The sequence below is a fragment of the Amaranthus tricolor genome, chromosome 7 (assembly GCF_026212465.1).
Source record: "Amaranthus tricolor cultivar Red isolate AtriRed21 chromosome 7, ASM2621246v1, whole genome shotgun sequence".
Taxonomy (NCBI): Eukaryota; Viridiplantae; Streptophyta; class Magnoliopsida; order Caryophyllales; family Amaranthaceae; genus Amaranthus; species Amaranthus tricolor.
This window is the reverse complement of record NC_080053.1, coordinates 19,818,975-19,891,063: the sequence shown is the minus strand read 5'-3', so window position 1 is coordinate 19,891,063 and position 72,089 is coordinate 19,818,975. Positions and strand designations below refer to the sequence as shown.

Sequence of the window (72,089 nt, the reverse complement as noted above, 5' to 3'; positions counted from 1 at the left end):
GTATCAAAAAGGTAAAATATGGGCGAAGCTGGGGAGGTCAGGCCCCCCTGTTGAAAATGTGATGTCTTGTAAATTTGGCTTTAGTCCTCCTTATTAATATGATATATAGTTTAATGAGAGTATAAATATAACAAAAATTACTATAGCTTAATGGTTGGACTAACACATTTGTAATCTAAGGTTAAGAGATCAAATTCTAATTTAAACTATTATTTTAATAGACTAATAAATTTATATTATAATATCATTATTATTATCTTTCATAATTTCACATACATCCTTTTAGTGTGTGTTTATATTTTTTCGATTTAAATTTTAATATTTTTTTAGACTAATTAGGCAAATATGTTGGAGTCAAAAACACTTAATTTATTCAAAAATAATAATCATAGGAAAGTTCCACCTCCATTTGTTAAATATAACTTTTTCAATGATTTAAGTTCATTTCAATCTATATGATTTTAATATTTTTATAGCTTAACTAGTATTTAATGGTTTGTGCAGGTCATTGTTAATTTTGGGTTAGGTGTTTTGGGTGGTTTTGAAATCGGGTGTTGTGTCCATAATGTTGTTACATAATTGTAAATCATTTTTAAATTCGGGTCAAATCGGATTCGGTTACAATGTCGTGTAAATTTCGGGTCATTATGTCAGTTTTGAACACCTTATATAATAAATAAATACAAAGTTAGAGCAAAAACTTGAAATTTTAAATTATAAATTATAAAAGATTTTATTATTTTTAAAACATATTTTTTTGAAATTTTAATTTAATTTATCTTTTCTTAAAAAAATAAAACTTGTTATAGCAGGTCATTCAGTTATCCGAGGTTTCTCTAAGAAAATACCGCATAAAGTTAGGATTATTCATGATTAATCAATAAGTGAAATATTGTAGAAAAATTATGAAAATATTAGACTATTCTAAATAATTTTTCCAATTTAAAAAAATCTAAAACCAAACTCCCTAACCACTCGGCCTTAATTCAACCCCAACAATTCTCCTCTTTCTTACTCTGAAACACCCCCACCACCTAACTACAATCAACAATTCTTATTTGAGATTATCTTTTTTGAAGATGGTTCTCAAAAAATCCAACCCAAAACTATTGTTAATTTAAAAATAAAACTAGCGCTCGAGTCTGAAGTGGAATATAAAAAGTAACATAATATATTTGTAGTTATAACAACATTTACTTTGGATTATAACATAATATATATATATATATATATATATATATATATATATTTGAGGTTAGAACATAATATATATGAGGTTATAACAACATATACTTGCGGTATAACATTATATATTTAGGGTTATAACATAATATATTTACAGTTGTAACAATATATATTTGAGGTTATAATATTATATATATATATATATAAATATATATATATATATATATATATATATATATATATATATATATATATATATATATATATATATATATATATATATATATATATATATATATATATATATATATATATATATATATATATATATATATATATATATATATATGGGGTTATAGCATTGGTGTTATAAAAATACTATACCCTCAAACATAGACCATTATATACCCAACTATATATTATGTTATAACCCCAAATATATGTTATTGTAACCCCATATATATTATGTTATAAACTCAAATATATATATTGTTATAACTTTAAATATATTATATTATAACTCCAAATAAACTATGTTATAACTCCCAAATATATACTGGTATAACACCAAATATATTAAGTTATCACCCCAAATAAATGTTGTTATAACTCCAAATATATTATGTGACTTTTCACATTTCACCCACACGCGCGCGTCATTTTTTTTAATCAACATAAATTAGATTTGGGTTGGGCTTTTGAGAGCCGTCTTTAGAAAAGACGGTCTCTCAAGAGAGAGCCTGCACTACAATTAGAAAACGATTTAGCGTGATAAAGTGTTTTTGTCACTTAAATTGTCACTAAAGAGGTTTAGGATAGAAATGTCGACAAAACACTATATCAGTAAATTTTTTTTCCCCAAGAAAAATTATGTCGTTAAAATTGTTGCTAGTTTGGTGAATAACTCAATATCTTATTACCTACTTTGTCGCTAGTTTATTTCCAGGTTGTTAAAAAAATTAAATATTTGTCATTATATTAAATAATAATAGTAATTTTTACTATTATTATTTAACAATAATAACAAATATTCAATTATTCTTTTATAAATAATACTCAAAAACTATAATAAAAATTTATGATTAAATTAATTATTGATTAAAAGTTAGATATATATTACAAGAATAATTGTTTACATTAATGAGTATTTAATAATCAATGTCTAAAAAAATTAGTAATAACCACTACGACTAAAGCGACTACCACCGCCGTAGAAATCATGCGATCCAAGGGATCCACCAAATCCATCAGGCAGGGCTGGACAAAATTTTGAAAAAAATAACATTAAAATCAACATAAAAAAAATAAAAAAAACAATTGAACATAAAATGGAAAGAAAAACAGCAACAACAACATGAATTAAATTGAGATAAAACAACCATTAAAATTGGACAAAAATCTAAAAAAATTTATTAAGTAGAGACAAGTTTGAGAAGAAGGAGAATATAAGTTTGAAGAATGAAATGAGAAAGAGATTGAAGTCCGTATTTAAAATATGAAAAAAATGTTAGCGACAAAAGTTTTGTCGTCAAACTTGTCGCTAAAATTTGCTCAGTTTGAATTTTGAAATTGAAAAATAGTTTTGCGACAAAGTTGACGACAAATACTTTGTCGTTAAACATTTTTTACTGTTCAATTTCACCTTCCCCCCATTTCTGTGAAATCACTTTCATTAAATTAAAAAAAGTTTAGCTATAAATTTGGGTTTAAAAACTCTATGTCACTAATTGGCGACAAAGCATTTTTGTCACTAACATTCTCTACTCATAAATGGTTTTTGTTTTCAAATTCAGTCCTTTCGCCTGTCATCACCCCCAATTACCCAACCTCAATCCCCCCATCCACCCTCCTCTATCATCCAGAAACACCACAACCTCTTCCACCCTTCTCCTTACGCCTGCCATCATTGCCAACCACTCGGCTCTCAGCTGAAACAGAAAACTTTAGCCATGACCTCAACCCTTGACCACCACACATAATTGTTAAATCTATTTAACTTTGAAAAATTAATACCTAGACAAAAAAACATCCATCTAATCTCTCTAAATCACTTTCTTATGACTTTATTATCCAATTAAGTAATCTCTCATCGCTCCAAATCCTTCCCCTTTCTTTCCCTCCATTTCATTTAATCTAAATACACTCTTAATACCATTTGCAAAATTCAATTTTCTGTCATTTTAAAATCTTCGTACAAAATTCCTTTATACCATATAAATAAAAGGGACTCACGTATTCTAATTGGCTTTTTACTATTTTTTAGGTGGTCAAATGAGACTACATATGAAAGAGAAAAAGTGTAATATTTTTAAATTTTAAAGGGGTAAAGTGAGAAAAAGTATTAAAGAACTAACAAGTCATTTCAATTAAAAGGACCACTTTGATAAACTCAATCAAGATATATTCGTTTATGATAGAAGTACTTAAATGCGAATCTTATAATTGTAAAATCTACAATTATATGAGCCATTTCAATTATAAATAGAATCATAATATTACTAAGATTTTATGATTTTGATAGGTAGAATTATAACATAATTTTTCGATCTTAAAATAAAACAGTCCAATCCAACAAATTTAGTGACTGCATTAAAATATTTCTTAGTGATATGTTACAAATGAGGTTTCTTATAGATAAAGAGTTTTTAACTTAGTATTAAAAGATTTTCCATTTTTTCTTGAAAATAAAGAAATTTTAAGTCATTAATTTAAAAATTTGAAATGAATATTTATAATTAGATACTAAATATATTTGCTTAATTAATTTTATCCGTAGGATCATAATTCGTACAAATTACGATTCAATCATACCCCTCTAAACAATTTAAAGTATAATCTCAATCCTGATAACTTTAACCTTGAATTTCTCAATACATAATCTATTTTTAAAATTTTCTATATTACATGAACAAAGTGAAAACCCTTTTGGTGTATGTAGCAATTCAAAGTGACAAAAAATCTATCTAATCCATTTAAAAATTTACAGCTTTACATGCACAATAAATTGACATTCTTTCATGAATCCTTTCAAGTTGGGGGAAAATTGTCAATGGTACCCTTGAGTTTTGACACTTTATCAATAATATTCTAAATTTTTTTATTTATCAATGGACCCTTGTACTATTGAGCATTTATAACCGTAACCTTTTAAAACTTTTTCTGTCTAAAATCGTCCAAAATCGTTAACTTTTTTTCTTTATCTTTTATTTTTCAGTTCAAAACATAAAAGAAAGTTAATGTTTTTTTTAACGATTTTGGACAGAAAAAGTTAAAAAAGATTACGGTTGTAAAACGCTCAATAATACGAGGGCACCATTGATGATAAAAAAAACTTAAAGGTACCATTGATAAAGTGTCAAAACTCGGGGTACCATTGATAATTTTTTTTAATTCCTCACCAATTTTAAGAAAAAAGGAACACATGAAAAAAGTAACCAAAATGGTAATAATTTAATTGCTATTATGTTAATAATTGAATACATAAAGACATAAATAAAGAAAAAAACATTAATAAATAAAGAAATAAGATATTTGATTAGTATATGGTAAGCACAACGAAAAAATCATCCAAACATTTTTGTTTCTTTTTTTTTATTTCTAATTTTTCTCTTGTTTTGATTAAAGAAGAATTTAATGTTACATAAGATTAAAAGAAGATATGATCACAGAAATTAGTGGAACTAATAAATCTACAACATGTACAAGTAAAACTAGAAGAATGGATAACAAGAAGCACTTGCTTTTGGTAGCAATGCATTAACACAAAAGTTATGAAAAAAAGAAGAAATCAATATACATTGAACCCCCAAGAATGATAAGTCTGTTGAACACAACCAATATTTAATGGCTTCGATGGACAAAACGATAAAATTACTTGTATCGAACATCCTCCGATTTGCGGACATCTAGCATGAGGAGAGTCGACTCCGGCTTGCTTCTCATCCTACAAAGAATACGCGATCAAGTTAGATTCATCATCATTCTTCACTTAACGTTCTTATCCAAACAATTCAACAACATCATCATCATCATCCCAATGAATCTCGCCCAACGCAGGGTCTGGGAAGGATGAGAAAGAATGCAGACCAATACTCTCATCACGAAAAGGTTAAAAGTGCTAAATAAAACAATTAGCGAGCGCCTAATCGGAAGTTACATATATAAATTTCATCTTATTGAACAAATATGCAAAATTATTAGTAGCCTAAATGGACCCATATCATTCATTCTCTAATGCACAAGTTGTTTAGTTTCACATTCCGCATGGATGTGTACAACAACATTCTATCATCCCAATGCCTTTTAAGTGCCTTCCATCTAAGCGGTGTTTGGAGGTCAGATGTACCCAACCTTATCCTTGTCGGTGATAACAAAACGGTTGTTTCCAATTAGCCCTTGATACTAAATAAATAGTACACATGATTGAGCCGTTTTGATATAGTCTGCAAGGATTTTTATGAAGACAAAACGAAAATCTAAACAGTTACCAGGACTTGAAAACTTGGGCATGAGTTTTTGTGTCTAACAATAAAGCAATTTTATGCCCACTTTAGACCCTACTATTGTCAATACCACCAATTGGACTCAATCATACACCACAAAAGGATACAAAGAAAATATGACCATCAAATAGAAATCTACTCTGAAAAGATTTTGTCTTTCATGTCAACTTGAAGTGAATTGAGTTTTCACTGTGCTCGATTATGCTTGGTTGTGACAAATGAGAATACAATCCCCACGTTCAATCACGAAATATTGGAGTATATAGAGGTCGGACGTACTCTTTATCCAAACCAAACAAGACAACCATTGAGAATGATCTCACCAAGACCCCACATGAAATTTTTATATTCGTCCATATGCCCTTTAAAATTTTAGATCACAGAGTTCTCCATGGCTTCGCCTGCTTACAATAATGGTACTAAAATGATACGGCAAAGAAATTAAAACAGTTCAAGACTAGACAATACGGAATATCCGTCTTTCAGTCCGTTATCTAGACCACATATACCATGTCAAATGTCAACTCAGAACATTCAATTATGTTTTTGTAAGAAATTCAAGTAAAGCATATCAGGTCAGATGCTGTATCGGGAATATAATTAGCACTTAAAATTAGGTGAGCTATAAGTTCATACCTTCTTCAGAAAAGTCAAAAACACCTCCAAGTAATTCATCGTTCTCGCCATCTTCTTCAGACTTCTCTTTCTCACGGGGACTGCTGCTACTATCTATATCAGTAACAACTTCCGACAGCTCATGACTTTCATCAAGAGGAGCAGCTTTACAATATTCCTCTTGGAAATAACCCGCAAAATCTAGCGGGTCTGGGACAGAGCTTTCATCAGCAACGTTCATACTAAAATCAGAACGGTTAGAACTAACGTTTGAAGCTTCACTGCCTCCATCACTGCTGGACGATTGAACGTCCTTTGTATTAGCTCTTTCAGCTGAAAGTGATGGGTTTGTTACAGGGGACGGACTATTTACAAGGCAACTATTTTCCGGTGGAGAAATTTCCATGGAGGAAGTGTCGCTTATTGAGCTTTGTGTCAGTAAAGGAGCAGGAAAAGTGGAAGAAACCGCTATCGCATTCTTAGCCATTGGGTTTTGGGCAACTCCCAAATAAGACTTGATGATATCCTTCTCGGCAGCTGGTACAAACGATCCTGAGACAGAAGCGTAACGGACCATTTAGAGCACGGAAGCAAATAAGGATAAACAAAACTAGCTTAAAAAATATTCTTACCAAACTGTGAATTATGTACAGGTTCAGCATGGACCAAAGCTGGAGATGGATACTTGTCTTTTGCCAAATGTGCTTCGGAAATGGAAGTAGGATATACTTCCCCATTTGCGCCCCTAAAACAAAATTAAATTTTCAATAATGAAAGAAGAAAAAGAAATGCGCATTTAATAAATTAATTGCTCATCATATAAGATCTTGTAAGGTTGTCACATAATTCAAGAGAAACTACGGTCTCCAACTACTTCACATCCAAGAGATCTACATTAAGGAAATATGCCAATAAGAGTATACCATCATGTTTAAAATGAAATAGCAAGGGGTCGGGAAGGGAACGAAGATGTGAGCTGGAAGGATTTGGTTTATTAGAAATAAACCATAATAGAATCCCACCGTTTCTATCTCCTACTCTCACTCCAATCCAGAACCAAATGAAAAGAACAGATCCATCACTCTTCCCTTATTTTCTCTGCAACACCTGGTATCTGTACATAAGTAAAAGTCACCATTCTGTAGCACTTGATTATAGTCATATACCCGTCACTGAATTCTCTTACAAAGCTCTACACTGTTACTCCCTCACTAAAACTAAGCCCATTTTATAGCATCTCTATTTTAAAACCCAACAAAGAAACTTTTAAGCAACATGCATGGAAAGTGAAGGTAAAAGTAAAACCACCATAAAACAAGGGAAAATTGCAAACTGCAATGGATTGGATTTGAGGCTATTACAAGGTTATGGGACTTTGTCCCACGTCGTAGGGGCAACCAATGTGGGGTTTATAAAGTAAATGGACTCTCTTACCTACTAGGCTAATCTTTTGGGTGAGTTCTCTAGTTTATTCTATAACAATGGTATCAGAGCCGACTTGAAGTGGTGACCTACGGAGTGGTCAGATATCCCCCGAAAAACAAGCCCCCTAAGAGACATCGACAGATGTATGTGCCCCATGCCCAAAAATAAATAAATAAACATATAGAATCGTCACCCAAAAAAAATCCTCCCATACATACGTACCAAAATGCAACAAAGATCTATATATTATCATCAAAAAAGGGTAGTCTGGTGCACAAAGTGTCCCACAGGGGGAGGATCCATGGAATGGTCCCACCATAGAAATGTGATTTAGGTAACAACTATAAATATGACTAAAGCAAGCTTTGGATACCAAATAATGCCAAGTGATTAATAATGTTGGATGTTGCAATGCAGTGCTAGGAGAGATGTAAATGTCATTAGACGAGTAATAATGGAAAGAGCAATCAATTACACGGGTATCTTTATACCTGTTGTTCCAATCAGGCTTCACTTGGCGGAAGTAATCAAAAACAGGTAATAAATCCTTCCGTTTTATTTCAATTTCGAGAAGTGGGATCTTCTCAATTTCAATTTCACCACCAACATCTTCAGCTGAAAAATTCTGACTGTCGCTGACCACAGAATTCATAGCAAAGAAATGTATCTACAGGCCAGAAAGCGAAGTTAAAAGAATACTGAATAATTAAACAAGGTAAAGAAGGTGTAGATAAACAAGAGAAACTAGCGAATCAAACAAGCAAAGACATACCTTGGAATTTTTCCAGGTCTGAATTCTTCCATGGTTCATTTGTACTTCTGCATTGGATAGATACAAAGTGGATTGTTCAGACAGCTCTTCGTCTTTTCTAACATTATCAATTTTTTCAGATTCAGAAACCTTTAAGGACATAGCTGAAAGATCTTTTCTGCCAAATGCTAACCCCTTGATGCACTCCTCTCTCTCTGGCCAATCTGCTCTTCGGCAAACATCCCACCAATGAATGGCTTCGGATTTCACCCTTAAATCTTCATCTTGTATTTGCACCAGTGAACCCGTCCCAGGTTTTGAAGCCTTATTCCCTGTCTCAACCCCAATAGATGGGAAAAGTCCGTATTGAATAAGATGGCCGGAAGGGGAGTAAACCAAAAGGTGCTCCAAGGAGTTTGTGCGAGCAGGCCGCAAGGGACTAGGCATCGACAAGTGGAAAACAGCAGAAATAGCAGAAGATTGCACAGAGCCGATTCCGGCTGCAGAAGAAGCAGCACTGCTGACCGTGTTGAGCCACCCAGAGTTGCCCGTTCTTATTCTACTAACCACAGAGAGAGTAGCTGGAGGCGGCGGAGGAGCAGAAAGAGACTGCTGATTGATAGTATAAGATGAAGTAGACCACCATGGTAAAGATAATACAGGAACAAGTGTTGGCCCGTCAATATGGGAATTTTGAACTTGAAGCCCACACTCACCGCCAAAAGGAGACAAAACAAATATGTGGCAAGTCCCTTTAGAAGAGATTATAGCTACCCATTGGCTATATTGACTGAAACAAATATCTTGAATAACCTGGGAAACAAAGACAATAAATTAGCACACGCAAAAGATTTTGCGGGACACTCAATCTGGAGCTAAAGATAAGAGGAACAATAATTCGTTGATGAGGCCGTCTCTTGGGTCAGCCCAAACTCTAAAAAAAAATTGCTTCCTGTATAAGTGTGAATTGAGATTTTTTAAGGTTTTTTTACTAATGGGCTGATTGTATGGGCTCGTCTCACGGTCAGACGTCTCATACGAGACTTGTTGTAAGAGGAAAGGAGACGGACGAAGTGGGTGGGACCTTTTCCAAATATGGAAATGTAACAAAATGATTAGGACCGATCGAGTATTATTTAAAGGTGAGTGTAAAGTGAACAAATAAACATAGCAACAAAATATAAACGATAGATGCAATTTAAACATACTGCTGAAGTGATTCCACGATGAAGCTTGTACAGATGCACATGAGATGAAGTCCAATTGTAGCTTTGACTACTTGCAGCATTGTTTGACGAGGAGGGCATTATTCGGAAGATGTTTATATTATTACCATGTATTGATGCAGTCACGAGAAGTGTCCCACTAGGATCAAAACAAAGAGCTGAAATTGGGCTTGTATGTGCCCGAAACTGTGCTATAACAGCTTTAGAAACAAAATCTTTAACAACCACCTGCAACAATCAACACAAACACGTCACATCGAAGCAAAAAAATTAACCAAAGCCTACAAAATGATCGATCTTGCGTGTTCGCCATCAAACAATCAAGAAGACTCACCATGCCAGCGGTATCTGTCTCGGGTGAATGAGCTGAAGTCTTGTTGACTCTCCAGCCAGAACTGGTAGTAACAGGAGAATTAGAACCATCTGGAAGAAGTTCATTACAGTACTTAGAGAATGTCTTGTATCCCATGTCACCGATATTAATCAGCCCTGCAGCCAACTGCTTGCTTGACTCCATAGCATACCTAGCCACCAAATTCCCACTGCTTGGAGATGTGGAAGGGCTTACACCAGGAGACGGAGTAAGATTTTGAGGACTTAACCGCCCTGTATTAGTTAATAAGGGGTTATTAGAAGCATAAGCTAACCACCTAGGACCAACAGCCAGGGGACCATAACCGACATTGATACCGACCATTCCCGGGCTAGCCATTTGAGGGACTGGATAAGTCAAGACACTGAATTTATTCTCAAGCGTGAGCGCATCAAAGCAATATATCTGCAAGTATTCAAAAATATATGTTATTAATAGTAGACATTTAGATAACTTTTTCTTTGCTCATTCCCCTTCTTTTTTTAGAAAATATTTGCCAATTGAAAAACAATTTTCAGCTAAAAAACTTGCATAAATATTAGTACATAGTAAATAAAAACATCACATTGCCTCAGTGCCTTAATTAATTAATTACTTTTCTAGAATGATTATTAAACTCCTATTGCCTTTCAGGTCAATCAAAATATCAACCTAAATCATTGGTACCTTTCGTTCTTAACTCACGATCTGCAAATGTAAAATTAATCTTAACTTTCGTCTCCAACATCAAAAAAGTATACCTATTATATTGTGTCCGTCTCAAAAAAATTTAGTTCAAGATGCACTTATATCATGTTCTTTCACTTAAAATGTATCCCACATATTATGGAGAAAAATATTTTGAAAAATTTTAACAAATTAAATTGACTCAAGTTAGAAGTGATGAACGAATTATTCAATATTAGCAAAAATAAACACTAGTTAATTTACTAGGGTAAGAATTCATGTTAAGCCTAAAACCAATTCAAATTGGGAGCTGATTCGGGTTGTTTGAAAAAAAAAAAAAGCAAAATACTTGACAAATATAAGATAATAGTCGATTCAGATTTTGTCAATCAATCAACACTATGAAACCAAAGAAAAACCAGAAATTATGACAAACAAATAGACCGGATAATCTCCAAGTAGAAAGCTACATATTACAAAACAACACATTATCACCAAAGTATAGTCTGTGATGGCTTAGCAATAACTTAGAAACCTTCCAACTCTACAAGTGAGGCGTAGAAAAATAGATATGCATTGAACAGATCACCACTCTAACAGTAGCACCTGGCCATTGTCTAAACTTGTTTTCAAATAAAAAAAAATCATGCAGAAGTGAGACCAACAAAAATTATAATGAGAAAGGAAATCATAAGTTCATAAAAAATTTGAAATGGGATATTATCAGGCTAGCAGCACAATTTGGAAGTTAATCATCATGAGTCTAAGATAAGGTAGTGCTCACTTGCGAAGCAAGTCCGACAGCAACAATACGAGGACTGCATCTAACAGTATAAACAGCAGAACGAAATCTGAGAACATGAACATAGTCGTGAGACTTCAGTGAATAAAAACGAACAGCAGTTGGAGAATAGACCACATTCCCTGTTTGTGATTCAACATAGCCATCTCTAACCAACCCATCTCTTCTATGAGTAAGATTCGGAACATTGGCTTCATCGCCTGCTGCAACTAGAAGTAAAGGATGGGATGCCCTAAATCCTTCACAACCTTCAGACTTTGCAGGGAATGGTTGTATTTGCAAAAATGTACAAGGGCCATCACGCTTTGAAACCAGCTCAGTGACAACAGAGGCATCATCCACATCGAGTACTTGGAAACCATTGGCATACCCAAGCAATAGAACACGCTTGAAGATAGTTGGACTGACTTCTATCTTGTCGAAGCAAGCCCATAGCACCTGTTTCATCATGAAAAATAACACCTCTTATACATAATCAAGCGTACCAATGAAATAATGCGAAAAGAAATGTTAACACGACGAAAAGAGTTAAACCAACTTTTTGTTATGAAAAAGTGCAAAACAATATAACAAACACAAGCAATTGGAAAGCTAAACATGTTTTATGTTCTCTTTTTGTAATATGTTTTATGTTCTCTTCTTGTAGATTTTCCCATATTCAATCATATTCAAAACCAAATCATCAACACATTTTTAAATTTGCAGCAAGGTTACTCCTATGGCAGGTCATGTCTACTTACTTTAAAACCTATAATAAGCTATACAATGCCTGTTTAAGATAACTAAGTTTATATGATGCAAAACTCTTGATAAAATTACGAATCAACATAGAATATATTGCAGGTTGCGGATGACTTCATCGAATACATCTCAGAATATACGAACCTCAAGTAGCATGTATTTCTGCATATAAGGCTCTTAAAAATCCAACATTGCAAACTCATTCGTGAATGTGACCCCCCGACCAATTTTAAAACCATTCTCCTTGCAAATTAAGCAAAACCCACTTAATAAAAGCTTCCACAACTTCAAATTCTAACATATAAACCAGCAACAAGGTGATGCAATATCCAATTCCTTGATCAATTTGAAAACCATTCTTTCAAACTAAACACGAACCCGTTTCATAATCACTAGCATGACTTAAGCATAAAAACATCTCACGAAGAATTAGAAAAAAATACAAAAAAAAAAACAATGCAACCTCATTTGTAATCCATTGATCAATAAATAAAATGTTCCATATTTCTTGCATCTTTTTATGTAACTTATAGGTTTGAAAATTTCTATGGTCAACACTAACACCCTTGATCAACCCTTCAACCATTTCCACTTCAATGATTGCTTCCATAACTTCAAGTGCAACCATCTACAAAGAAAAAAGACCCACCAAAGCAATCTCATTTGCAACCCTTTAATCAATCCATAAAACTAATCTCCTCTCAATTTACACAAACCCAATTCATTGAACAACAACTCAATTCCTCCACTCATGGGATGATGATGATGATTTCAAAATTGAGGCATCAATAAACATTCAAAATGATCATCCTCAAACCACCCAATACAAAAAATATTCACATAATATTATCACAATCTTCATCAACAAAGCATCCACCGCAAACACCAACACAAACAATTAGGTATTATCCAAAGAAACAACCTTAAAGCACCCCATTATCATAAAACTACACAATACTACTAATTCAATCAATCAACCACAAAATCAACAATTATAATCACAAAATTGAACATTTAAAGACAAACCCAAGTGAAATTAAGCAACTAAAACTTAAAATTACAAGTTTATTATTAAAAAACCTGGTCTTTGATATCATGGGAATCAGAAGAAATAGAAGCGGCAACAGATGCACTGGCTGACCGAACACCAGAAGAAACAGTCTTGATACAAGATGAGATAAACTTGAAAGAATTACGGGAAAATCCATTCGTTTTATTAATCCCCTTTGTTTGCTGATGTTTCATTTAATACTAAAAATCCTTGTTTTCTTAGATTAAATCAACTAAATATAGAACTACTATAAGAAGAAAAGGAAATCCTTTACACCGATTACCGGTTTCTAATACCGGATAAGTTATTACATATGATAAAGTCACCGGGAAAACCACCGGCGGTGATGGATGATTAGAGGTTGAGGAGAGAGAAAATGATTTCTGTGTTTGTTTGTTGTTTGAGTTTCCTATTTTATTGTTGTTGACCTCTTTGATTAATTGAAAGAAGGGTATTTTTGGAAAATTAGTTTTTACTCTTTACACCGGAAGGTTTGTTAATTGTTACTTGCACCTAAATCTCTTTTAGTTATCATATGAGAAAAAATATATATTTATGTGTGATTTTATTTTATTTATCTGGTCAAATATTTTTATAATATCAATTTTTTATAATTATTAATTGTGCATTACTCTATATATAATATCCGACAAATGTATAAAGCTAGGTAAAAATGTGTTTGAGTGCAAGTAAAATGTAATATTTTTAACAGCATTCAAATTAATTTTTGTATTATTTATCAATATAATTGTTAGTTAAGTAGAACTCTAGATATAAACAATTCATCAAATACGTAAAATTGTGAAAAGTGTTTGGGGGGCAAGTAAGGAAAAAAAAAATGTTGTTTATGTAGAATATAAATATTGTTATGTGATTTCTTGAGCTTGGAGGACTCATTCTTCGGTTTCGTCCACTTCTAATATTTTGTTGTTTTTCTTTGATTTTGTCACGCTTGTACTTGTATTTACTATCATCAAATTCTATATAAGTTTTCATAAAAATTACTTATGTTTATTCCCTTTGAAAATTATTATAGCTTTCTTTTAAATTTGTACTATATAGAATTTGCTATAATTATTTTTAATTATGATTTATCTTTTTGCTTCGATTTTTATTTATATATTTCGCTAGTATTTAATTGTGTTAAAAAAAGAGATTACTCAAGTAAAAAAAATACAGGTCATATCCAAAAAGAAAAATATAGTAAAATTCATAAAATGAACTTCTCTTTTAAATATGAGAATTTAGAATTGCTAGAAAGTGCAACACCTATAGAATCAATTTATCATTCCCGCCCATGATTATTTGAAATTCTTATGATTTTAAAATTTTCTCTTGTCCAACAATTTTTTTTTCTAGAGACTTAGGAATTTAATAAAGCAAATAAATTGCTTAGAATTAGCAATTCTTTTGGGAATTTATTTCCTATATCAAACAAACAAATTCTATATAAATTTTACATACATAATTTGAGGGCTGTCATTTTAATCTATCGTAATTATATTATATAATATTATAATCTACTACAATTATAATCTTAGAAAATCTACGTTAACGGTGATTTACAAAACATCATGAAAGACAAAAAGAAAAGTAATAAAATAATCAGAATAAAAAAAAGGAAAACAAAATCATTAAAAATATGAACTTATGTATTCCTTGTACTCAACTCAAAAAAAATGTATATCTTATACTTATGTGTGATTTACTAAATTTATAATTACGATTATTTACCTAGCAAGTTCCTTTATAATTTATAGTAATTAATGTTTTATATTTTAATGTTAATTTTCACATGCATAACTTGAGAATATTATTTTCATTTTAATTTAGGCGAATTATGTTATATTATATTATATTATATAAAATACACTAATACAGATTTTCTTGTTGGTCAAGAAGTCTCCAAATAATTTGTTATGCAAGTTTTGTGATTGCTTGGATTAGTAAGTTTTGGAAATGTGCCCAGTTCATGAAACCATGATGACATCATTACTCTATTTAATTTGCATATGGGTCCCATCTCTTTTATACTAATTTGAGACTAATAAACTTAAAAAAGATAGAACAAGAAAAATATATATAAACTAAATTAATATTTACTCGATGCATATGAAAATAAATTTATAATTTGTTATTTTAAAAAAAAACCTGTCTATTCGGTATAATAAGTGAAAATCAATAAACTATTATTTATTTATAATTTTTGACACAAAGAAGCTTTAAAGATAATTATGAACTATAAGTGAGTTTATTTATAACAAATATATCTAATAGATGGATTTATTTTTAGTGATCAAACAAAAGTTAATTTATTATTAATAGTTCAAAATTAATTAAAAAAAATTAAAACAGTAATATCTCTAATTCGTCATTTTATAAAGCTAGGATTTTGTGAAGAACTCAGCTGTCAGCCTGTCAAACTCTTTTGGAAAAGATTAGATTTCTCCTTGTGAACTACTATTACACGAAAGCTCCAAAACCATTTTTTAACAAAAATAATAAAGTAAATTGTCAAAATTACTTGATAAATTTTTTTTTTCAAAAATTATCTAATAAAAAAATTTTGCCAAAAAATACCTAACAAATTTTTTCTTTTCCAAAGACTACCAAGTAACGTTTTCTTTCAGTTGACCGTCAAATATAACGGCTGACTGATCAAAATCGAAAATTCTTTTTTCTCATCTTCAATTTCTTTTCCAATTTAATTTCGATTTTGAGTTAAAAATAGACGAAGAAGACAGTGAGTTTATTGAATTGGAAAAGAAACTGAAAATAAAGAAGAAGAATTTTCGACTTTGACCAGTCAACTGTTATATTTAACGGTCAATTGAAGGAAAACGTTAACTGGTACTCTCTAGAAAAGAAAAAATTTTGTTAGGTATTTTTTGACAAAACCTTTTTTATTAGTTACTTTTTAGTAATTTTTTATTAGGTACTTTTTGACACTTTTTTCAAAATAATAATATATTTTAAAAGCAAATTTTCAAATAAAAAATAACGTACATATTTTAAACCTAAAACGCAAAAAAAGATTATAATAATCTTCTAATAAAATAAAAAGTAAAAATAAATGATAGTTTAATATCTCATAAAATACAAATGATAAAAAACACAAATGAATTGAAATTTATAATAAACCTTTTTTCAAATGAATTAAAAAACTAAAAATCCTCTTTCACATTAAAAATTTTGATATTTAATATCAATAAATATAAATGATAATAAATAAATAAATTATTGAGTCATAGCTCGAAAATCTTGATCTTTGACACGAAAATGACCCAACTTTACAAACTAAATAGGTCAAACTTGGAATAATTTGCCTAACTAGTGCTAGAAAAGCAAAATATACCCACTTTAGTGTTCTTCAAAACTTATTTTCCAAACTAGTATTCATATAGAAAAACAATTAAACAAAGTTATTTGATTGTGATTTAGAAGTTTACAAACCTCTTAATTTTATACAAAGCAAAATAATTCTACTACAAATAAAAGTAAAATCTCAAAATGATAATATTCTAACTAAAAAGAGAACTTACAATTATGGGTATTCTAAAATATTCGATTCGATTTTAAAAACCGGATAATTTATTCGAATTTTGAAAACTAGATAATTCGGACTGGATAACCAGTTTATAAACCGCATATCGGATCAAGATCATGGTATTTGTAAAACTGGATATCCAGATATCCAGTTTTTTTTTATTATTTTCAATTTTTTATTATATATATATATATATATATATATATATATATATATATATATATATATATAATACTTTGTTTATATTGTTGAATGTACTAATATTTACAATTCTCACTATTATTAAGTTGCATAACTAATTTATTGTTAATTAAATTAGACTTTTGAAATTCAACCATAGTCACAAAATGATTTTTTTTTTCAAACTTAAAAAATAAGTTTGATCAAAGAAATAAACCGATATGAGCTTAAGTTTTTACATGTAAAAATAGCAAAATATTTTTTAAAAAGTCAAAAAATAAAAATAAAAAAATAGCTAAACCCAATAGAACTTGTCAAAGAAAACAAACACAAAAAGAAGTAAGACTAACTTATTATATTGCATCAAAAGCTACTGTAACATAACAATAAGAATAAAAATTATTTTGGAATTCCATTTGCTAGGTAAGAGTTTCAATTCTTATTTAATTTTGAGTTATTTTAGCTTTGGATAGAATTAAAAGGTTTAGAACTTTCAAACCTCAAATAAATAGCTTTATTTATAAATGGATACTAGTTTGGAAAATATATTTTAGTGAACCACAAAGTAAATATTTTTTTCTTTTCCAACATTAGTTAAGGCAAATCATTCTCAAACTTGAGCAAAACCCAAAACCTAACATTTTAAAATTTTGTCAATTGCATATTAGGATTTTCATTTGCAAATCATCATTTTATTCAAAATCCACTATATTTTGTCAATTTTTTAAAATTTTGATTTAACATATCTTTATTGTAGATATTGATATTCTTTAATGGAGTATAAAATTATTTTCTATGAAACCAAAAATAATTATCATTTACTTTTTTAAAAAAATTAATGATGAAAAAATAACCTAATCTTAAATTGATCTAATCAAACACAACCATATCTGAAACCTACTCGATTGATTGTTTTGACAGGTCTAGATACAGCATTTAGCAAAGATAGTTGTCAGAACTCCAAATTCAACATTGTGTTAATTTGTCACTCACGGCCCATTTGGTTAACGATACTAATTGGTGATATTGAGATTGATTTGTAGTGTAATTTTTTTATTTACAATTTTCCATTACCATCTAATACCACATGTTTAAATGGTTAAAGGAAAATGAAATTATTGAAGGAAAATAAGCTTGACTATTTTATTCGTCAAGAGATTTTCCTACTAAAATTACACTAACTTTCTATTACTATTCCCAACATTTAGTACTGATTACCAAACGGACCGTAAATTTTTCACATACTCTGGGTGCAAACAGAAACAAATAAAACAAGGGTTTCACACTCATCTTTCTCCTCATTCAACAACACAACTCCAAATCAATGATATATACATTTATGAATTGTGACTTGTCAAGAATTTGATGTAAATAAGCATTTACATTATACAACAATCAAAAAGGAAAACAAAGGATGGAAATATCAGGATGTCCTATAAAATTCAGCCATAAACTATTATGATGGTTCGCTCAACGAGCACGTAGTTGTTTTCTAAACGTCTTAGCAAATGTATCGACTATCGTTCAGATATCTATGTCCTACACAATTAAGCCATAAACTATGTTGATGGTTGCGCAACAAACACGGAGTTGGTTTCTGTACGTCTTGACGAACATTTTGTGTGACCGAAATTTGGCTAAAGGTAAAACGATTCATTCGATGGCACCGAAAGCAATCTGTCTATGGCGTCGCATTTCATTTAGATGCTTTGTTGAGTTGTATTCTTTAGCATCGAAAATCTCTTCGGAATACGTCCTACGCATATTCTTTGCTTGCTTTTCTTTCTTGTTTTCGGGATAGTAATCATCTCCTCTCAGCAGAACAGTGACCTGAAATAAGAGAATCCATGTGACCATACTCAGCAACTTCAAAGAGTACATCAATTTAAATAACAGCATTACACGAAACGTGCACAACGACGATACGATGAATATTGTCCTAGTAGTTCAATTCGACAGGTAATTGTAAAATAATCGCCCTGCTTGAGACTTTTTCTCATTCAGTGAAGTTCCTCCTATGATTAGATACGAAGGATTTTCCCGTATGCGAGTGTTTCAAGTACCTTTGAACAAATTTTCACATGAACGAGCGGAGATATTAATTAAGATGTAAAGAATAAAACTCAATGTGGATGACTCAAATGAAGAGTGCAACTGAAAATTATGCGATCGAGGTGTGCTATTTAGATTAGATGAAAATTCTACCGAATACGATTAGGCCAATACTATTATGAGTTTTTCTTTCAAAAAAACCACAATTACATGTGTTTGAATGTTGGGCTTTCAGGAAAAAAAGAATTATTGTAGAGAGTAGTTGAGATGCATATGATGAGATGGATAAGTAGACATATCCGAAAGGATAAAATTTTAAAATGAAGAAATAAGAGAAGATCTTGGAGTTGCGGATATTAAAGACAAAATGAGTAAACCGTGCGTCATCTTGCATACTGCCGGGATTTTCAAAGTTTTGCATTCTTGAATAAGACACATTCCCTCATAGTCTTTGAAATTCACCCTGTACCCATTTTTCTGTGTTAACTTGTTTATAGACGAAAGGTTGGTCATTTGCATAGAAGATCAAAATATGCACCTTTGGAAAAGTGGAAGGTTTGAACTTCGAAAAGCGCAGAGGAAGAAATTGACCGAAGAAAGTGATATGTTGATCAAATGTTTACATATTTTCCTTGTCATGCCGTGTGAGTCAGTAGATAATGACAGTTTTGAACGGGATTTTTCAAAATTAAGTTATGCTTTCTTCTGTTAAGAGTGCTGATCAGATTTTCAAATGTTTTGATTGGAGGGGAGCTCATAGAGTAAAAATGCGATAACGCTCGTGATTGCGGTAGCAAAACAGTGATGTGGTAATGGAAGTGATGGGTTACCGTAAAGTCAAAATATCGGTCAAAACCATAAGATATCCCTTGATATGGCCCAAAATGCAGTTTCTTTACATCTTTAAAACACGGAAAATATCGATTCGTTATTTTTGAAAACCTTTACAACGCAGCCAACGTGATGCCATGCGGCCTTGCTATTCACTATGGGGAAACTCTTAATTCATATAGGGCAATTATGGAATTTGAAACTGCACTTTGCTCCATTTTTCAAATAATCAACACTTATTTCACAGTCGTTCCTCCTCCAATCACTCGACCGGTTTTGATATTTCCGTAGTGCTGGTAAAAAGTAGGTTTTTTTTTTGTGTTGTATTCAGTGATTTCCTATATCTCTTTTGTAAATATTTGTTGTTTATAACGGAATACCCTAAATTCTACATAGTATATATCTCTGGTTCTGAAAAGGATGGTTTTTGTTCGTGAGAAAAACGATGTGGTTCTCTTAGTATGCTGTGAGTTGTGATTTTTGATATATGTGGATGAAGCTGGCCTTGTGTGGATATTATTTCAGGTACTATGACAAGTGAGGGAACAAATGAATTCTGCATCTGATACCATATCAAGGGACCAACTAAACCAAAAACTTAGGTTGATGGTTGTAGTCCCATAATATGTTATAAACTCTCATTCACCCTCATTGTTTTACAAAGAAAGAAAACTTTATTTGTCGTCTTTAACTTTCAAAGTGGGCAATTGTAATTGACAAAGACGGCTAAACGTAACCTTGTTGAACTTGAAAAAGAGGGCAACATATACTCTGATTCTACAAGGACAGCCAAGAGAGCATTTTTCTATTGCCCTCTTGGCTAAAGACGGAAAATTACAACATATACCAAAAATGAGCTATATTCTTGTAATAGATGTGGGACCCTACAACCCATCAACTTTTTTACTTCTACTTTCTAGCTCCCCTTATATATTTTGAGAAAGGTGAATGTAGGGACTACTTTGGGAATGATGGTGTATTTTTTGTTATTATCTTATTAAGCTATGATCGTATAGCAAGCAACTAAAACCAGTCGAAGCCAAGATCATACGGAAAAAGGAGGCAAGGTAGGCTTTCATTCCCTCAACAACTAATAAATCAAAAACCAACATTTTTTGGATTACAGGGTTGGCCGAGAAAAGAGGAGAGCTTGGTGAGTATCGAACCTAGGACCTAATATGAGGAAAGTAGTACCTGCTCCAACTAATACAAGACCGGATTCTGAAAAATCGAAACCCAAGTTGAACTAACCCGAATTGAAATCAATTTGCCAATCTATCACCTTTTGTGATTTTATTTTCTTCTATCACCTTACCACTAGACCGACAAGCTACGCATTTGTGATAAAGTGGCGAGTTAAAAGACAAATACAATGGTTAAAGCAGACAAAGTCTAACTATAACTTGCCTGGTTCATTTGGGGCCGCAAAACTGGAGCCTGCTGTGTACACAAGGCAGCAGTCAAGACCATGCGATCCAACTCCTCCGCATCATAATCATCACCAAGCACAGGATCAACAAGATTCTTCAGGTCGTGTTCATCAAGATACGGTTTTGCCTGAACAAAGAGGAATTACATCTGAATTCAATGAGCTTACATTCAAAACACACGACAAGTTATTAAACATTGGCGGGAAAGTCGAAACAAACCCATAACAGAATGCTTTGTCTTTCACTATTGAAAGCTCGTTGACCCGTAATAAGCTCCAAAAGCAGCACCCCAAAAGCAAAGACATCTGTTTTTTCATCCACTATGCCATACATGAAGTATTCGGGGGCAAAATAACTGCCATGGAAGACGGTAGAAATTAATTGAGGTAAATCGACATAATCAACAAGGATCTTGAACTCACTTACCCAAAAGTGCCTTCGAATTTGAATATGCAGTGATGAGTCCATTGTTTTGGTAACCATTTTGCAAGTCCAAAATCACATATCTAAACAAAGTTTATGGTTATATAATCAAAATATAAAATCCTCACACAAGGAGACAATTAATTATCAACCGCTAGGCGCTAAAATCATATCTCGGTTTCCTAGTTTAAAAATTGATACCTGAGGCTCATAGTCCTCGGTAAGTAATATATTATCAGCTTTGATATCTCTGTGAATGATTCTCCGTTGGCAACGGTCATGAAGATACATCAGCCCATCAGCTGTTCCTAATGCAATTTTATACCGAATTCTCCACTCTATGTTTTCCCTTGAATCTGATACGACAAAAAAATATGCAAGAGTAATTTAAATGACCTCAGATCACATAATTCGGAAAAATAAAGTAATTTCGAACAAACCATTAAGAAGAGATCTTAGACTTCCAAGTGACGACAATTGCATGACGATGAAAAGTCCGCCTTCTACTCCATAGCCAATTAAAGTAGCAGTATTAGGATGATCCACATGGGCCATAATACCAAGCTCAGAAAGAAAGCTATTAACCCTTTCATCATTTTCTTCTAACGTCAAGCGTTTAACCGCCACCAACTGCCCTCCTTTTAAACATCCCTTGTGAACTTCGGCAAAACCACCTTTTCCGATCAGGTTCTCTGCATTTTAATGGCAGAACATAAAAAATATTAAACATTTAGCTTCATACCCAAGTCTTGCTAAAAATCTTAATAAAGTGAATGAAAAATTACTAGAAAATACCTTACAACATTTTTTTCCAAAAAGTACCTAATAAAAAGTTTTTTGCTGATACCTAACAAAAAAATTTCTTTTCCAAAGACTACCAACTATCGTTTCTCGCAGTTGACCGTCAATGTTATGCCTGCCCAGTCAACCACAAAATTGATGGTCAACTGAAAGCAAACGTTAGTCGGTAGTCTTTGGAAAAGAAATTTTTTGTTAGGTATTTATTGGCAAAATTTTTTTTATTAGGTACAATCTGAAAAAAAATTATTAGGTGCTTTCTGATAATTTTCCCAATATTGAAAGACTTCCAAGTGTTGATTCAAGCAAAGACCTTTACTGAAATTGCTAGTCGCCTTTTGAAGTTCAGAGAAGGAGAAAATCTTCCAAGAGGCCTTCATCTTGCACATATTAGCATTAATTTTTGGGTTGAATCTGCTCTTAACCACTTTACTGCATATCTTTTTAACCGAAGTTTTACTTGAAAAGTGTTTTGATTTCTTTTTCCATAATTTAAAAAGTTTCTTCCATTTAAAATAAGGTTTGGAAGGAAGACAAAGAGATGAAGCCTTTGATGAATTGGCTTCTACGTCTAAGTCATCATTACACGCTTCGAGTACTGCAGTCGGAGAATTATCTTCATTAAGATTGTCATGTACATGTACATCCAAGAATCTCAAGTCTGTGTGCACATCACAAAGGACATTACAAATGCATTTAAGAAAAAGAAATATGGTATGAAGCGAATAGAGAGGAAGGATATAGGCATGCCTTTACCAAAAGGAGAAAACAAGGAACCTACAGTCCTACTTCTTGCTAGAGGCTTTATTGCTGGTATTTTCTTAGCAACCTTGCCTACTAAACTGAAATTTGGAAAACATTAGACGAAAAAAGATCAATAACCTTAGGATAAACGGTGAAATAGTTGCATTCATTAACAACATAAACAGAATGAACAAACAACTTTGTAACTACAAATTCTATTCTAGTAGCACAAAACCAAATGCTCAAGCTGCGTCACATGGACTCAAAAACTATTATCCAATATCTCCCAAGAAGTCAGATAAAGTCAGGTTATAGTAAAGGTATAAGAACAGGAATAAAACAAACATAACAAACAAACAAATAAACAACAGAGCTAAGGTTGGAAAATGAACTACATAAAGGAGGAAAGAGACCTCAATTTACTTGTTATCTGCTGCCCTCACAAACAAAATCTTAGGGTGGGACGGGAAAGAAGATAGGTTGAATTTCACAAGAAGTTCCATTTGATTGTCAAGGGACCAACTGAACCAACAACTTAAGCTAATGGTTGAGGCCCCATAATATATTATAAATCTTAACATGCCCCTTCACACGAGAGCCCTTCGGGCTAGAAGTGGAGATGCAGATGCACACAGGCCTACCTCTTGTCACGCAAGCTTCTAAAACCATGTTGAGTTAAGTTGGACTTATTGACAATAACAACAGATAATCAAGAAACACGAGTATACACAAATCATAGCCAAGGAGATACCATTTAGAAACCATATGGCAATGGGAGAATGACTCCAATCACTCACATGTGGGAGCAATCAATCAAATTTCCGTCTCTAATACCATGTCAAGGAACCAACTCAACCAAAAGCTTAAGTTGATAGTTGAGACCCCAAGATATGTTATAAATCCTAACATTACAATCTATGAATCAATCGTGTCAATTGATCAAATGTCTGAAAAATTGAAAATACAAAGTGGCTTGATGGCACATATGGTATTTACCAATTGCAAACACTATATTGAAGTAGAAAAGAAAAAAAAAAGTAATTTATTGCAAAGTACAACCAGGAAGAAGATAATATTACTTTTTCCATTTAGACATTTACTTTCAAAAGCAACGGGAAGAAACATAAAACTCTATCAAAGAACAAAACTTAATTTCCAATTTTCCATCAATCTTAAATCTCTAGAAATAAGATCAAAATGGTAAAGTTCACCTAACAAGACCACAACAGTTCTAAATTAGATCATCAAACCAAGAGTTAGTACAAAATTATGCATCTGCTAAAATATTTCAGATGTTCTAATAACAAGTCACACTAAAATCTAGAGTTAAGAACTACAAAGGACTGGTGTGTGCTCAATTGACAACTTGACTTGAACAACAATATCAAAACAGTTATGAGGTTGGCATGAACCAAAACAATTAATGTGGGAAAATCTGGCTAACATATAATTCATCCGGCCCTATCTACATATATTCTCCTTTGATGTTCATTTCTATCCATTGCCATATGCTCTTGCAAATCCCAATTTTTCATGTCATTCTTCACTCTTGTTATCCAAGTCATCTTCGAACTACCTTTTCCTCTTCTAAACTTCTTAACTTTAACATTACACTTTTTTTCCGTCTACTTTCAATCAAACAAACAAAAAGGTTTTTTAGTCATTTTGTCTTCAAAACCCTTTTCATGTCTTCATTTAAAAATTCATTCATCTTGACATACGCATCTTAGTACCCCTATCGTCTACAGTGATCTATTCTAGTAAGTTTTTCCCTTGAACCTTAAAGGCACATCACTATTGCATTAATGGCCTGTTTGATTTGTCGGTACTAAGTGGGAATGGTAATAAAAAGTAAGTGTAATTTGGGTCAGAAGTTCTCTTAAAAAAACTTCTTGACAAGTTTAATGGTCATGCTTGTTCTCCTTCAATCATCTCTTTTTCTTCAAAAAATTCTAATGTATTACCATTTGAAAAGATCATATGAGATGACAATGAAAAATTATGAACAAAAAGCTTCTTTATGATGAGATTTTGATTATCATCGGAAGGACATGGTGCATTTCATCAAAAATCATACTACATATCATTTCAAATACCCCCATTTAGTACCAACATCTCTATTGCGTAATATCTCTATAGAGCCATTTAAATTCTATGCTTAATATCTTAACCAACCAAAATCATTAAAAATCTTCATAACAGGCTAAGTCACAAAATGAACTGTAAAGAATCAAGTAATATATATACTGGAATTAGAAGTAAATAGGATAAGTTGTTAGGTTTTTGATTATATTTCTGTGTAAGTATAAAAATAAAGATGATAGTATACCCCACTTCAAGAGGAGGCTTTCTCCCAGGTGAGCAAGCTCAATAACAAACTTTTCTTTTGATACCCAATACAATGCATGTATCAGGTATTTAAACAAAACAAGAATAACCTGCTGACATCACTAACAATCTAATGACATCATAATACAGCCAAAATATTAATTAATTAATTCTTCAATTCTTAGCTGCTCTCTTCCTTGTATATGTGAATAGGACCGGCGGTTTATTGGGCTGGCCCAGTTGAGTCCTTGCATTACCTCCCACCAAAAAAGCCACCTTGTCCTCAAGGTGAAAGTCAGGAAAGCGAAGATCAAGTGAAGCATAGTCCTCCCAAGTTGCCTCAAAATCTGGAAGGCCCTTCCATTTGACAAGCACTTCTGCTGTTATAGCCCCTACAATAGAAGCATTACGAACCCCCAAAATCTCCTCTGGTTCAGCCACCATAATCATATCCTCAGTAAGCTAGGCAGGAATAGTAGGGCACACCGGTGCAGAGCCAACGGTCTTCTTGAGTTGGGAGATGTGGAAGACCGGATGTATCTTGGCTTCTGGAGGTAAGGATAACTTATAGGCAACTTTCCCGATTCTCTCCAATACTTCAAAGGGCCTGAAGTAACGAGCAACAAGCTTTTCATGTAGCTTAGTAACTACAGATTTTTGACGGTATGGTTGCAATTTCAAAAACACCAAGTCCTCTACTGCAAACTCCATATCTCTCCTTTTAACATCAGCCTGGTGTTTCATGATTTGCTGAGCCTGAAGTAATTGAGCCTTCAAATCATCGAGTATAGCATCCCGTTCTTGCAACTGCTCCTCGAGGGACGAATTTGCAGTGCTACCCTGCTTAAAACGAATCAAGGTAGGGGGGTCTCGTCCATGTAAGGCCTTAAAAGGCGTACACGATAAAGAGTTGTGATGGGAAGTATTATACCAGTACTCTGCCCAATCCAACCACTTACTCCAGCTTTCAGGTTTCTCTCTAATGAAACACCTGAGATAGGTTTCAAGCCCCTTGTTCACCACTTCACTTTGTCCATCCGTTTGTGGGTGATAAGCTGTGCTCCTTTTTAAGTAAATGCCTTGAAGGCGAAATAACTCCCGCCAGAAATGACTCATAAAAATTTTATCGCGATCTGAGACGATAGTAGAAGGAAAGCCATGTAATCTAACCACCCCATAAATGAACGTTGCGGCCACTCCTTGGGCCGTAAAAGGATGCTTCAAAGGAATGAAATGGGCATATTTAGTCAAGCGATCCACCACCACCAATATTGTGTCATACCCCTGAGATTTTGGCAGCTTCTCAATGAAGTCCATTGTCAAATCTTCCCAAACTCGAGATGGGATTGGTAATGGTTGCAGTATTCCCGCGGGACTAAGGGTTGAGTGTTTGTTTCGTTGGTAGACAATACAAGAGGATACGTATTTGGATACACAACGCCGCATCCCCGGCCAATACCATTCTCAAGCCAAACGCTGATAAGTTTTAAAATCTCCCGAGTGACCACCCATGGCTGAATCATGGTACTCCGCCAACAATTTGGTGACCAAGTTCGAATCACCTGGAATGACCATCCTGCCTTTGTATTTAAGAATCCCATGTTCAATGTTATAGCCTTTAGGCACTGGTTGTCCTTGTTGAATGGCTTGAACCAATTGTTGAATAAAGGGATCAGCGTGTACTTGCTGTTGGAAATCCTCCCATTTGATTCCTCCAGCTGAGATTAGAGTGCTACACTCTATATCGGGGTGTTCCTTACGAGAAAACGCATCAGCCACCTTATTATGAGCCCCCGGCTTGTACTGAATTTCGAATTCATAACCCAATAATTTACTATCCACCTCTGATACTCCGATCCCACTTCCTTCTGAGCCATGAGGAACCTGAGACTTTGTTGATCCGTACGTATAATGAATTTCCGACCCAGAAGATATTGGGGCCATTTCATCACCGAAAGGACAATTGCCATCAACTCTTTTTCGTACACGGATTTTTGCCGAGCTCGCTGCCCCAATACCTTGCTGAAGAAGGCTAAGGGGTGTTCTGATTGCATAAGCACCGCACCAACCCCAAACCTGGATGCATCCGCTTCAATAATGAACAATTGATTGAAGTCTGGCATAGCCAGCACAGGAATCTGAGTCATAGCTTGCTTCAGTGTTGTAAAGGCTTGGGTGGCCTCTTCACTCCATCCAAATTGGTCTTTCTTGAGTTGTGCAGTTAGAGGAGCTGCTATGGTGGCATAGCCTTTCACAAACTTGCGATAATAACCCGTTAAACCCAAAAATCCACAGAGCTCCCGAATGTTTTTAGGAACAGGCCAAGAAGTAATTGCTGAAATTTTCGATTGATCCACCGCCACCCCGGATTGTGAAATAACATGCCCCCGATATGCCACCTCCTCCTTCCCAATATCACATTTCTTCCAATTTGCGAAGAGTTGATGATTAGAGAGTAACTCTAACACCTGTTGTAAATGTACTATGCGTGCCTTCCATGACGTGCTGTAAATCAATATGTCATCGAAAAAGACCAACACGGACTTCCTTAAATAAGGTCAGAACACCTCATTCATAACCGCTTGGAAGGTGGCCGGAGCGTTGGTTAAACCGAAGGGCATAACCAAGAATTCATAGTGACCCTCGTGTGTACGGAAGGCTGGTTTTTGAATATCCTCGCGCCTCATTCGAATCTGATAATACCCGGATTTTAAGTCAAGTTTACTGAACACCTTAGCACCACTCAACTCATCCAATAACTCATCTATGATCGGAATCGGAAACTTATTTGGAACCGTAGCCTTGTTAAGCGCCTAATAAAAGACGCAAAAACGCCACGACCCATCCTTTTTTTTCACCAACAGGACAGGACTAGAGAATGGGCTCTGTGAAGGTTAAATTATCCATGCTGTCAACATATCCGTAATTAAAGACTCGATTTCATCCTTCTGTCCCTAGGGGTATCTGTAAGGTCGTAGGCTAATAGGTTCAGTACCCTCCTTAAGTACTATGGCGTGATCATGGGTTCTCTTAGGAGGTAAGCCCGAAGGCATGTCGAATACATGCTTAAACCCCTGCAGAACAGAATGTAGTACTGAAGGAATTTGCCCCATATCTAGTTCACCAGCTACTTGTTGATCACTTGACATTTGATTAAATTCTACCAAATACCCTCCACCTTCCTTCTGCAAGGTTCGTATCATCGCTTTTAATGAAATTTTAGTTCTCCCAAGTGAAGGGTCTCCCTTAAGTGTTACGTGCTCCCTCCCCAGCTGAAATTTTAAGGTCTGGTTCTTCCAATTAGTCATTATGGTACCCAATTTTTCAAGCCACTGTACCCCTAAGATAATGTCAGAATTTCCCAAAGGAAGAGGAAGGAAATCCTCAATGACAATCATACCTGGGAGTTGCAGATTCACTTCTTTGCACAGCCCTGTACCACGCACGGACTCCCCTGTCCCCAATGAAACACCGAAGGATTTTGTCGGAGTAAGTGGGACGCCCAACGTTTCAACCACCTCCCTCAATATGAAGTTATGAGTTGCCCCTGGATCAATCATAACCACTACTTCCTTGCCCAGTATATAGACTGGCAGCTTAAGAGTGCGTGGGCTCGTAAAACCCATCACCGAGTTGAAGGATATTTCGGGCTGAATCTCTTCCACCAATTCTGTCGGCGTCATCTCTTATGTTTGCTCCACCACATTTAAGTCCACCTCCTCTCCATACTCATCATTCTGTGAGATCAATACACTAAGCTCCCTTCGACGACACTTATGGCCGATAAACCATTTCTAGTCGCACCTAAAGCATAAGCCCTTCTCTCTTCTGTTGGACCTCCCGTTCTGTGAGTCTCCTTATTTCTCCAGGTTTTTGGTTCATGTTTGTGGTGGTGAAGGTTTTGCTTTAGGGTGTGGTTTGATTCTGGGTAGATGTAGGGAAAGTCGTTGAGTATGAAGATGATGGAAAGGTGTTTAAGGTCTTTGGGTTGTATTTTGTAAAAGGCGCAGTTTGGGTTTGGGCTGAATACTTGCGGGTAGGCCCAATTCTCAGTTTCTCTTCAACTTTAGCCGCCAAGTCCATTGCCTGATCCAAAGTAATTGTGCCTAACAGTCTTACCTCGGCCCGTACTTCCTCCTTAAGGCCATTTATAAATTGTCCCATAGCAATCTCTTCAAGTACACCTTCTAGGGGAGCCAAGAGTTCAATAAACCTTCTGCGATAATCACCCACCTCTCCTATCTGGCGGTTGTTCAGCCATTGCTCTAGAAGCGTGCCGGTGGAGGTAGAACGGAACTTCCTCAGAATTAGTCCCTTCATCTCACCCCAAGTGGTCATGGGGTGACGCTTGTGCTGCCACTGATACCAGAAGAGCGCGTCGCCTTCCAGTGCCACCACCGCGGCCTCCAGCTTGTCCTCCTCTGAGAGCCGATAAAACTTAAAGAAGCGTTCGGCACGGAGGATCCATCCATTTGGGAAGTTCTCACCATTAAAGGAGGGCATATCCAGCTTCTTAAATCTCCAGTTAGCGCTGTTGCCATGATTCACACCCAGACCACCATCATCTTGAATACGAGATTGATTTGGCGAACCACGAGGTTGTGCCCTAGCATCTGATTCCCCGGACTCACCATCGAGGCGTGAGCGAAGAGCACCCAACGAGTCACGTACCTCTCGCTGAAAACGCTCCTGGTCCTCGCGGCTGTGCGCCACCTTCCCATCCAACTGCAGCGAAAAAACAGCCAGTTCTCGCCGGAGATGTTCAAATAACTGTTAATGCTGCTCGGCGCGTGAATTAGCGAGAGCATTTGCGATCTCCTCAGCCACGATCGAGCGCATCTCCGTCATACCCTATTCCAGTTGTTCGAATCTCTGCGTCACCGTTGATGGAGCCATCGCCACTGTTCACCGATCGAACGATGCTCTGATACCAGGTTTGTAAAGAATCAAGTAATATATATACTGGAATTAGAAGTAAATAGGAGAAGTTGTTAGGTTTTTGATTATATTTCTGTGTAAGTATAAAAATAAAGATGATAGTATACCCCACTTCGAAAGGAGGCTTTCTCCCAGGTGAGCAAGCTCAATAACAAACTTTTCTTTTGATACCCAATACAATGCATGCATCAGGTATTTAAACAAAACAAGAAATAACAACCTGCTGACATCACTAACAATCTAATGACGTCATAATACAGCCAAAATATTAATTAATTAATTCTTCAATTCTTAGCTGCTCTCTTCCTTGTATATGTGAATAGGACCGGTGGTTTATAGGGCTGGCCCAGTTGAGTCCTTGCATGAACATTCGCTCGTAAGTTGAAAGATAAAGAATTGCATGTAATTCACACCACTTCAACAAGTTCAAGTATGTGCACATACATACATGAGGAGCTTTGTATCTTCAAAGATTTAAAGGAATGTTATGATGTTAAAAAGCTCCTAAAGAACACTTAGAGAGCAAGTACTACTTTCCAGTTCTGGGTTATTCTCACCTAGTGCTCCCCTTCACTCAGCCTATCCTATAATTAAAAATCCACAGGCCTAGAAAACCTAATCAAAGCATGACCCTTTTCCCAGCATCTAAAATAGATCAAGGATACATAAACATCCCATCATCTAAATGCCTCTAATCTAGTTACCTGGATTTCAAAAGTCGAATATATACAGCCTTATCCTTATAATAACAAAAAATTTGTCAACCATTAGTCATTGATTGCTATCATTAACTACAACTTACATACACAAATAGATAATAGACATGATTCAATGAATATATAAAAACCCAAAAAAATAAAAACTAATCAACAGAAAAACCATTAACAAGTTCTATTTAAAAATTGCAAATTTCCAAATAACATTATCAATCAATACTAGAAATGGATAAATAACAACAGGGGAAACATAAAAACAAGCATACCCAGGATGTGTATCTTCAGAATCCTCCATAGCTAGCAACAAAAAAGAATATAGGATGTAACAAAAATCACGAAAATGAAGGAAAAAACAAAGGAAGCGGGAAAGACAAAGGCGTTATAATGCTTTTAATGCAATTTCCTTTCTTGTTTTTATGATTTTGTTGGGAAAGCCCAGAAATTTCCCACATTTGGCCACAGTTTTCATGCAAAGAATTCCCAACATGGGTGATTATGAACAAAATTATGAGGGTTGAAGATGAATCCATTGCCTTAATTTGGGATTATTGCCATTGATCCATTTTCTCACATTATTCAATTTCTCTCCCTCTTCCAAACCATGCAAATCGAATCAATGCAGCAAAACGTGACACGTGGAGAGGGTATCACAATGCTTTCTCTTGTAAATATGTCTATTGTTTCATGTATCGTGTGCATTGAAATTTTTTTAATTTTGTTGATGAAAACATACCTGATAAATATACTCTCTTAGGAAGTAGGATAAAAATTATAAAAAATTATAAGAAACTATTTAATGTATATGTCTATTTGTAAAAAATTATCTTATATTTTTTTTTAAAAAAAATATTTAATGTGATATATTTATTTACAAATGACTATTATTTAATGGAAAAAGGTTAATTGACCGTTAAATTTTAAGATTTGATCGAAATAAAAGGATAAATTAAAAAGAAATAACACATTAATTTTTGGCTGGTTAAATCAATTTATGTTATAAAAAAAAGACAAACACAAAATTTCATCTACTCATTTTTCACTTCTTTGCAAATGACGGAAATATTTTCTTCGGTTTACGTATGGGGAAATAAGTGAATAAATACTTATTTCTACCGAATTTTTGAAAGAGTTACCCCATAAAGGTAATCGTGACGTCTTTTTTTGAAAAAAATATCGTTATAATGGGTTGAAATGACGAAAAATATCTTTTATTTTGTTACTTTATGTGTTTTATTTTTTATACTATTTAAAAATACGACCAATGAAATATTGCCACATAGATAATTTAACCTCTCGAATTTGTCAAATCCTCAAACTTAACGCTTAATTAATATTTTCCGTTATGTGGTATTCATTTGTAGAGAATATATCACATCATGTAGTTTTTTGCAAAATATAAATATATATATATATATATATATATATATATATATATATATATATATATATATATATATATATATATATATATATATATATATATATATATATATATATATATATATATATATATATATATATATATATATATATATATATAGATTTAAGATCAAATGAGAAAGGGTCTCAGAATAAGAAGGATAAGAAGGAATTTCAGCCGTTCAGATGAAAGATCAATGGTCAGAATGATTTTAATTTGTGCACGCGGTTCAGCCGTCCAGATGAAGGAAGTTTAACCAGTTCAAGTCTAATAATAACTTTTGTAATCTTATTTTTTATCTTTTCATCTTCCACGCTTTCTCTCTCTAGGTTTTGTTCATTGACATTTTTGTGCATTCTCATCTTCAATTATTCCTCCTATCTTCCTCCTTTCTTCATCCAAAAATAATCCTCCACTTTCTCTCATCCTTTCTCATTCTCTCATGAAAGGTTTTTTGTCATTTTCAAGTAGAATTTTATTCGCTCTGCCGCATTTTCGATCTTGTTTGTTTTTGAATCTGGTTTGTTCTTGAATCTGTTCTTATTTCGATCTTGTTTTTGATCTTTTGTTCTTCCTCCTATCTTGAATCTGGTTTGTTCTTGGACTTATTCTTATTTCGATCTTGTTTTTGATTTTTTCTTGTTTTTGATCTTTTTTTGATTTTTTTTCTTGCTTTCGATCTTGTTTTTTATTTTTTTTTCTTCTGCGTTATGATTTTGAATGTGATTTGTTTCTTGAATATTATTTTAGTTTTGATCTTGTTGATTTTCTTCCAATCATTTTTTTAATTTTCTTAATTTAGGGAATTTTAGTTGGATTTTGATTGCTTTTATGTTTTTAAGGGTCCATTGGTTAAATTTTGATTGATATTTTGTTTCTTGGTTTTTAATGTTTGGTGCTTGATTTTGCTATTGGGTTTATTTTGCGAAGGAAAGATATATAAATTTCACCATTTTCTCATTATTAAAGAAGGTAATGAAGGTAAGTGCACATATCTTTCATGGGGTTGTGATTATTCTTCTCCCTGTTTTGAAGCATCTTTTGATGTTGTCCCATTGTTTCTTATTGTTATGAAGTTATTTTTTGACATTGTCATAAATTGACGATGTTTCCCGAAGTGTCATTATCTTATACAAATTTACAAGGACGGAGAGAGAGATTTAGTGATTTGGTGGTCGATTTAGAATAGTAGAGATTGAGATTTATAGTGTGGTGTACTAATTTATCCTTTGTGATAGTGAAAATTTTTGCAAGACAATCAATTTCTCTGATTATTTTGGGGTGTTTTGGGTAGTGGAGGGTAAGACAATCATCCATATGGTGGTGCCTCCAGAGAGTTTGAACCTTGGATTCGCCACTAAATAAGCATGCTTCTTTTTGAAGGAACAAATGATTTTCAATGTCCAATGTTGAATGCAGTTACGATTTTCTTCTTTTTATTATTTTTAAATGTACATTAAAGGACACTCTAATTAAATGAATTGGATAATTTCTTATGCAGGCTCTATTGAGGCATGTTGCGAGAACTAAGATTGCAAGTTCTTTGTTGTTATCTGATTTCAACTAGAAAAGATCTCAAGTTTTAGATGATATGTCCAATTTCAAGGAGAAAAGACGCTCCATTGCCAAACAAGTTTCAATTAGAAGGAAAAAGATTCGCCAATGGGAAAAGTTTTTAGTTGTAGAAAGCTGAACTTGTTTTGTTTTTGTCTACTAGTTTCAATTAGAAGGAAAAATATTACTAGCTAATGTGATTAGAATAATTACTTTAGTATTGTAAATGGTATCTTTATCAAAAATATATTGAATAAAGAACGAAGTGATCGAAAGGTGTCTTCAGGCGACTTTTTGCTCGACTTAGTTTAGTACATAGTAATTTTAGTTACTAACATTGTCATCTTTATCCTGAGCATAGTGATCTTTTCACTGTATTTTTCTTAAATTATTTAAAAAAAATTACAATATTAACGTAATAAATTACGGGGTGTTACAACCATGTTCAAGTACATAGTAATTAGGAGGCAGTATGTATACATATTTATAGTAACCTTTAATCATAACATAGTATCATGTTACAAGAGTATGGTATGTGCAATAATTTATAATCTTATACAATACATAGTAACTTTTAAAATGAGCATAGTAATTATAAATCATAACATAGTATCTTTTTCTAAGAACATAGTATGTCATAAACTTTTACAACATCATTTAACATATTAGTATATCACTAAATCAGCAAAGTTTTTTCACAATTACTAAAGAGAAGACAATAACTATACATAATCATAGTAGCCTTTATTCACAACATAGTATCTTTTTCTAAGAACATAGTATCTCATTAACTTATACTGAATATAGTAACTTTTAAAATCAACATAGTATCTTGTACTGAACAGTGAGCTTCAACAAAACTTCATTATAATCATATGAGGAGACAGTAACTCTAAATAATCATAGTAACCTTTTATCATAACATGGTATCATGTTATAAGAGCATGATATATGAAATAATTTATAATCTTATACAGAACATAGTAACTTTTAAAATGAACATAGTAACATTTAATCATAACATAGTATCATTTTCTAAGAACATAGTATGTCATTAACTTTTACAAGATCATCTAAGAATATCGTATATCATTAACTCAGCAAAGTTTTTTCACAATTACAAAATAGAAGATAGTAACTATATATAATCATAGTAACCTTTATTTATAACATAGTATCAAATTACAACGGAATAGTATGTTTAAATCTTTTACAAGAGCATACTAGTAAATAAATAGTCATCTTAACAATCTCTTCATTTTCAGCATCTGATCTTCTTACATAAATCAACTTTTCTGCATTAAATCATAGTCAAATTATAAATTTTGTTTTTTTATTACCCTAGAACACAAAACATAGAAGTTTTACTCTAGTTTAATCCCTAAAGTTCTTTAATTTTTTTTTCACAGTTATTCATAAGCAAAATATCTTAACTATGATCTGGTATATAATAACACAACGAAATCATATAGTAACATTATAGTAACCTTGTTCAAAGATATAGTAACCTAACATGTGAAAGATGCAACAAATCAACATAATGAGAAAAATAACTCAGAAAATGCTAGATTAAAGGTGGAACCATGAAACTTTGTCTAATCAGGATATTAATGGAAGCAAAGAAAGTAAAATAGATGTCTATTGTCAAAGACAAATATGGAAAGCCTAATTCCAAACAAATGCAACACAATATAACACAATAATAACAATCAATTTCTACAGATTGAAGTGAGATTAGAGATGAAATTTTTCCCCAATTAGAAAACCCTAGATTAATTACTAATTTGAAAATGATTTGAAAAACATATTAAAATCTGTAAAAAAACTTACATCATTTGTCTATGACAACGATGAAAAGAAGAGAATCGCAAGAAATTTTTGGTTTTCATGAATTGAAGATCGAAGAGAAGATGGAGCAGCGTTTTTGGTTTTCAAGGAAGAGAAGATGAGCAACAATTTTGGTTTTCAAAGGAGGGAGAAACCTATTTTTTGGACCATTTTCTTTATTTTCTTTATAGTCACGGTTCAACCCTTTTTATTCTTACCCGTTTGATCTTCATAAGATCTATGGCTATAAATCCTTCTCATCCTTCTCATTTTGAGACTCCTTCTCAATGGATCCCTCCCATATATATATATATATATATATATATATATATATATATATATATATATATATATATATATATATATAAAAGGTAGTTTTTTGCAAATAGATCTATATATTAGGTAGTTTCTTATAATTTTTTCTAAAAATTAATCTTGTATTTGAAATCAAATACTCCATCCGTTTCTTAATGAAATTCTCATAAGGAATGTTCACGGGGATTAAAAAAAAGAATTTTTTAAATAGTAGATATATTATTTCATCGAATAATACATTTGATGGAGTTAAAGTGGGGAACATAAACATTTAAAAAATATTAAAAGAAAGTTGATGGAAAAAAATGGGGACCACAACGGATAAAAAATGTTATTGTAAAATTAGTTAAAAATATAATGTAGTTAGTGGAAAAAATGTAGGTACCACAAGCATTATTAAAATATTAAAATGATGATGAAGAAGGTTCTTTTGTCCAAAATTTGTAATATAAATGAAAATATTCCTTATGGGAACAACAAATGGATCACTCAAAATAGAATGTGGGGACTTCTATAAAGAACGAACGGAGTATATGTTGATTTAATTTAAAATAAATAAATAATGTATTGTACTTCCTTCATTCCATTATAGTTCCTACATTTCATTTTTTTACACAATTTAATGCCTAATCTCCATCATTTATATTTTAAGCTACGTTTAACTGCAAATTATAAAAATTTGATATTATGAAAATCTATTAGACAATTCAAATAAAATCTCACTTGATTATATTTTTTTAACATATTAATCGCAATATATAAAATTAGTTTGAAAGATAAATATACCAATAATTTTAATATAATGACTATTTCAGGACGGAGGAAATAAATGATACACATATAATGTTTTTTAGTTAGTGATTTAACATTCTTTTTTAATTCTTTTATTTTATATATACAAAGTCATTTTTTGCATTTCATTAACATTTTTTTCATCTAGTTGTCTTTTATGTTTTATTATTATTATGCTCCATTTACAAATTGAAAAATACTTTTCTCTTACCGTGTCAATCAACATGGAGAGAGGGAGTATCTAAGAAAGCTAACTCTGCCTAATATTTTAATTTGAATAAAAAATTTCTTTTTATAATGATTTTTTAAGGTTTAAATGCTAGATAGAATTTATTACAAAATAATTGTAAATAAGATTTAAAAAAAAAAAACCTGAAAATAAAGTTACAAGAAGTCTTAATGGAACATGTGAGGGATAGAATGTGTTTGACAAACGACCATTAGTTGGAGCTGTTGGCCTAAGTTGTTGGCTAGTTTAGCTAGTTGGAAGTCTTGATTGAAATGTTTATGTTAGGTGTTTAAGTCAATTTTTATGAATATATTTGGTAAAAATTATTTGTTACCTGTTAACTGTTTAATGAAGAAAAATCAATTACCAAAAAACTAACGAGGCTGTTTGGAAAATGGTTGTACTTGCTGAAGTTATTCGCTAGTATGACCAGCATGAAGTATTGATTGATAAGCTAGTTGTTTAAGCCAATTGTTATGAAGTTGTTTGGTAAAAATTATTTGTTAGTTGTTAGTTGTTGACTGTTTATTAAAAAAATATACTAAAAGCCAAAAGTTAATGGAAAAAATACAACAGAGTAGCATTTTTGTTTTAGCTTAAAAGTCACTTTTCAGCTGACTTAAAAATCATATATCAAACACTTTTTTTGGTTTTTGACCAATTAAAAAGTCAAAATTTAAAAGGCAACCTAAAAAAGTCACTTGTCAAACACCTTAAAAGCTAATAAATAGCTTTTCAACTGATTCAAAAATCATTTATCAAACACTTTAATTATTTGACAAGCTAAAAAATCAAAAATCAACTAAAAGTCTAAAGGAAAAATTAATATTAATTTAATCTTTCACCTATCCGCTCTAAATAATCTCACATTTAGAATACCTTTTAATAATCCAATATTTATCATTTATTTGCTATAATATGACATTTTATTTTATAATAGTTCAACCTTTGCTCTTAGTTTACTATCAGTATATCATATTAGTATGTTAACAACAAACTAAAGGCAAAAGTTAATTTTTTAAAAAATAATATAAAGTTGAAATTATTTACAACCAAAAGGTAAACGATTAAATTATTAATATCAATTTTATTTAAAAAAAATAATCTCAAAACACGCTGAGATCAAATAATGGAGAATCTATACCTATCAATTATCAAATAAAAATAGCAATCCTAGATTCCTAGTCTATATGATGGCAATAGACAAATCAAAATTGATCCCGCCCTTGCCATCGCCATTTAACAAAAAAAATTATTTACTTGTTAGTGTTCTTATTCTCTGACTTCTACTTGCTATTATTATTATTATTATTATTATTATTATTATTATTATTAATATTATTGTTGTTGTTGTTTTCATTTTTATTTTTTATTATTTTTTTACTTTATTTTATTTTATCCATATGGATTCTATTTATATATATCTTATATTTAAGGGTCACGCTTGTATGTGATAAAATGCATACTTGCGGAGTTAGCTTCAGCTTCACTCGGTCTCATCAGTTGTAGAAACTTATCTTATTCTTTCTCGAGTTGGAGGACTCTTCGGTCGTGCTCTCCTTTATAAGTATGAGTTGTTGTCGTCCTTCCCTTCCCAGACCACGACCATAGATTTTTATGGGCGGGATACACTAGGTATGACGATGATAATGAATGAAAAAATTTTAATTGTCAATATAAGTATTGATTATGTTGATGATCAACGCTGAGGCCCAAGTTATCAAGCCCAAGATCAAGAGAATTCTAGAATAATAAAGAATGAAAATATTTTGGAATAATAATCTAGAGAATGAGAAAATATCTCAACTCTAGAATGTGCTCTAAAAATATCTAAGTATAAATATCTTAAATCTAGAATTTTCTTAGAAAATATCTTGTACCTAGATAGCTCCATTGGAGTAGTATAAATAGGTGGTCACGGCATGAGTATAGGTACCAAGCAAGAGAGCAAGTAAGGGTTCCAAGTAGTGTCCTCTTCTAAAGTATTGTAGTGATAGGTTAGAGGGTAGAAAATTATAATTAGTAGAGGTTTAAGAGTTGTAAAAATATTTGAGAGTATAATAAAATTTAGTTCAAATATAGTGCCTTTACTCAACAATCTGGTATCAGAGCCGGATCGGGGTGATTCTGTCAAGTCGACGATCGGAGACTAGTCGCAGGTTGGCAAGTATAGTTGGGCGATCACTAGTTGGAAGGGTGCCTGCTGACGTTCTGCCACAAGATCGGTTAGAAGGAGTCCGAAGTTGCGAAGACGAAGGACCGAAGACTTGTGAGAAGGCTTGCTTCACAAAGTCGCTATGGATTTAGCAGGTATGACTGGTGGTCTTGAGAAGTTATATTACAATACATATTGGAGCACCTGCATAGAGTCCTACCTTCAAGGTCAGGATCTATGGGAGGTGGTAGGCGGATGCAATACGATTCCGCCGGAACCAAAGATAGTAACTGTTGACTCCGACAAGAAAAGCACAGTAGTTGAAAATTAAGCCTTTAGAAGGTGGAATGTTAAAGCTGGTAAGGCAATGTATGTACTCAAAACAACAATTGATAAAGAGCTGGTTGAGTACATACAAAAAGCAGAAACCCCGAAGGTTGCTTGGGACAACCTAGCAGCGTTGTTCTCAAAAAAAGAATGACGCTCGACTCCAACTGTTGGAAAGTGAGCTAATGACAATATCACAAGGGGACTTGACAATAAATCAATACTTCAAGAAAGTTAAGTCTCTTTGTAGCGAGATTGCCGAACTTGACCCTGAAGAAAACATTAGCGAGCAACGCATGAGGAGGATAATCGCCCATGGCCTAAGAACCGAGTTTAGTGGGTTCATGGCAGCCATCCGAGGGTGGTCGACTCAGCCGACGTTGCTAGAGTTGGAGAACATGCTCGCTAATCAGGAGGCTTTGACGAGGCAAATCACTAGAGTCTCGCCTAGGAAGGAAGAAGAGGCTTTATTTGGAGGCCAGAAGAAAGGTCGACACAAGTCAAAGCCGAATGTCAAAGGCAAACCTGGTCAACAATGGAAGCCCAACCTGGGGAGGAAAGCTTCAGTGGGAGCTCAAACTCAGTGTCAGGAAGATGACGATCAAAAAGATCGTTGCTACAACTGTGGTAAGAAGGGACACTATGCACGAGATTGCTGGTACAAGAGAAAGAAAGGCCACGGAAATGTCGCAACCTCGAAGAGCCAGGAACAAATGGCTCAAGAAAGCAGCGACAATGAAGAAACATGGGATGCTTCACAATCGCAATAGCATCTTCACAAGTGGAGGAGAATGAAGAAGTTGCTCTCGCGGTGGTACCCAAGGAGGAGAAAATCAACTATAGGAGTGACTGGATAATTGATTCTGATTGCTCAAATAATATGACAGGGGACGTACAAAAGTTAGAAGACTTGGAGAAGTACAAAGGAAATCAAGTCATCGTAACAGCCAACAACTCCAAACTGCCCATCCGCTACGTCGGTAAGACAAAAGTCACTCCTGGACCAAATTATACTCCAGTCTAACTAGAGAATGTTTTTCATGTCCCCGGTCTAAAGAAGAACTTGCTGTCAGTATCGCAACTGACAAAGCAAGGTTGCTACGTCTTGTTTGGACCACAAAGAGTAAGGGTCTACCGAAATCTTGTAGCAACAGAAACGCCAATAATGGAGGGTCGAAAATCGCAGTCAATCTACGTAATGTCAGAAGAATCCGCTTACGTAGATAGGACTCAGAGGAATGAGACTGCCGACCTCTGGCACGCACGATTGGGGCATGTGAGCTATCACAAGCTCAAAATGATGGTCGAGAAGTCGATGGTTGCCAGTATATCCAAAGTTGAAGTACGTACTGACACGATCTGTGCTGGATGTCAATACGGTAAGGCTCACCAACTTCCTTATCAACCTTCAAAGTTTCGAGCCAAGGAGCCTTTGGAACTGATGCACTCAGATGTCTTTGGTCCCGTAAGACAAGCATCCATAAACAGGTCCAAGTACATGGTGATCTTCATCGACGAATTCTCAAGGTATGTGTGGGTTCTCTTTATGAAAGAAAAATCTGAGGCACTCTCCAAATTCAAACAATTTAGAGAGAATGCGGAGAGTGAACTCAACAAGAAAGTAAGGTGTCTCCGAACGAACAACGGTAGGGAATATGTAAATTACGAGTTTGATTCCTACCTAAAGGAGCACAAGATAAAGAGACAATTGACCTGCCCCAATACACCTCAACAAAATGGTGTAGCTGAAAGGAAGAATCGACACTTGGCAGAAGTATGCCGAAGTATGCTACATGCGAGGAATGTGCCAGGGAGATTTTGGGCTGAGTGCATGAAAACAGCGGCTCATATCATCAATCGACTACCTCAAGAGAATTTGGGATTTATCTCTCCATATGAAAAGTTTTGGAAGAGAAAACCCGTAGTAGGTCACTTCAAAGTATTCGGGTGCGTGTGCTACGTGTTCGTACCAGATCATCTCCGTACTAAATTTGACAAAAAGGCAATAAGGTGCATCTTCGTTGGATACGACTCTGCAAGAAAAGGATGGAGGTGTTGTGATCCGACAACCGGGCGCATCCACACTTCAAGAAATGTGGTCTTCGATGAAGCATCGGCATGGTGGACTCCAGAACACACACCTCAAATTGCATCGAAAGATCTAGAGTCGACGATTGAAGATGCAAGAGACCAAAGAGAAGATCAAGAAACACCAGCATCCGAAAAAGGTGACACCTCGAGTTCATTCAAGGCAAAGTGTCCTTGGCGTACTGGAGTACATGAAGAAGTTGAAGGAGAGCCTCCACTCCAGGTTAAAGAAAGTGAAGAGGTACCTCAACTCCCAAGACGATCATCAAGGAAGAGGCAACCAAATCCAAGGTATGCAAATACTGTTGTGATCGAGGATACCTCAGAGCCATCAACCTATGAAGAAGCAGCCAAATTAGAACATTGGCGCAAGGCAATGAAAGAGGAGATGGCGGCCTTAAGGCAAAATCAAACTTAGGAGTTGGTGCCAAAACCAGTTGAAGTCAATCCAATCTCGTGCAAGTGGGTATACAAGATAAAGACTCGATCGGATGGATCAATTGAGAGATATAAGGCACGCCTAGTGGCAAGAGGATTCTCACAGCAGTACGGCCTAGACTATGATGAGACGTTTAGTATAGTGGTCTAGATGACAACCATACGGGTCCTTCTAGCCTTTGCAGCAAGTAGAGAGTGGAAGGTATGGCAGCTAGATGTGAAGAATGCCTTCTTGTACGGTGAGCTCGATCGGGAGATATATATGGAGCAGCCACAAGGATTTGAGAGAAACGCTCATCCAAGGTACGTCTGCAAACTTAAGAAGGCACTATATGGTCTAAAGCAGGCACCAAGGGCATGGTACGGAAAATCGCTGAATTTCTCGTACAGAGTGGTTATACACCTGCTACCGCAAACTCAAGCCTATTTGTTAAAAATAATGGAGACAAGATAGCTACAGTCCTAGTATACGTAGATGACCTCATCATAACCGGAGACCTAGTTGAAGAAATCAGCCGAACAAGGGAGAACCTATCAGTTCGGTTTCAGATGAAGGAGCTAGGAGAATTAAAACATTTCTTGGGGCTCGAGGTCGAGAAGGTTAGAGAAGCTATGTTTCTCTGTCAACACAAGTATGCAAGAGAAATCTTAGAAGCAAACAAAATTTTAAACTGCAAACCACTCCTGACGCCTATGGAGCCAAACAACAAGTTGCGTATAGGGGAAGGAAAGGACCTCAAAGATACAAGAATGTATCGACAACTTGTTGGAAGTCTTCTGAATCTGACCCTCACTCGACCCGACATTGCATATGCGGTTGGAGTAGTGAGTCGTCATATGCAGAACCCAAAGAAGCCACACTTGGAAGCTGTCAAGAGAATCCTTCGATATGTGAAGGGTACTCTAGACTATGGCATCCTTTATCAAAAGGGTGGAGAATGTCAAGTGGTTGGCTACTGTGATGCTGACTACGCTGGAGATTATGACACAAGGCGGTCAACAATAGGTTTTGTCTTTAGCATAGGATCAGAAGCCGTGTCGTGGTGTAGCAAAAGACAACCTACGGTGTCACTCTCAACAACTGAGGCAGAGTATAGGGCGACAACTATGGCTGCGCAGGAGAGCACGTGGATGACACATCTATTGAAAGATCTTCATCAACCAGCCGGACAGGTAACACTTCATTGTGACAACAGGTCAGCAGTTTGTCTGGCAGAAAATCCAGTATTTCACGCAAGGACCAAACACATCGAAGTACATTATCACTTTATTCGAGAGAAGGTCCTGCAAGGCTAAATCCAAATGAAGCTAACACCGACGGAAGAGCAAGTTGCAGACATCTTCACAAAAGGACTCAGTACGGGCAAGTTCCAAGACATGCGAGAACAACTTGGAATGTGCAGCAAGTCAGCGTTGAGGGGGAGTGTTGATGATCAACGCTGAGGCCCAAGTTATTAAGCCCAAGTCTATTAAGCCCAAGATCAAGAGAATTCTAAAATAATAAAGAATGAAAATATTTTGGAATAATAATCTAGAGAATGAGAAAATATCTCAACTCTAGAATGTGCTCTAAAAATATCTAAGTATAAATATCTTAAATCTAGAATTTTCTTAGAAAATATCTTGTACCTAGATAGCTCCATTGGAGTAGTATAAATAGGTGGTCACGGCATGAGTGTAGGTACCAAGCAAGAGAGCAAGTAAGGGTTCCAAGTAGTGTCCTCTTCTAAAGTATTGTAGTGATAGGTTAGAGGGTAGAAAATTATAAGTAGTAGAGGTTTAAGAGTTGTAAAAATATTTGAGAGTATAATAAAATTTAGTTCAAATATAGTGCCTTTACTCAACAAATTAAAATTTTCATATGTGTTGAGACAAATATATGTAATCTTCCAACAACTACTTATATATTAAGGAATAATCTGGTGTTAACTTTGGTAAAATTATTCTATATGGCAATTGTGATATATTACTTATATACTCCTATTAAGAAATAAGTTGATAGTAATTTTGGTAAAATTTATTCTATATGACAATTCACTATGCAATTGTCAAATGAAATTTTACATTGTTTTTATAAGATTGCATGATATGATATTTTTGGAAAAAGTTTGTGCACGCTTTAACTTTGCACTACGCTTCTATGATTTTTGTTCTTTTTCACAAAGAACGTGTTTAGTTTTCTTGTGAAACTCGAGGATTCTTTTCCTTTATTAATCTCTCCATAAAACAAAGCAAAGGAAAATCTGCAGAAAGAGAAAAAGCTTCAAGAAAGAAGACAGAGAAAACCCAAATTTTGCAGTAGGGAGAAACTCTCTTAAAGGAAAACCTATTGTGACTTTTACAGTTTAACAAATCAACTTTAAAGATTTGAACTAAAGTCAAATTATCCTCAATAATGTTTATATAATGTAGCAAATTATTTCGCTATTCCTTATGTATGTCAAAACATGCGCTTTATAAACAAAATATAAAGATTTTTTTTATATAAAACCCTTAAAAGTATATATATTATTTTTTTAAAAATATATTCACTTTTTATCCTTGTTTAAATACTTCATAAAACTTCATAAAATATCAGGAGGAACATTATAATATAAGACGCATATGTTGTTGAAATTCTTAATTATACTTTCCATCATGATTTTTAGATTCCAATGCAACTCAATTGAAAGTATTAATTAATCATTAATGATACAAGATAAAACACATTTTCACATTAGAAATTCAAACATAACATAAGGACTCAGAATATACTCCATGTTGCCTTATATCGTAATCCCTCCTATTTATAGGAAATGAGACATTTACTTTTTCACACTATCCAATACACTTATTTAATGTTTAATATCTTTTATAAACATAACGAAATATTATACAAAGTGAATATTAATAATTTTTACATTGACACAAATCAAACAAGATCTCACTTGAGTATGTTTTAATTTATAGATTAAAAATAAAATAAAAATTAAGTGTAATAAGTGAATACTAAAAACCAAATATCCCATGAATCGGAGAACGTATAATTAACGCGGAGGAGATTTCATTGTCAACGAGTCCGTTGTCGTCCAGCGGTTAGGATGTCTGGCTTTCACCCAGGAGACCCGGGTTCGATTCCCGGCAACGGAATTTTTTAAAATTTAACATATTTTTCCGATTGTATCATTCTTTTCTAAGTGCTACATTATCCAACCCAACTTTCAATTTTTTCGTGTCTTATTATTGTCTGTATTTGTTATTAGATTACAAAGCATATACTATTTTAACTCGTTTCTTATTTGTGAGATTCTTAAAGAGATGTAATTTATGCAAATTAAATTTTATTTTCTTATCTAGTTATTTACGTTCTTTTGGGTCTATTTTGACTTTTCTTACCCTTCATTATATACTTTCCACCATTCTCACAAGTACATCAATAGTGAATAGTTTTTTTTTTTCATATGTCCAAGTCATCTCAATCTGAAAAGAAAATTTATGTAAATAACTAGTATGATTAACTTATTGATTAGATATGTAGCTAATTTCAATATTTTAAAAGTAAAGACTTTGACATTATTGTTATTTTAAAAAATTATCTATGCGCACAAATTTAAATGTTAGAATTGTAGTGAATAAAGGCCTTGTTTGGGATACAATTAATTAATCAATAAATTTGGATTAGTCCTAAGTTGTGTCCTTTAAGCAAGGGTAAATGTTAGAATTATGGGATTTGTTCTTGCTATTTAATTAATCTTGTAGTAAGATCATTCCTTAAAATACCATGTACAATCATGCACGATTAACAAGAATTATGAGGGCCCAAAATGGTTTTTCGAAGACCTTATCCGACGCCTAAGTCCGTGTTTATATGAAACATTTGCCTAACAAATACCTTTCCAGGTGCACAGTGGCCTTTAACTAGGAGGATGTTATTAGGATTTTGCAGCGTGAGGCTTAAGCAATTGTTTTAAACTAACAAATGTTTATCTTATTCAACAAATGTTCATCAATGTTCAAATGCATTTCTTGAAGATGTATTGAATGTGCTTAATTCTCAATGAATGTTGTGAGCAATAACTTAAATTGCTTGAAGACTAGTTACCTTATATCTGGTGTTAATGAGGGTATTTTATAGTCCATCATTGAGTGGTCATAGAATGCCCCAAATAACCTTTTAGAATGACATTTATGATCCCAAAAATACCCCCTTGTAGAGTCAGCTACAAGGGCTAACGTTACGGTCTTTTAATTAGAATCGTCTCTCGTCCCACTTCAGAAAAAGCAACCTTATAGCCTTACCACTTAAGTGACATGTATTGTAGATGTTCTCATTGGATTACTTTTCAATTAATACACCGTCCTTTTATGTTTCTTTATTTCTCCCCTTTGCTAAGTAATCTGAACATCCTGAATCAGACATCAATACTTTGACCTTGATTTAACAGAAAATGTCATTGTTCCTAAATTATCAACTAATATTTTATCCTTGTATTAGTGTCTTTGATCTTGTTACACACTGACCTAAATATTATTAGAAAACTTATTATTAGAAAATGAATTTATGGTGCTCTTAAAAATGAATTGAAAAGAACTAAACAGAAATAAATCAAAGTGATTAGTAGCATAACATCTTGAATGTATGTGGGGCTTTGTGCAAGGTTACAAATATGGTTCTTATGGTGCTATTAAACAAAATTTCAATCACCTATTTTTAATAATTAGTTTACTTTTAATTCATGAAAAATAATTATAATATAATTACATAGTTCATTAATTATACTTTTATTTTTGGAAAAATTGTTATAAATAATCCAACCTATTTTTAATTATCTGCCAATAATTCTACATTTTGAAATTTTTTTAATAATTCAACCTTTTGCTTTCAGTTTGTTGCCAATGGATTCTTCAAAGAAATGACCTGCTATATCAGGTTACCTTTTATCTTCTTCTTTCTTTATAATAATCCAATTTAGTTTCCAATACATGCCAATAATCCCACCTTTAAAATTTTGTTCAATAATCCAACCTTTACTTTTAGTTTGTTGCCAATGGATCCTTCAAAAAGCTAAATGAAATTACTATTATTTCCCAATCTTATGAAGTTGATCATTGCATAAATAATAATTGTCTTTACATACATATCCCATCAACTAGGGGTGTTCAAAAATCCGATCTGCTGACCCACATCCTAAACCAGGTGTTCAAAAAGAATATAATTCGGGTCGGGTACCCGACCCGGCTTAACCGAGTTGGGTCATGGGCCACATTACATTGAGTCGGGTACCTGCCAACCCGTTATATATTATCTTTAACAAGTGAAATTTACACGTTAAAATTTTATAATCAATATAATTATAAAAAATTAATAATAATCGTAAGTTTTTCACTTTCTTTCAAACTGCTGTAACATTTTTCGTTAAATTCTTGTTAATTTTTGTTTAGTTTACCATTTTGACGTTTCTATCCTTATTAAGTGTTGGTTGTTGTCATTATAATTGGCCCTAAATATTTGAGAGTTTTGATGAATTAAACGGTGAACCTCAAAACGGTGAATTAAACATTTGAGAGTATAAAAATGGTTTATGGCAAATTATAAAGACAACAACCAACACTTAATAAGGGTAGTTTCGTCAAAATAGTGAATTAAACGGAAATTGACAAGAATTTAACGGAAAATTTTACGTGTTGGACCTCTTGAGTTTTGATGATGACTACACTTTATTTAAACAAATATGTTTTTAGAGATTATGTGCAGGTCGATATCCGGTCGTAATTATGATCGTTGATAGTACCTATGGCTTTGTTCATGGAAATGTACGTGTCAAAAGGATTCAAGAGATGTTAGAAAAGTATATCGCTTGGGATGTAAAATGGAGACAGCAGGTCTACTGTTCCCAAGTTGGATGTTCTAGCAAAATTGGAAATTGGAGACAGCGCACTGTTCCTGAACCGGAGTCAGCTTACGTCTATTGAAAATTCTGGTTATTATTTTAATTATTATTTTTAGTTGATGTGTTAATTAAAGTTAATTTGTTGCATTAATAATTATTATATTTAATTGGCAAAAAGTTTTCTAAAAATTACTTTACGTACGAGTCTCTAAATAAAGATCCTTTATTTTAGGATCTATATTTAGTAAATATTGGATTTGCTAAATATAGGAATAGCTGTTGTTGAAAAAGTCTTTGCTATTATTTTTAACCGATCTTTATCTTAGAAAATAGGTTATCATTCCTATAATTAGTTAGCATGTAACCATTCCTATTAAGTATAACCGTTTCTATAAATAGCATAAAGTTTCAGCCGTTATTATGGGAACAGGAACTGTTGCTGAAGAAACTGCTGCTTAAGGGAACAAAACCTATTATTAGGGAACAGCGGTTATTGCTAAATAATCGTGGGCTTGAATTGGTCAAGTTTAAATGCCTACTTTAAGATTAACCGTAGGAAGACTTGGTTATTAAAATCCACATTATTCCCATGATCATTTTGGATAAGGAATAATGGATTGGAATATTCCTTTTTATTAGGGATTTTAGCTCTATAAATAGTGGACTCGGTTATTCTTCAAAACTTGCCTTAGTATGAGCCATTAAATCATACGTAATTTTGGGAGAATTTTTACAAGAAAATTTTGTTTTAAAAATGCCAATTAATTTATAATATTTTCTTGTGCAACTTATTGATTTTATTTTTAGAGAATTTTTATCCTTTTGTAAGGGTTTTTGAGAGAATCTTTGTAACTAGACTTGGGTGAGTCTAGGGGGAATTAGAATGCTTCTAGTGAAGCTAGAGAAGAGAATAGCTTTGAGTAAAGCTAAGGACATAGCTTTTAGTGAAGCTAGTGTGGAGTTTAGCTTTTAGTGAAGCTAAGTTTGTTGCTTTGAGTGAAGCAATTTGAGAGAGAAGTTGGCCTAGTTGATGCGCTTCGAGTGAAGTAAGATGTTTAATGTAATTGTAACGAGTCGCCTTAAACATAGTGGAGAATTTAAAAATCCCGAGGGGTCGTGGTTTTTCCTTCTATTTAGGCCTAGAAGGTTTCCACGTAAAAATCGTTTGTCTCTTTTAATTATTTCGCTCTAAGTTTAAGCTTTATATATTTTATTCAATTCCGCAAAAAGAGGGCAAAAACGCTTAAACTAGTAACAACAACAATTCACCCCTCTCTTGTTGCTGTTCCCGTTTCTAATTGAGTCTACAATTGGTATCAGAGCCCTGTTCCCAGTAGATCAGGAAACCCTGAGGGCAGAATCCTGGTGTTCCCGAAAATGTCAATTATGAACGAGCGAATGGAAGAAGGATATTCTACTCAAAGACCACCCATGTTTGATGGAAAATTCTACACTTAATGGAAAAATAGGATGGAGATCTTCATCAAAGCGGAAAATTATCAAGTTTGGAGAGTCATCAAAATTGGAGACTATGAGGTAACCACTATTAACTCCAATCATGAAATTGTTCCCAAACCCATTACCGAATTTGAAAAAGAAGATTTTTAGAAGATGGAAATTAATGTCTTTGCCATAAAGCAGGTATGTTCTTCTAACTCATTTTCTGTCCATTCATCCAAATTGAGTAAAAATAAATTAATACAGTTGCTAAAGGAGACACAAATTAAACTTGAAAATTTTAATGATAAGTGTCTCCTATTGGAAAAGGAGCTCAAAGTAAGTAAAGACCATGTCTCCTATATAAACACCTTTAGATCCGACGTCCAAAACAAATTTTTCAGTTTGTTGGACCAAAATATAATTCTAAAGGAAAATATGGAGAGAATTAAAAAGAAAAAGGTTATTCTTAATATTAAGTTAATGCAATACAAATTGTTAGGCTTGAATATGGAATTAAACGATGCATCTATTAAGAACCTGTGTACAGATTTTCAAAATCTGGACAGTAGCTTCGAATTCAAACGCTCCAACAGTGATAAAATAGAGCTTGAATTAAATTCAAGAGAAAAAGGGAAGATCAAAAGTGTTCCCAAATGGATTCAAGAAGCTAAAAGCAAAAATTCAAAACGCCTAGATCACTTTAAGAATAGCAAGAAGAAAAAGGTATACATTGATCTCCTTAGAGACATAATCTGTTCCTTCTGTGGAGAAACTGGCCATCTGAAGGACCAGTGCACCAAAAGGGAATAGTACACTGTCTCCAACAGAAATTATGTCTATAACATTCTGATTAAGAAAAAAGATTCTTGTAAAATCGACAAGGAACCCAAGACAGCCTGGGTTCCTGTAAATAACAATTAATTTCTTTCAAGTCCAAGTGAGGGGGAACAGCTCATGGTATCTCGACAGTGGGTGTTCCAAGCACATGACGGGTGACAAATCTAAATTTCTCTTACTTGAAGCCTATGATGGGGGAACAGTTACCTTCGGTGACAATATGAAAGGTGAGATAATCGCCAAAGAAAAAGTTGGAAGGTCATGTTCCCATGTTATCGATAATGTGTTTTTAGTCGAGAATTTGAAACATAACTTACTTAGCATTTCTCAATTTTGCGATAAAGGTAACTCTGTGAACTTTACTTCTGAAAAGTGCATTATTTCTAGAAATGACACAGGAGACATCGTTCTTGAGGGAATCAGAAAAGGGAACACTTATGTAGTGAATACTTATGTAGTGAACCTGGACACTGTTCCCAAAACCAGTCTAACGTGTCTAAGCGTTATAGAAGACGACCTACTTCTTTGGCATAAGCGTCTAGGTCATGCTAGTTATACATTGATTAATACATTAAGATCAAAAGACCTAGTTAGAGGATTACCAGCTATAAAATTCCTTAAGGATGAAATTTGTGATCCTTGTGCCAAAGGAAAACAAGTGAGGTCATCTTTTAAACCAAAGAATATTGTGACCACCTCTAAACCACTTGAATTATTACATATGGATCTATGTGGACCTATGAGAACACAAAGCCGTAGTGGCAAAAGATATGTGTTTGTTATTGTTGATGATTACAGTAGATTTACTTGGATTTTATTTTTAGTTAGTAAAGATGAAGCTTTTAATGAGTTTGTTTCTTTCGCTAACAAAATATAAAAATCTACCAATAATCAAATTATTCACATAAGGTCAGATCATGGAAGAGAATTCGAAAATTCAAGTTTCATGAATTATTTCAATGAACATGGATTAAGTCATAATTTTTCGGCACCACGAACACCACAACAAAATGGTATAGTAGAAAGGAAAAATAGGACTTTAGAGGAAATGGCTAGAACCATGTTAATTGCTAGTGGTCTACATAGAAATTTTTGGGCCGAAGCTGTTAATACTGCATGTTATATTTTGAATCGTGTATTAATACGACCAATCACTTCAAAGACACCCTATAAATTGCTTAAAGGTGTTAAACCAAATATTTCCTATTTTCGTGTGTTTGGATGCAAATGTTTTGTTCATGTGAATGGAAAACGAAATATAGAAAAGTTTGATGAAAGAAGTGATGAAGCAGTATTTCTTGGCTACTCATCACATAGTAAGGCTTACAGAGTTTATAACAAAAGAACAATGAGCGTGGAAGAATCCGTTCACATAATTTTCGATGAAACTAACTTTTTGTCAAGTGAACAAGATACAAATAATTTTAAGATAGGTCTTGCAAATCTTGAGAATGATGAAGAAGAAATGAAAATGCAAGATCAAGGAACAACAGGTGAACAGCTGATCCCAGAAGAGGCAGAAAGGAACGATCTTGATCAGGAACTGCCAGTACTTCAGAACCAACAGACTGTTCCCAATCCAGCTGTTCCCACAGAAGAGCAAGCTAATCCAGTAGCTGAACATAATGACAATCAAGCTGATGAACCAGAACATACTACTGTTCCCACAAGAGAATTTGTGCCCAAACCTTGGAAATATCAAAGTTATCATCCTCTTGATTTGATTATAAGTGATTTGAATAAAGGAACACAAACTAGATCTCAAATGAGAAACTTTTGTGCACACTTTGCGTTCGTATAATCAGTCGAGCCCAAAAATCATGAAGAAGCTCTAAAGGATTCCGAATGGGTTGTAGCCATGCAAGATGAATTGAACGAATTTGAAAGAAACAAAGTATGACACTTGGAACCCAAACCAAAACACAAAAAGGTAATCGGCTTGAAATGGGTATTTCGGAATAAACTAGATGAGCATGGAATAATTGTTAGAAACAAAGCAAGGCTCGTGGTCAAAGGATACAATCAACAAGAAGGTATTGATTATACCGAGACATTTGCTCCGGTAGCAAGGTTAGAGGCTATAAGAATCTTAATTTCTTTTGTTGCATTCATGAACTTTAAATTATATCAAATGGATGTGAAATGTGCTTTCTTAAATGGTTTTCTTGATGAAGAAGTTTTTGTTGAACAACCCCCAGGCTTTGAAAATATCTCTTGTCTTGATCATGTCTACAAGCTTGATAAAGCTCTTTATGGCTTAAAACGAGCTCCTAGGCAATGGTATGAAAGGCTATCAAAGTTTTTAATTCAAAATGACTTTGTTAGAGGCAAAATTGACAAAACCTTATTCTTTAAGTATAGAGGTTCGGATATTTTAGTTGTTCAAATATATGTTGATGATATTATCTTTGGAGCCACCAATGAACTGTTATGTAAATAATTTGCTAACCTAATGAGCACCGAATTTGAAATGAGCATGATGGGAGAATTAAACTTCTTCCTTGGGTTGCAAATTAAACAAACTATAAATGGTATCTTTATTCATCAACAAAAATATATAAAAGAACTTCTCAAGAAATATGGTTTGAATAATGCTAAAACCAACAATACACCTATGGCTACAAATGTTAGGTTAGATGAAGACCCAAATGGAACAAATATTGATCAAACTATGTATAGAGGCATGATTGGCTCTTTATTATATCTAACTGCTAGTAGACCCGATATTGCTTTTAGTGGTGGCTTATGTGCTAGATTTCAATCCAATCCTAAAGAATCACATCTCACTGCAGTTAAACGAAGTTTAAGATATTTGAAGGGAACAGATGACTTGTCCTTATTTTACCCTAAAAGTGATGTCTATGATTTGAAAGGTTTTAGTGATGCAGATTATGCAGGAGATCTGGTAAATAGAAAAAGTACGTCAGGTATGGTACAATTTCTTGGCTCATGTTTAGTTTCATGGAGTTCCAAGAAACAAAACACTGTTGCATTATCCACTGCCGAAGCTGAATACGTAGCAGCAGCAGCTTGTTGTTCCCAAATGCTTTGGATAAAACAGCAGCTAAGAGATTTTGGTATTAAGTTTGAATGTGTTCTTATTATTGTGATAATACCAGTGCCATATGCATATCTAAAGATCCAGTGCATCATTCACGAGTAAAACACATCCACATTAGGCATCATTTTCTTAAAGATAATGTTGAAAATAAAAATATTGTTTTAAAGCATGTAAACACCAACGAGCAAATAGCAGATATCATGACTAAACCGCTTCCAAGGGAACAACATGAAAAAATGAGATTGGAACTTGGCATGATCAAGCTGCATTGAAGTGAGTGACATATGTGATCCTTAAAGACAAAATGAAAATTGAAAAGGTCGATCAACCACAAAATCTTGATTAAAAAATCGATTATTGAAAGGATCAGGTACGCACTATTTAAAAGTATATACCGTGAATGCTCATATGATTGCTTGTTTAATTTGATCAGACTGTAGTAGCATAAAATTTTCATTTATTTTATTTTCATAAAATATATTTACATACGTTTACCCAGCAATTTCCATTAAAATAGCGGGAGTTAAATCATCATAGTTCTTCACTAAATCCGTCTGTTTCCATTTCACATTTTGTGTTCATATGCGCGAATTAAATAAGGAACATGAATCACCTAAACACACGTCCCCTCACATTCATTTTATACACTCTCACACGCCAACCCCTAAACCCTTCATCCTCAAACGTAATCAACTCTGAATTCCAAAATCATCTTCATCCTCTCACATTTCATGCAAAATCTCGCTCCATCAACTCATCAAATCACCATGAAAACCAAGAGCCGTACACCCAAAATGAAACAACCTAAGCCTTTAAGAATTATCCACCCAACACCTTTATTAACTGCTCAAGAGTCATCTTCAAAAGAACAGCAGGACACTCCTGGTGGCTCTAAAAGGCAAGCAAGGAACAAGAGAAAAAGACCGACCACTTCAAATAGATCATCTTCAAAGAAGGCAAAAGTCGATGTTAACTTGAACGCTGAAGAAGTGTCAAAAGAAATGATGGTTGGGTTTGGTTTAGACAAAAAATGGTATGATTCAACCTTTTTTCCTCAGTTACACACTATATTACAGACTCAGTCTTGGGAATCTTTGATCGCAGAATATTGCTGCAATCCATTATACCCAAAACTGATGCGTGAGTTTGTCTTGAATTTTTTGCTTAATCATGGTGTCTGTTTGAGTTCTGTAAAAGAAGTTAAAATAGAGTTTAACAGTCAGAAATTGGGAGAATGGCTAGGTGTGCCCGCAAATGGATTTGATGTTTATTATGTTGGATCAAAGATAACTTTCTTTGAAATAGATGAAAATGATGTCTGGAAATTTTTAGGGATCACTGAAAAACGAGGGAAGGTCAGCCATAATGCACTGTCCCCTTTACACAAATTGCTGCATAACATTGCACGTAGATTTGTTTTGCCGCGAAATTCCAAACGCAGTGAAGTAAGTCTACGAGATACAACCCTAATTTACTGCATGGCTAACAATATTAAAATCAATTTTCCCTCTTTGATGATCTCTCACTTAAGTGAATGTATTTCTAAAGGTTGTGTGATTGGATATGGAGGTTTTTTGACTTGGATTTTTAGGAAGATAGGTGTTCCACTTGAAGGACAAAACTTTCCCATGGGTCCGAACAATATGATAGGTGCCAAGTGCTTAAATAACTTATAGCTTAAATTAAATGAGAATGGGACCCTTGAGAACGTTGTTGAAACAATCAATGTTAATTCTGATAATGAGAAGGAAACCGAAAAGGGAGAGGTTGAAATGGAGGAACAAGAGAAGGAAGGATCTGGAGATAAGGAACACGAGATTGTTCTTTCTGATAAGGAGAAGGAGGACATTGGTGTATGCAAGGAGGAGGTATCTGTGCCTACTATGAAGCAGTCTTGCTCAACCTCAAGGAAGAGCAGAAGGCTTGCTGCCAAAGGGAAAAGACCTGTAGTTGATCTTGGTGATGACTCTGGGGCTGAACCAAATCATTTCCCCTCACCAAAGCCAACCACTCCATCATCCCATAATTTCCCATCACCACCACCATCACCAATACCAACTTCACCACCACCTGTTCACACATTTCCACACCAAGGTTTTGACCAGACAACAGTTCCTACAGCTCCTTTATACTCCATTATTCTCAAACTTGATGAATTGCAGGATCGCTTCTTTAAATTTCAAGATGAAGTTCGTGTTTCCTTAGCCTCACTAACTGACCAGATGACTCAAATGGAGGATCGTCTGGGTGCAAAATTGGACATTGTGGAGGTGAAAACAGAATATATAGATGATGAAGCTCCTGCATCCTAATTCTTCCTGATAGTTGTTTTTAATATCTTCTTATTTGTTGCAACCATCACTATCATCAAACAATCTTTTCTTGTTTTTGAATTGTACCAGCTGGGGTACTGTTTGTCTAATTAATACTATGAACTACGTTTTCTTTTATGCTACTAACTACCTGTGAAGATTAATCATAGCTGATCTTGTTTGCATTCATTGTTACTGCTTTTTACTTTGTGCATCCTTATTCTCTCTTTGACTATGACTATATGCTTAGTGCTGTGGTTTGATTGCTCCAATTCTTTTTGAATGATGTCAAAAGGGGGAATATTTGACACAAACTTAAATAATGCTTGAGTATGCTTAGCCTTGATTAAATCTATTATGTTGGACATTAGGATTAAGGTTTATGATTCATGATCTGATGATTGTTTATTGCTTGCTTATTGCTTGACTGCTTGTTTGCTGTGATTGTCAAAGTATAGTTAATCTATTGTCAGTATATAGTTAACACCTTTTGTTAATGCTTGATGCTCTGATTCTAATGATCAAGATTGATGCTCTGATGCTTATGATCAAGATGCTTATGATCAAGATGAACTATGATGAACTGTTTTGCTTATTCACTTTCTGAACTCTGATTGTATGCTCCAAATTATACTGGAACCACTGCTTATGTTCTATGCTGAAAATCTATGAGTTTTTGTCGTGTTTATGTTTAGAGTAATTTGATTTATGATATGATTGGTAAATTATATTTACTAAGTTAAGAAGAGTTGTTTTAATCTCTAACATGCTCTTCAACATTGGTTTTACTCTATTTTTTTTATGTTTGTTTAAAAGTTTGTCATCATCAAAAAGGGGAAATTTGTTGGACCTCTTGAGTTTTGATGATGACTACACTTTATTTAAACAAATATGTTTTTAGAGATTATGTGCAGGTCGATATCCGGTCGTAATTATGATCGTTGATAGTACCTATGGCTTTGTTCATGGAAATGTACGTGTCAAAAGGATTCAAGAGATGTTAGAAAAGTATATCGCTTGGGATGTAAAATGGAGACAGCAGGTCTACTGTTCCCAAGTTGGATGTTCTAGCAAAATTGGAAATTGGAGACAGCGCACTGTTCCTGAACTGGAGTCAGCTTACGTCTATTGAAAATTCTGGTTATTATTTTAATTATTATTTTTAGTTGATGTGTTAATTAAAGTTAATTTGTTGCATTAATAATTATTATATTTAATTGGCAAAAAGTTTTCTAAAAATTACTTTACGTACGAGTCTCTAAATAAAGATCCTTTATTTTAGGATCTATATTTAGTAAATATTGGATTTGCTAAATATAGGAATAGCTGTTGTTGAAAAAGTCTTTGCTATTATTTTTAACCGATCTTTATCTTAGAAAATAGGTTATCATTCCTATAATTAGTTAGCATGTAACCATTCCTATTAAGTATAACCGTTTCTATAAATAGCATAAAGTTTCAGCCGTTATTATGGGAACAGGAACTGTTGCTGAAGAAACTGCTGCTTAAGGGAACAAAACCTATTATTAGGGAACAGCGGTTATTGCTAAATAATCGTGGGCTTGAATTGGTCAAGTTTAAATGCCTACTTTAAGATTAACCGTAGGAAGACTTGGTTATTAAAATCCACATTATTCCCATGATCATTTTGGATAAGGAATAATGGATTGGAATATTCCTTTTTATTAGGGATTTTAGCTCTATAAATAGTGGACTCGGTTATTCTTCAAAACTTGCCTTAGTATGAGCCATTAAATCATACGTAATTTTGGGAGAATTTTTACAAGAAAATTTTGTTTTAAAAATGCCAATTAATTTATAATATTTTCTTGTGCAACTTATTGATTTTATTTTTAGAGAATTTTTATCCTTTTGTAAGGGTTTTTGAGAGAATCTTTGTAACTAGACTTGGGTGAGTCTAGGGGGAATTAGAATGCTTCTAGTGAAGCTAGAGAAGAGAATAGCTTTGAGTAAAGCTAAGGACATAGCTTTTAGTGAAGCTAGTGTGGAGTTTAGCTTTTAGTGAAGCTAAGTTTGTTGCTTTGAGTGAAGCAATTTGAGAGAGAAGTTGGCCTAGTTGATGCGCTTCGAGTGAAGTAAGATGTTTAATGTAATTGTAACGAGTCGCCTTAAACATAGTGGAGAATTTAAAAATCCCGAGGGGTCGTGGTTTTTCCTTCTATTTAGGCCTAGAAGGTTTCCACGTAAAAATCGTTTGTCTCTTTTAATTATTTCGCTCTAAGTTTAAGCTTTATATATTTTATTCAATTCCGCAAAAAGAGGGCAAAAACGCTTAAACTAGTAACAACAACAATTCACCCCTCTCTTGTTGCTGTTCCCGTTTCTAATTGAGTCTACAATTGGTATCAGAGCCCTGTTCCCAGTAGATCAGGAAACCCTGAGGGCAGAATCCTGGTGTTCCCGAAAATGTCAATTATGAACGAGCGAATGGAAGAAGGATATTCTACTCAAAGACCACCCATGTTTGATGGAAAATTCTACACTTAATGGAAAAATAGGATGGAGATCTTCATCAAAGCGGAAAATTATCAAGTTTGGAGAGTCATCAAAATTGGAGACTATGAGGTAACCACTATTAACTCCAATCATGAAATTGTTCCCAAACCCATTACCGAATTTGAAAAAGAAGATTTTTAGAAGATGGAAATTAATGTCTTTGCCATAAAGCAGGTATGTTCTTCTAACTCATTTTCTGTCCATTCATCCAAATTGAGTAAAAATAAATTAATACAGTTGCTAAAGGAGACACAAATTAAACTTGAAAATTTTAATGATAAGTGTCTCCTATTGGAAAAGGAGCTCAAAGTAAGTAAAGACCATGTCTCCTATATAAACACCTTTAGATCCGACGTCCAAAACAAATTTTTCAGTTTGTTGGACCAAAATATAATTCTAAAGGAAAATATGGAGAGAATTAAAAAGAAAAAGGTTATTCTTAATATTAAGTTAATGCAATACAAATTGTTAGGCTTGAATATGGAATTAAACGATGCATCTATTAAGAACCTGTGTACAGATTTTCAAAATCTGGACAGTAGCTTCGAATTCAAACGCTCCAACAGTGATAAAATAGAGCTTGAATTAAATTCAAGAGAAAAAGGGAAGATCAAAAGTGTTCCCAAATGGATTCAAGAAGCTAAAAGCAAAAATTCAAAACGCCTAGATCACTTTAAGAATAGCAAGAAGAAAAAGGTATACATTGATCTCCTTAGAGACATAATCTGTTCCTTCTGTGGAGAAACTGGCCATCTGAAGGACCAGTGCACCAAAAGGGAATAGTACACTGTCTCCAACAGAAATTATGTCTATAACATTCTGATTAAGAAAAAAGATTCTTGTAAAATCGACAAGGAACCCAAGACAGCCTGGGTTCCTGTAAATAACAATTAATTTCTTTCAAGTCCAAGTGAGGGGGAACAGCTCATGGTATCTCGACAGTGGGTGTTCCAAGCACATGACGGGTGACAAATCTAAATTTCTCTTACTTGAAGCCTATGATGGGGGAACAGTTACCTTCGGTGACAATATGAAAGGTGAGATAATCGCCAAAGAAAAAGTTGGAAGGTCATGTTCCCATGTTATCGATAATGTGTTTTTAGTCGAGAATTTGAAACATAACTTACTTAGCATTTCTCAATTTTGCGATAAAGGTAACTCTGTGAACTTTACTTCTGAAAAGTGCATTATTTCTAGAAATGACACAGGAGACATCGTTCTTGAGGGAATCAGAAAAGGGAACACTTATGTAGTGAATACTTATGTAGTGAACCTGGACACTGTTCCCAAAACCAGTCTAACGTGTCTAAGCGTTATAGAAGACGACCTACTTCTTTGGCATAAGCGTCTAGGTCATGCTAGTTATACATTGATTAATACATTAAGATCAAAAGACCTAGTTAGAGGATTACCAGCTATAAAATTCCTTAAGGATGAAATTTGTGATCCTTGTGCCAAAGGAAAACAAGTGAGGTCATCTTTTAAACCAAAGAATATTGTGACCACCTCTAAACCACTTGAATTATTACATATGGATCTATGTGGACCTATGAGAACACAAAGCCGTAGTGGCAAAAGATATGTGTTTGTTATTGTTGATGATTACAGTAGATTTACTTGGATTTTATTTTTAGTTAGTAAAGATGAAGCTTTTAATGAGTTTGTTTCTTTCGCTAACAAAATATAAAAATCTACCAATAATCAAATTATTCACATAAGGTCAGATCATGGAAGAGAATTCGAAAATTCAAGTTTCATGAATTATTTCAATGAACATGGATTAAGTCATAATTTTTCGGCACCACGAACACCACAACAAAATGGTATAGTAGAAAGGAAAAATAGGACTTTAGAGGAAATGGCTAGAACCATGTTAATTGCTAGTGGTCTACATAGAAATTTTTGGGCCGAAGCTGTTAATACTGCATGTTATATTTTGAATCGTGTATTAATACGACCAATCACTTCAAAGACACCCTATAAATTGCTTAAAGGTGTTAAACCAAATATTTCCTATTTTCGTGTGTTTGGATGCAAATGTTTTGTTCATGTGAATGGAAAACGAAATATAGAAAAGTTTGATGAAAGAAGTGATGAAGCAGTATTTCTTGGCTACTCATCACATAGTAAGGCTTACAGAGTTTATAACAAAAGAACAATGAGCGTGGAAGAATCCGTTCACATAATTTTCGATGAAACTAACTTTTTGTCAAGTGAACAAGATACAAATAATTTTAAGATAGGTCTTGCAAATCTTGAGAATGATGAAGAAGAAATGAAAATGCAAGATCAAGGAACAACAGGTGAACAGCTGATCCCAGAAGAGGCAGAAAGGAACGATCTTGATCAGGAACTGCCAGTACTTCAGAACCAACAGACTGTTCCCAATCCAGCTGTTCCCACAGAAGAGCAAGCTAATCCAGTAGCTGAACATAATGACAATCAAGCTGATGAACCAGAACATACTACTGTTCCCACAAGAGAATTTGTGCCCAAACCTTGGAAATATCAAAGTTATCATCCTCTTGATTTGATTATAAGTGATTTGAATAAAGGAACACAAACTAGATCTCAAATGAGAAACTTTTGTGCACACTTTGCGTTCGTATAATCAGTCGAGCCCAAAAATCATGAAGAAGCTCTAAAGGATTCCGAATGGGTTGTAGCCATGCAAGATGAATTGAACGAATTTGAAAGAAACAAAGTATGACACTTGGAACCCAAACCAAAACACAAAAAGGTAATCGGCTTGAAATGGGTATTTCGGAATAAACTAGATGAGCATGGAATAATTGTTAGAAACAAAGCAAGGCTCGTGGTCAAAGGATACAATCAACAAGAAGGTATTGATTATACCGAGACATTTGCTCCGGTAGCAAGGTTAGAGGCTATAAGAATCTTAATTTCTTTTGTTGCATTCATGAACTTTAAATTATATCAAATGGATGTGAAATGTGCTTTCTTAAATGGTTTTCTTGATGAAGAAGTTTTTGTTGAACAACCCCCAGGCTTTGAAAATATCTCTTGTCTTGATCATGTCTACAAGCTTGATAAAGCTCTTTATGGCTTAAAACGAGCTCCTAGGCAATGGTATGAAAGGCTATCAAAGTTTTTAATTCAAAATGACTTTGTTAGAGGCAAAATTGACAAAACCTTATTCTTTAAGTATAGAGGTTCGGATATTTTAGTTGTTCAAATATATGTTGATGATATTATCTTTGGAGCCACCAATGAACTGTTATGTAAATAATTTGCTAACCTAATGAGCACCGAATTTGAAATGAGCATGATGGGAGAATTAAACTTCTTCCTTGGGTTGCAAATTAAACAAACTATAAATGGTATCTTTATTCATCAACAAAAATATATAAAAGAACTTCTCAAGAAATATGGTTTGAATAATGCTAAAACCAACAATACACCTATGGCTACAAATGTTAGGTTAGATGAAGACCCAAATGGAACAAATATTGATCAAACTATGTATAGAGGCATGATTGGCTCTTTATTATATCTAACTGCTAGTAGACCCGATATTGCTTTTAGTGGTGGCTTATGTGCTAGATTTCAATCCAATCCTAAAGAATCACATCTCACTGCAGTTAAACGAAGTTTAAGATATTTGAAGGGAACATATGACTTGTCCTTATTTTACCCTAAAAGTGATGTCTATGATTTGAAAGGTTTTAGTGATGCAGATTATGCAGGAGATCTGGTAAATAGAAAAAGTACGTCAGGTATGGTACAATTTCTTGGCTCATGTTTAGTTTCATGGAGTTCCAAGAAACAAAACACTGTTGCATTATCCACTGCCGAAGCTGAATACGTAGCAGCAGCAGCTTGTTGTTCCCAAATGCTTTGGATAAAACAGCAGCTAAGAGATTTTGGTATTAAGTTTGAATGTGTTCTTATTATTGTGATAATACCAGTGCCATATGCATATCTAAAGATCCAGTGCATCATTCACGAGTAAAACACATCCACATTAGGCATCATTTTCTTAAAGATAATGTTGAAAATAAAAATATTGTTTTAAAGCATGTAAACACCAACGAGCAAATAGCAGATATCATGACTAAACCGCTTCCAAGGGAACAACATGAAAAAATGAGATTGGAACTTGGCATGATCAAGCTGCATTGAAGTGAGTGACATATGTGATCCTTAAAGACAAAATGAAAATTGAAAAGGTCGATCAACCACAAAATCTTGATTGAAAAATCGATTATTGAAAGGATCAGGTACGCACTATTTAAAAGTATATACCGTGAATGCTCATATGATTGCTTGTTTAATTTGATCAGACTGTAGTAGCATAAAATTTTCATTTATTTTATTTTCATAAAATATATTTACATACGTTTACCCAGCAATTTCCATTAAAATAGCGGGAGTTAAATCATCATAGTTCTTCACTAAATCCGTCTGTTTCCATTTCACATTTTGTGTTCATATGCGCGAATTAAATAAGGAACATGAATCACCTAAACACACGTCCCCTCACATTCATTTTATACACTCTCACACGCCAACCCCTAAACCCTTCATCCTCAAACGTAATCAACTCTGAATTCCAAAATCATCTTCATCCTCTCACATTTCATGCAAAATCTCGCTCCATCAACTCATCAAATCACCATGAAAACCAAGAGCCGTACACCCAAAATGAAACAACCTAAGCCTTTAAGAATTATCCACCCAACACCTTTATTAACTGCTCAAGAGTCATCTTCAAAAGAACAGCAGGACACTCCTGGTGGCTCTAAAAGGCAAGCAAGGAACAAGAGAAAAAGACCGACCACTTCAAATAGATCATCTTCAAAGAAGGCAAAAGTCGATGTTAACTTGAACGCTGAAGAAGTGTCAAAAGAAATGATGGTTGGGTTTGGTTTAGACAAAAAATGGTATGATTCAACCTTTTTTCCTCAGTTACACACTATATTACAGACTCAGTCTTGGGAATCTTTGATCGCAGAATATTGCTGCAATCCATTATACCCAAAACTGATGCGTGAGTTTGTCTTGAATTTTTTGCTTAATCATGGTGTCTGTTCGAGTTCTGTAAAAGAAGTTAAAATAGAGTTTAACAGTCAGAAATTGGGAGAATGGCTAGGTGTGCCCGCAAATGGATTTGATGTTTATTATGTTGGATCAAAGATAACTTTCTTTGAAATAGATGAAAATGATGTCTGGAAATTTTTAGGGATCACTGAAAAACGAGGGAAGGTCAGCCATAATGCACTGTCCCCTTTACACAAATTGCTGTATAACATTGCACGTAGATTTGTTTTGCCGCGAAATTCCAAACGCAGTGAAGTAAGTCTACGAGATACAACCCTAATTTACTGCATGGCTAACAATATTAAAATCAATTTTCCCTCTTTGATGATCTCTCACTTAAGTGAATGTATTTCTAAAGGTTGTGTGATTGGATATGGAGGTTTTTTGACTTGGATTTTTAGGAAGATAGGTGTTCCACTTGAAGGACAAAACTTTCCCATGGGTCCGAACAATATGATAGGTGCCAAGTGCTTAAATAACTTATAGCTTAAATTAAATGAGAATGGGACCCTTGAGAACGTTGTTGAAACAATCAATGTTAATTCTGATAATGAGAAGGAAACCGAAAAGGGAGAGGTTGAAATGGAGGAACAAGAGAAGGAAGGATCTGGAGATAAGGAACACGAGATTGTTCTTTCTGATAAGGAGAAGGAGGACATTGGTGTATGCAAGGAGGAGGTATCTGTGCCTACTATGAAGCAGTCTTGCTCAACCTCAAGGAAGAGCAGAAGGCTTGCTGCCAAAGGGAAAAGACCTGTAGTTGATCTTGGTGATGACTCTGGGGCTGAACCAAATCATTTCCCCTCACCAAAGCCAACCACTCCATCATCCCATAATTTCCCATCACCACCACCATCACCAATACCAACTTCACCACCACCTGTTCACACATTTCCACACCAAGGTTTTGACCAGACAACAGTTCCTACAGCTCCTTTATACTCCATTATTCTCAAACTTGATGAATTGCAGGATCGCTTCTTTAAATTTCAAGATGAAGTTCGTGTTTCCTTAGCCTCACTAACTGACCAGATGACTCAAATGGAGGATCGTCTGGGTGCAAAATTGGACATTGTGGAGGTGAAAACAGAATATATAGATGATGAAGCTCCTGCATCCTAATTCTTCCTGATAGTTGTTTTTAATATCTTCTTATTTGTTGCAACCATCACTATCATCAAACAATCTTTTCTTGTTTTTGAATTGTACCAGCTGGGGTACTGTTTGTCTAATTAATACTATGAACTACGTTTTCTTTTATGCTACTAACTACCTGTGAAGATTAATCATAGCTGATCTTGTTTGCATTCATTGTTACTGCTTTTTACTTTGTGCATCCTTATTCTCTCTTTGACTATGACTATATGCTTAGTGCTGTGGTTTGATTGCTCCAATTCTTTTTGAATGATGTCAAAAGGGGGAATATTTGACACAAACTTAAATAATGCTTGAGTATGCTTAGCCTTGATTAAATCTATTATGTTGGACATTAGGATTAAGGTTTATGATTCATGATCTGATGATTGTTTATTGCTTGCTTATTGCTTGACTGCTTGTTTGCTGTGATTGTCAAAGTATAGTTAATCTATTGTCAGTATATAGTTAACACCTTTTGTTAATGCTTGATGCTCTGATTCTAATGATCAAGATTGATGCTCTGATGCTTATGATCAAGATGCTTATGATCAAGATGAACTATGATGAACTGTTTTGCTTATTCACTTTCTGAACTCTGATTGTATGCTCCAAATTATACTGGAACCACTGCTTATGTTCTATGCTGAAAATCTATGAGTTTTTGTCGTGTTTATGTTTAGAGTAATTTGATTTATGATATGATTGGTAAATTATATTTACTAAGTTAAGAAGAGTTGTTTTAATCTCTAACATGCTCTTCAACATTGGTTTTACTCTATTTTTTTTATGTTTGTTTAAAAGTTTGTCATCATCAAAAAGGGGAAATTTGTTGGACCTCTTGAGTTTTGATGATGACTACACTTTATTTAAACAAATATGTTTTTAGAGATTATGTGCAGGTCGATATCCGGTCGTAATTATGATCGTTGATAGTACCTATGGCTTTGTTCATGGAAATGTACGTGTCAAAAGGATTCAAGAGATGTTAGAAAAGTATATCGCTTGGGATGTAAAATGGAGACAGCAGGTCTACTGTTCCCAAGTTGGATGTTCTAGCAAAATTGGAAATTGGAGACAGCGCACTGTTCCTGAACTGGAGTCAGCTTACGTCTATTGAAAATTCTGGTTATTATTTTAATTATTATTTTTAGTTGATGTGTTAATTAAAGTTAATTTGTTGCATTAATAATTATTATATTTAATTGGCAAAAAGTTTTCTAAAAATTACTTTACGTACGAGTCTCTAAATAAAGATCCTTTATTTTAGGATCTATATTTAGTAAATATTGGATTTGCTAAATATAGGAATAGCTGTTGTTGAAAAAGTCTTTGCTATTATTTTTAACCGATCTTTATCTTAGAAAATAGGTTATCATTCCTATAATTAGTTAGCATGTAACCATTCCTATTAAGTATAACCGTTTCTATAAATAGCATAAAGTTTCAGCCGTTATTATGGGAACAGGAACTGTTGCTGAAGAAACTGCTGCTTAAGGGAACAAAACCTATTATTAGGGAACAGCGGTTATTGCTAAATAATCGTGGGCTTGAATTGGTCAAGTTTAAATGCCTACTTTAAGATTAACCGTAGGAAGACTTGGTTATTAAAATCCACATTATTCCCATGATCATTTTGGATAAGGAATAATGGATTGGAATATTCCTTTTTATTAGGGATTTTAGCTCTATAAATAGTGGACTCGGTTATTCTTCAAAACTTGCCTTAGTATGAGCCATTAAATCATACGTAATTTTGGGAGAATTTTTACAAGAAAATTTTGTTTTAAAAATGCCAATTAATTTATAATATTTTCTTGTGCAACTTATTGATTTTATTTTTAGAGAATTTTTATCCTTTTGTAAGGGTTTTTGAGAGAATCTTTGTAACTAGACTTGGGTGAGTCTAGGGGGAATTAGAATGCTTCTAGTGAAGCTAGAGAAGAGAATAGCTTTGAGTAAAGCTAAGGACATAGCTTTTAGTGAAGCTAGTGTGGAGTTTAGCTTTTAGTGAAGCTAAGTTTGTTGCTTTGAGTGAAGCAATTTGAGAGAAAAGTTGGCCTAGTTGATGCGCTTCGAGTGAAGTAAGATGTTTAATGTAATTGTAACGAGTCGCCTTAAACATAGTGGAGAATTTAAAAATCCCGAGGGGTCGTGGTTTTTCCTTCTATTTAGGCCTAGAAGGTTTCCACGTAAAAATCGTTTGTCTCTTTTAATTATTTCGCTCTAAGTTTAAGCTTTATATATTTTATTCAATTCCGCAAAAACAGGGCAAAAACGCTTAAACTAGTAACAACAACAATTCACCCCCCTCTTGTTGCTGTTCCCGTTCCTAATTGAGTCTACACTACGGTAGTTAGATAAGGCATAAACTGGATGCTACCATGTGGAAAAATCTTACAAAAATGCTACGGTTGACGTTTCATGAAAGTTTGATGTAACCATATGGAATTTCCCTTAAATTTATAATATTTTTAATTTAATATTTTATTTATATGGGTGTTTTTTTAAGCAAGATCCATTTTGCATAGATGATAAAAATGTACTCTTTAAAAAAAGTTAAGAATTGGTGTTTGTGTGATTATATGTCGAGAATTAAAAAATACTTCATCAGAGAATACCAAGTTTACCCCTCTAAAAAATAAATGTTTCCCCCTTTTTTGCTTCATAATAAATTGTTCATAGGCAAACATTTTATTTGGATCCATAATATTTTGAGTTATAATAATTAAATATTACAAAATTATATTTTAGACTAAAAACAAAATCTAATATAACTATATAAGTTTACCTATGTATTACTAATACGTAAAACAATATTGAATAATGCTTGATGAATATTATAAAAACAACTAGCCTCATGAGAGAATATTTCAAACCTAACTCATTAAAAATTAATGTCTATTTACATTATCATTAATGCTTACTTATCGTATTTTTAATGCCTAATTTTAATATATATCATAAATGTCTATTTACATTATTCTTAATGTCTATTTACATCATTCTTAATGTCTATTTATAATATTTTAAAAAATATATAATGAACCAACCCAAATAAAAATGGTCTCTTCATTAGACCGTCTCTCATAAGAATTTATGTTATAAAAATTAATTTTACAGCAACTAAACAAACAGAGGAAGTATATATGTTGTAAAAAAAGAATAATATCAATTTATGAAATAATCTTATCCAAACTTACCAAAAACAAAAACTCTAATTCTATGGAAGGAGATATTTTCTTGAAGCTGTTTTTCTGCTGCCTATAACTTTATCTTAAACAACATTTTGGAGACTATCCTCAGTAGAGGTGTTCATTTAGGTCATTGGATTGGCTTCGGGTTAGATTTTCAGGTTAGTTTGAAGTCGGGTGATCGGGTCTGTTTTAAATATCTTTAATCCTCATTATCTTCATATATCAACCAAATATTAGAAACATTCCTCTTTTTTATTTTCTGATCAAATTATTGTTGATTTTAGAGAAAATTATAATAAACTACCTATTCTATACCCCTCTTTGCAAAAAACTACCTTATCTAAAATTTTTTGCAAAAAACTATCTTATATAATACATTTCTTTGCAAAAGACTACCTTATAACGGTTTTTAGCATTTGACCGTTAAAATTAACCGTTGACTATCACGTGATAGTCACGTGACCTTAAAAAATTAAAAAAAAAATAATAATAAAAATAAAAATAATAAAAATAAAAATCATGATAAAAAAATAATAATAAAAATAATAATAATAATAAAAATAATAAAAAAAAAATAAAAAAAATAAAAATAAAAATAAAAATAAAAATAAAAATAAAAATAAAAAATAAAAATATTAATAAAAATTATTATTATTATTATTAATAAAAATTTTATTAAAAAAAAAATAATAATAATAATCCAATAAAAATAAAAATAAAAATAGAAATAAAAATAAAATAAAAATAATAATAATAATAATAATAATAATAATAATAATAATAATAATAATAATAATAATAATAATAATAATAATAATAATAATAAAAATAATAATAAAAATTAAAAATAATAATAATAAAAAATAATGATAATAATAATAATAACAATAATAATAATAATAATAATAATAATAATAATAATAATAATAATAATAATAATAATAATAAAAACAAAAATAAAAATAGAAATAAAAATAAAAATAAAAATAATAATAAAAATAAAAATAAAAAAAAATTTTAAATAATAATAATAATAATAATAATAATAATAATAAAAATAATAATAATAATAATAATAATAATAATAATAATAATAATAATAATAATAATAATAATAATAATAATAATAATAATAATAATAATAACAATAATAATAATAATAATAATAATAATAATAATAATAATAATAATAATAATAATAATAATAATAATAATAATAATAATAATAATAATAATAAAAATAAAAACAAAAATAAAAATAAAAATAATAATAATAATAATAAAAATTTATAAAAAAAAAAATTTTGACAAAAAATTAATTTTTTTTTATTTTTATATTATTATTATTATTATTTACTTTTTTTATTTTTACTTTTATTATTATTATTATTATTATTATTATTATTATTATTATTATTATTATTATTATTATTATTATTATTATTATTTTTATTACAATTATTTTTATTATTTTTCTTTTTATTATTATTATTATTTTTTTTTATTTTTTTATTTTTTAATTTTTTAAGGTCACGTGACTATCACGTGATAGTCAACGGTTAATTTTAACGGTCAAATGCTAAAAACCGTTATAAGGTAGTCTTTTGCAAAGAAATGTATTATATAAGGTAGTTTTTTGCAAAAAATTTTAGATAAGGTAGTTTGTTGCAAAGATGGTTATAGAATAGATAGTTTATTATAATTTTTTCTTGATTTTATTACTAATTTCAATCAAATAATCTTCATAAATAGGTAATTATACAGATATACTCCTGCTAATTAATCTACAAATAACTTAGTGGGATCCACCTTACATCTTCATTCTTCACACCCACTCATTTCTCCCTTCTCTAGGGATTTAAAGCAAACCCTAATCCCTAATCTTGAAACAAAACACACTATTAAAAAGGGAAAAAGGCAATGAATTCTTTGATTTGAAAAAACCAAATTCAAGTAAGAAAAATCCAAAGAAAAAAATGACGAAAGTTTGCAATAATAGTGTGAACTCACCCTTTACCCCTTCTTGTTCTTCAATGAAAGAAGAAAAGTTCTCAGACGCATTTTATCAAACACCTATTTCACCATCTTTTCCGGCCAAAAATCTTAACCAAATCTTGGACCCATTGAAACCCATTTTCCCTTTTGATACTAATTCCACAGATTTCACCCAAAAGTTTTCTGGGGTGAAAAATAATCTGGGTATGTCGTTTACCGAATGTTTGGGTTTTGAAAGTTCTGATGAAATTATCTCGAGTTTTGACGATCTGGGTAAGCGTAATAATTGCATTATTAATTCTCATAGAAAACGTAATAATCAAGATTGGAAAAAACAGGATGAGAAGAAATTTCCACCATTATTAACATCTTTGAGTGATAATGGAAGGAGAAATTTTATGTTGAAACAAATTAGGGAAAACGGAAGATTGGTAATTGTTAGGGTTTTGATCGAACGCCCAGAAATTCTTTTTGCTTCGAGGGATAATGGACGGCTTAAAATGGATCTAGTTCAAAGTATTTGTGATGATGAATATGATATTGATGATGATTATCATGATGATGTTGATGAAGAAGGAAAAAGAGAGGAGGAGAGAGAAAGAGTGATTCCGGCATTACCGAGATGTTATCATCATCAACGTCAGAATTGTGATTTGGGTGTAGATCAACATAGATTTGTGACGACTGTATGATCTTATCATGGAGATGCGGTACAGAGGATAATATCAGATGATTATTAAGTGGGTTATTTTTTTTTATTTGATTTTATAAAATTGAAATTATGTGAGGAGGAAGAGTTTAGTTGGCGGGAATTTACGCGTTTTGGTGGTTAAATTATAACGGTCGAATTGGCTACTGTATTAGGTTATTTTTTGATGATTTTTTCAATTATTTTATTTTATAATATTTTTTGCTAATAATTTTTCACATTAGATGGGATTTTTGAGAAGAGAAATGGTTAAGAATGCAATGAGATTTGGAAGAGAAAGATAGGAACAAAATTTTGGGGATTTATCATAGTTTATTTTTTATTTATTTATTTATTTATCATCTACTTCTTCTAGTTAGAAGAGTATTATTTTATTTTTTTTTTGATTGTTATATAAATCATTCTATATAGTTCATAATTATTTTCGAATATCAATTATAAAAGCTGAAGGCGTGCGTCGTTCATATGACAAGAAATTTCTAAATTATTCAATTTATTTGAAAATAAAGATATTGTAATAAATCAATTTTTGCTTGATCCATTGAAAATAAATTAATATATTATTTATTTTTAAATAAATCCATCTTTTAGGTATATTTGCTAAAAATAAACATATTATATATTTGTTACTTAAGAATAATGAATAAATAATAATTGAGTTATAATTAGTCTAGTAAGTGAATTTATTTTTTAAAATTACCCCTAGAAAATATCATAATTTTAATTCTCACTAACAAAAAAAGTTAACGGCCATGGCATACCAAGTAAAAATATCACATTAATATATATATATATATATATATATATATATATATATATATATATATATATATATATATATATATATATATATATATATATATATATATATATATATATATATATATATATATTTGAAGCAGACATTTAAAGAAATTTGGTTAGATTTACAGAAATTTTAAAATGTCTCTTAAAGTGATAATACAAATTTGAAGTGGTTTAAATTATTATCATATCAAACTTTTAGTCAAATTATTAATAAAATGTAAGGTAATTATTTGTTAATAATTCAAAGACATAAAAAGAGTGATCATTAAATCAACATTAAGTAATTTTTTATCTTAACCTTTAAGTACTTTATAAAATAGATTTTTTATAAAAAAAATGTCCCTTAAAATAAGATGTATTGTTATATGAGATTTGATCTCTAATTTTAGATACTAAATACTCCCTCTTATTCATTGATTTAGGGACATTTCCATATTAATTCAATTCATTGATTATATCTCATTTTTATTTTTGTCATTCTTTTTTTCTCTTTGATCTTTACTACAACACATAAATATCAATGTCCGTAAATGAAAAAGAGAGTTTTCCACCTACTTTTAAGTGGTCTCTCACCTCTCCTTAGTTTTGGTGTAAAACCCAAATGTCCCTTTATCTATGAATAGGAGGGAGTATTTTTTTTATCCGATGACTGATTTTTGATGTGAAGGATAAATCAACCT

The 72,089-nt window shown here is 32.9% G+C and overlaps 4 protein-coding genes and 1 non-coding gene across 5 annotated transcripts; 3 read left to right on the top strand and 2 right to left on the bottom strand.

Annotated features, from left to right (window-relative positions):
• Positions 1 to 4,759: 4,759 nt before the first annotated feature.
• On the bottom strand, positions 4,760 to 13,750 carry LOC130818942 (autophagy-related protein 18h-like). Its single transcript, XM_057685223.1, has 9 exons — positions 13,367 to 13,750; positions 11,528 to 11,983; positions 10,039 to 10,482; positions 9,687 to 9,932; positions 8,500 to 9,291; positions 8,219 to 8,394; positions 6,935 to 7,047; positions 6,324 to 6,854; positions 4,760 to 5,128 (listed from the first exon to the last, which is right to left on the bottom strand). Exons 1-9 carry the CDS (start codon positions 13,529 to 13,531, stop codon positions 5,124 to 5,126), a joined length of 2,928 nt encoding a protein of 975 aa, XP_057541206.1. The 5' UTR covers positions 13,532 to 13,750; the 3' UTR covers positions 4,760 to 5,123.
• A 4,615-nt stretch (positions 13,751 to 18,365) lies between these two features.
• Positions 18,366 to 32,060, bottom strand: LOC130818941 (receptor-like cytosolic serine/threonine-protein kinase RBK2). The gene is made up of 9 exons (XM_057685222.1): positions 31,591 to 32,060; positions 23,349 to 23,440; positions 22,912 to 23,259; positions 22,241 to 22,492; positions 22,002 to 22,156; positions 21,804 to 21,883; positions 21,597 to 21,732; positions 21,355 to 21,504; positions 18,366 to 18,894 (listed from the first exon to the last, which is right to left on the bottom strand). The coding sequence occupies exons 1-9, from the start codon at positions 31,617 to 31,619 to the stop codon at positions 18,718 to 18,720; spliced, it is 1,419 nt and encodes a 472-aa protein (XP_057541205.1). The 5' UTR covers positions 31,620 to 32,060; the 3' UTR covers positions 18,366 to 18,717.
• A 10,560-nt stretch (positions 32,061 to 42,620) lies between these two features.
• Positions 42,621 to 44,444, top strand: LOC130818605 (uncharacterized mitochondrial protein AtMg00810-like). The gene is made up of 2 exons (XM_057684768.1): positions 42,621 to 42,708; positions 42,816 to 44,444. Exons 1-2 carry the CDS (start codon positions 42,621 to 42,623, stop codon positions 43,763 to 43,765), a joined length of 1,038 nt encoding a protein of 345 aa, XP_057540751.1. The 3' UTR covers positions 43,766 to 44,444.
• A 1,082-nt stretch (positions 44,445 to 45,526) lies between these two features.
• Positions 45,527 to 45,598, top strand: TRNAE-UUC (transfer RNA glutamic acid (anticodon UUC)). The gene has a single exon. It is a non-coding gene; the product is annotated as a tRNA-Glu (tRNA).
• Positions 45,599 to 69,738: 24,140 nt separating this feature from the next.
• LOC130818940 (uncharacterized) lies at positions 69,739 to 70,767 on the top strand. The gene has a single exon (XM_057685221.1). The coding sequence runs from the start codon at positions 69,875 to 69,877 to the stop codon at positions 70,583 to 70,585; it is 711 nt and encodes a 236-aa protein (XP_057541204.1). The 5' UTR covers positions 69,739 to 69,874; the 3' UTR covers positions 70,586 to 70,767.
• The last annotated feature ends 1,322 nt before the right edge of the window (positions 70,768 to 72,089 follow it).

Excerpts from the sequence above, each read along its gene's own strand:
- LOC130818942 (XM_057685223.1), bottom strand. The coding sequence starts at position 13,531 with ATGAAACATCAGCAAACAAAGGGGATTAATAAAACGAATGGATTTTCC. Across the intron at positions 9,933-10,038 it reads AGACAGATACCGCTGGCATG|GTGGTTGTTAAAGATTTTGT; the intron begins GTGAGTCTTCTT and ends TGATTGTTGCAG. Across the intron at positions 9,292-9,686 it reads ATCGTGGAATCACTTCAGCA|GTTATTCAAGATATTTGTTT; the intron begins GTATGTTTAAAT and ends TTTGTTTCCCAG.
- LOC130818941 (XM_057685222.1), bottom strand. The coding sequence starts at position 31,619 with ATGGAGGATTCTGAAGATACACATCCTGG. Across the intron at positions 21,505-21,596 it reads GACAAAGCATTCTGTTATGG|GCAAAACCGTATCTTGATGA; the intron begins GTTTGTTTCGAC and ends CTCTTTGTTCAG. Across the intron at positions 18,895-21,354 it reads TGCGGCCCCAAATGAACCAG|GTCACTGTTCTGCTGAGAGG; the intron begins GCAAGTTATAGT and ends CTCTTATTTCAG.
- LOC130818940 (XM_057685221.1), top strand. The coding sequence starts at position 69,875 with ATGACGAAAGTTTGCAATAATAGTGTGAACTCACCCTTTACCCCTTCT.
- LOC130818605 (XM_057684768.1), top strand. The coding sequence starts at position 42,621 with ATGACAACCATACGGGTCCTTCTAGCCTTTGCAGCAAGTAGAGAGTGG. Across the intron at positions 42,709-42,815 it reads GAAGAATGCCTTCTTGTACG|GCACCAAGGGCATGGTACGG; the intron begins GTGAGCTCGATC and ends GGTCTAAAGCAG.